Raw genomic sequence first — 72,089 nt, 5'->3', positions numbered from 1 at the left:
TAAATAATAGATTGATCGGTTCCAAATATGAAAATTCTTCTAGATGGTCATATAGTGGAGGCGGGTGCTCCAGAAGAGACCCAAGACATAACTAATAAGTAAAACTCCAAAAGAGATTTAGGTACCTAAAACTAAAGATTAAAATAGTGAAAATAAGATATCTAGATAAGTTATGTCAATTCGAGAAAATGTGGAACCGAATAATAAAAATGATCGACAATGATTTTGCATACAATATTATTATTATTGAAATAATGAAATAAAAAGAGGATCTTGAATAAATCTATTGAGAAATATAGATATGGAATAAATTGATCAAAATAGAAAGACGCAACTCAAGTACAATTAAATTTGTGGAGTTTTTGGACTAGTAGTCTAAATATCTAAAGGTATAAAGCTAGTGAAGGTGCAATTGAAGTAGTTTTGCAAAAACGGAATAAAAATATGAAGTTTTTCACTAAGTCCTGGCATTGATTATGAAAAGATATAATATTCTTTTGTGGTGGATGTAATAACCTTTAGATATATTATTAAATTGACAATTCATAAAAATTTAACTTGCATCTAATGGTTATTGTTACAACATTTTTGAATCATTTGTATAGTAAAGTTTATATTAAAATCCTTTAAGGATTTAGGATGCTAGAAGCATATTGAAATTCTTGAGAAATTGTTCATTTATATGAATTGAAATAATTTGAACATATGTGGTAAATTTGAGTAGTTGAAGGAGGATTATAAAATTATTCAAAATACATATTTATGTTTTTATAGAAGGATCATGATTAAAGTTTGTTATGATTATTATTGAAACTCCGGAATAGATCAAAATATATTTTCCCGAATTTCCCTTACTTGTAACTTTTAAAAGAATGGTAATATAAATGCTTATCAAATACATCCAAATAGTCATTTGAAAAACTAGTATTCAAGATTGAATACATAGAATATGAGAAAATATGTGATGTTTTCATGAGGGGGAGTAAATACGCGTTGCATTCTTTTTCCCTTAACCGAGGTTTTGTCCCATTGGATTTTCCTAGTAAGGTTTTTAATGAGATAGCATATTTTGCGTATTATAAATCGTGTACTCTTTTTCCTTCATTAAGTTTTTATCCCCCTCGGTTTTTCCTAATAATATTTTAACGAGGCACATTATCTACCAATAGAAATCCAATGGGGAGTGTTATGAAATCTTATTAAGTGGATGTTCATCATGATCAAGATAAAGTTTTAATATACTTTAAATTCTAATAACTATTAGAATTAGATCTCTATTTATTTTATACTTCTTATGCCTATAAATAGAGACTACGGTGAAGCATTGTAATCACCCATTTTGATTAATAAAGTACATTCTCTATTGCTTTCATATTTTCTTTGTTCTTTATTTTCTCTATCTCTCTTTATTTTATAACAAAATATTATTTAAAAATCAGAATTATTTTTATTTTTTACAAGTAAACTTTTTTATTTTCATATTTATTAACTTGAATAGAAGTCTAAGTATATAAATAGAGATTAATTTCATCTTTTAATGATCACTTAAATAGTTTTAGAGTTACATATCAATTAAGATTTAAGTTTGGATCTATAAATAGCTTCCATTAGTAGCATCTAAGAAAAATCATTGGTAAAAAGAATGAAAATTGTTAGTATTAATCAGTTAAAATATCTCAAAAGAAATATTTGAACGACAATGACATTGGAGAGCACCGGAGATTTACCATATAAGATTTCAATAATTATTTTTAATCATTGTTATTAAATAAGTTTTAAATTTAATGTATTTTTTCATATTTAATCAATTTAATATAAATATCTTTCGTACTTATCATGAATCGTTATTGTAATTAATGGATGTTGTTTTACCTTTTTATTTTAATTTAATATTTTATTTTATTTTCTAATACATGAAGTTTAAATGAATTATCAATTGAGAAATATGGACTAAATCTACAACCATACGCATAGTACAAAACTAATAATTGAATTTAACCAAATGGATTTAACTACTACTGTTTAGGTCAAAACTAAAATTTCAAATTTCAAAAAGTAAAAATACTAAACTTACCCAATTTGAAAATTATGAGGACTAAATTTGATCAAATTAAAGTGTAGAGGCTAAATTCAAAACTTTTGCAAAGCACAGGGACTAATCCCAAAGTTGAACCAAAAAATTGGTTTAAGATTCTGTATTCATTCCCAACCACATGCGTTCAACAGCCTTTATGACATTCTTTCAGAAAAGGAAAAAGAAAACAACCTTTATGGTACAGTTGTGGATCATTAATTCTTATTACATAAATTTGTTCACATATTAGGTTTACAGGTTGGGATGTGATTGAGTTAAAAAATTGAGTATGGGATTTGATATGAAAATAATTTAGGGTTAAATTCTACCATTAGTGACAAAATTATGGTAAGTTTTTGTTTTGGTTACTAAATTATTTGGAAGTTTTCATTTAAGTCACTAACTATTCAAAAGTTTTTATTTAAATCACTAGGCTATTAAATCTTTATAAATAAAAAAAAAGCCCGTCAGCGAGCTCCAAGCGACGATTCAACGATCAATACAGTGGATCAGTACCCATCCACGTAGAAGAACATACCTTAGATTCAAATCGATCTGGCAGTTAGTCTCAGAGATTAGAGAAAAAAGTTGTTTAAAATTTCGTTCGCAAATTCATGACACACAAAGTTGTTTCATGAAAAAAAAATTGAATTGTAAAAGAAAAGGGGAAAGAGAGCTTTCGATTAGTGCAGCCAGTGTAAATAGAGAAAGCCATACAATATTAATTTTAACAGCCCATTGACTCAAATGAAAAGTTTTAAATAGTTCAATGACCAATTTTTAACTTTTTTTTTAATTAAGTGACCAAAATGAAAACATACCCATAGTTTAGTGACTAATATGTAGTTTACTTTATAATTTAATAATACGATAATAAATTTTTCACTTTGGTGCCAATTCCTTTTTTTCAGGACAATGTCAATCCTTAACATTCATAATTTAGTTAATTTGCTTTTTATTGGATAAAAAGTTGACCAAGTAATAGCTCACATAGCAATTCATGTATACTTAATTGCTTACATGGATTATTATTTTATAATTTTTATGAAATACACATAAACTGTTATGTGAGCAATCACGTGATTCTTGTTAAAATTTTAATATTTTAGTCATATTATTCGTAAGTTTTTTAATATTTTAATCAATATTAAATTGTAAAATAAGTATTTCAAAATTACATCGCAAACAACCTTTAAAAATTTTACTGACATTTTACTTGCAATTATAACCATAAATTAAATGAGATTCACGAAAATATTATATAGAACCCATTTTTTTGAAGTAATGTTATTTTTCCAATTTGGTAATTTCTTTTAAAAAATAAATTTAATCCATTAATATCTGTATGATTTCCATGTTTTAAATATTTTCAAGATTAAGACAATAAACTTTCAAATTTAACTATTTTTTCTAAATTGAATACAAAACCAAAAATATCTTCGTATAAAAATAAACGATTCTAAAAATTATTGAGGAGATTTATTGTTTCATTATAAACATTCTCATCAATTCCTTTATTTATATGAATAATACGTTTTTCACGAAGTTTAGGTTCTATTTCCATCTATTTCTTTAGCACGTGCCATAGCATTTTGGAAAACATCTTCCCTATATTTTTCAAAAAATGAAAGAAAACATTTTAATTGTTCTATAGCTACATCAATTTGCATATATGTTTCGAATGTAAATTTTTGCTCAACAAAAACTCAAAATTTTCAACCTCATATATTGCTAAACATTAAGCTTTATATTTGACTTCAGGATCATCGCTAACTTCAACTAATTTCAATAAAGCATTTTTTATTTGTGGAGTTTGAAATCTTATAACTTTAACTTTCCCAACGTGTTTGTGACAATGATTTCAGAGTTAGGCTAGGTATATGATATTGTATAATTTTCCATCTTTTCGTTGAAAAATAAAATAATTGGTATATTTTTTTAACGAAAGGTTTGTTCTTACTAATACATTTCGCCAGTGTTCCTTTTTCTCTATTTATTCGATATTGAACATATTTACTAATTATTTTACTTTTTAATAATCTTATTTCTAAATCGACCCATATGCTCGTTACTTATTTCATGTTCTTTTAAGCTTTATACTAGGATTTCTCCAATCATTAGCATCTTTACGGACTAGTTTATCGATCTGTCATAATTTAAAGATATGAAAATATAAATGAGTAATTTGATAGGCATATTTAGTGGAAACTGGAAAGTAATAAATGTTTATTTTTGCTTTTGATGATATGAAAATATATAAATATATATATATATATATAAGTTTGGTTGAACTTTCAATAAGAAACATTTAAACGTTTTACTTCTATTTAACAACTAGTCATGACTTACATATAATATATATGTTTATATTTATATACAGGGGCCTAAAGCAAGGGCCTTACTTGTTTCACCTTCGAGATGAGTAGCGTATCTAGGGGACAGTAGGTAAACTGAATTACGGGTGAAGAGTTCCAATTTAGAAAAGGGTAAATTCAATCAATGGTCACTCCATTGTGCATAAGTTTTCATTTTGGTTACTCAACCATAAAATGTTAAAACTTAATCATTTAATTATTTGAGGTTATGTTCATTCATCACACAATTGTTAAATGACTAATACAAGGATGATGTGGCATTTCTTTAATTAGCAAATAACAAGTTTAGCTCCCAATATTTACATATTATGTCAATTTAGTCCTAGTTCTAAAAGAATAGTCCTTGATATTTTCACATTACATCAATTTAGTCCTAATTCTGTTTTGGGAAACTACGTGTTGATTGATTGTTTTCTCAAAATTTTAAAGGTTTTTATGAAATGAGATTGTTGGATTGTTGAGTTTTACTGAATGCACGGTGGACATTGAAATATTTTATGTACTTTTTTAATAAATATATGAATATTTGGAATTGATGAAAGTATAATATTGGCTTAGACTTGTATGGTTTTTAAGAATATTTATTTTTCTTGTATTGATTTTTTAGAATTATGATGAAATTGACGCAATGTATAAATATCGGAGGCTAATTTTTGAATTAAGACCAAATTGGCATAATGCGTAAATATCGAGAACTAAATTCCTTATTAAGTAATTTTAAAAAAAATGTCATGTCATCCCTCCATTAGCTATTTAAAATTGAGTGATCAAATATCATAAGCTTGAATAGTTAGGTAACCAAATTGTAGCATTTCATAATTTGGTAATCAAAACAAAAACTTACACATATTTGAATGGCAATAGTTAACTTACACTTAATTTATATATTCTTTGTGATCAAAACGGTTGAGTTTATCTATATGTTTCAAAATAATTTAGGGTAACTACACCATTAATCATTAAACTATGGGTAAATTTTCGTTTTGGTCATTAAATTATTTGAAAGTTTTCATTTAAGTCACTGAACTATCCAAAAAAATTTATTTGAGTCACTATGTTGTTAAGTTTTTTTTTTAAGTTCCACTAGTGAGCTCCAAGCAACGACTCAATGACCGATATGGTAGATCAATACCGATCGACAATAAGAAGAACATACCTTAGATCCAAGTTGATCTAACGATCAGTGTCAAAGGTCAAAGAAAAATATGTTTGAAATTTGGTTCACAAATTCGTGACATCCAAAGTTATTTCATGAAAAAAAAACGAGTTGTAGAAGATGAAGGGAAAGTGAGCTTTCCATAGGTGCAAATAGTGCAAATAGAGAAAGCCATATGGCATCAAATTTAACAGTCCAATAACTTAAATGAAACTTCTTAATAATTCAGTGACTAAATTGTAACTTTTCTAATTAAGTGACCATAACAAAAATTTACTCATAATTTAACAATTAATGGTGTAGTTTACCCATTAATTTATCCACATTGTAATTTTATTCAAAACCTAATAAGAGAAATAAAAGATAAAATGTTTTAGCAAGTCAATATAAGCGAGGTATTCTTTATAATGTTTTAAATATTTTAAAACTAAATTTTAATATTTTTATCTTAATTATTTTATATAATATTTAATATTTTTATCTTAATTATTTTTATATAATATTTAATATTTTTATCTTAATTATTATTTTTATATAATTACATTTGACACTTTTATTGAGTCTTGCAAGTACCATAAACCAAGGTGTCCCTCCATGAACTGTACACGATCTTTTGTGGAGGCTAGGGACAAGGCTTCGATATAGGAACAATCCCTTCGGTTTGTCGAGGGTTTAGGCAAGCTACCCGGTGGATGGCTCTTTGCAAGCTTTTCTTGAAGAAGCTGATCCCCTCAACACACACATATATAATATTTAAAAATATCAACAACCATCTAGTGTCACGGGCCGCAGTTCAAAGCCCGTGACCATCGCACCAAATGCATCCATGGAGGTCTATTGCTCAGATGGGGATCATTTGGCCCACGAGAATTGGCCCGATTCAAAGAGCTATTAGATAAGCCTGTCAGATTGAAGCTTGGTTGGCCCGATAATGAATACATGGCAACTTAGGCTGATATGGTAACTAATCTTAGAAGATAGAGTGAATCATATCTTGTAAAGATTAGATTAGATTTGATATGGCATATATTGTAATTCCCTAAAATAAAAAGATATGGTTAATCTCGTCCGTCGATGTAAATGTATCTTGACCGTCTGTTTTGGGGGAGCTCAACTATAAATAGAGAGCCTCCCCCTCAGTTTTACTCACTCCATTCATTGTTCCATTATTCTTTGTGAATAAGAGAATAGAGAGCATTTACTCAAACACTTTGCGAGCGTTCTTTCTGTTGTTCTTTGTTGTCCTTCTTTTGGCATAAATCACTTCCGCTCTTCAATTTGGTGCCTTGGAGGAGTTCTTAAGGAATCCTCACTTGAGTTAAGGCTGACTTAGGCGAGTTTGGACGAACGGATCGCCTAAGGCCGCACGGATCGCAAGAGAAAACTCTAGCCCCGTGACACTAGCGGCTGGTGAATGTTGTTGTTGTTGTTGTTTTTTTCTGTGAATTAAAAGAGGAGTACAAAGCCCTAATAGCAATGCGGCTAGGGCGACTTGAACTCAAGCCATACATGGAGAGGTGAAAACCCTTATCATCAGGCCAATAAATGGGGTTCCCGGTGAATGTAGTCAATATAAGCTGTAATTAATTAGTATAAATTAAAATATAATATTTTAAATAAATAAATAATTGTTGAAACGATTTTACATACGTTTAGTCGTCTATAACGTGGGTGGATGGATAACCTACCATTCTCTTTGAATTTGATATTCACCGGTTAACTTTGATGTTAACCTTTTATTTTTTCTAACCCTCCAATTTTAGAAAAAAAATTATTTTAGTTATTTGTTTAACTTTTCGGTTTTTAGCTTTTAAAATTATAATTTTGTCCTAAATAAATGAAAAATTAAGATTTTCTGGCGTGACATACATATATCATATGGGTGACATGTCAATATTTAATTAATTTTAAAATTTAAAATATTAAAAATATATTTTTATATTTTTATACTTTTTAATTATTTTAATTTTAAAAATAATTTTTATATTTTGTTGGTTTTTAAAATTTTAAAATTAATTAAATATTGATGTGTCTTCCACATGAAAATCTATGTGTATGGCACACCAGTAAAGTTAAAAATATTAACTTTTCATCAATTTTGGATGATTTGATAAAAAATGTAAATTTAATGACTAAAAAGGCGATAAATTAAATAAAAATTAAAATAACTTTTTGTAAAGTTGGAGTGCCAAATTAGTTATTATACCTATTAATACCTCATTTATTTCTTAATACTATTATATGATGAATTTTTATTATTTTGTTGTTTAAAATTTATATTCATATTAGGCAATTAATTAATTAATTATGATGTAACGTATATGGAAAATCAAAATTATCAGATATTCGACAAATGGATAATATTTTACTTGAGGCGAAGTTAGAAAATTTTTTATGGGCCAAAATTAAATTGTAATTTTTACGATAGTAAAATACAATTTCATCATTTAATAGCTTCTATTTTATAACTTTTAAAGGATTAAATCAAATTTTTATCATTTTAGAGGGGTCAAAGTGCAATTTTATCTTTACTAATTTAAATTTTTAAAATTTTCAAATGGCCTAAATGAAAAAATTTTCATTTTAGGGGGACCGAACCCCTACCAGGCCCTAGTTTCACCCCTGTTTTACTTATATATTTTTTTCAATGCAATAATGAAATTATCAAAGTAGAAGTTGTATTTATAAGTAAGATTTTTCACATAAATTTAGATTGAGATATGTTTGATTGTAATATAATTAATAAACAATATAGTAATGCTAACGAGATATTGATTTAATGATAGGGTTTACGTCTCAAAACCTTTGAAGATTTTAAGTTCAAGTTTTATCGTGTGTAGGAATGAAATTAAAAACAATTTAGGGTGGTTGAGATTAAGTTATATATTTTATCTAAGTTAAAATGTAATTCCACCGTTGTATTGAAATATATCTTTATAGTTGTAGAATTATTAAATCAAAATTTTATCATTCGATGGGCAAACTATAATTTTATCATGTATTAACATAAATTTTATAGATTTTAAGGGACTAAAATATAACTTTCCCATTTCGGGGAAGTCTCTACTTTCTAGACTTGTCCATGGCCCGAGCCCTAACAAAATTCTAAGCCCCACTAGATCTGGCTCGAAAAACAAATCTAAATTTTTGTCTAAGCCCGGCCTAGATTATAGATGCTAAACCCAGGGTCGGCTTGTATTAAAATTTTATTTTATTTCTTATATAAAAAATAAAAATTATAATACACCAAAAACACTAAAATAAATGTTTCCCAACCAATTGGAAATAAATTTAAAAAGTCTTTATACTTAAAAAACACTAAGATATGTGCAACTTAACAAGCAAATGCCTCTAAAAATAGTAGTAAAATCAATAATAAAATAATAGTTATATAATATTCAAACAATAACAACAAAATAGTAACAACATAATAGTGAAATGACAGTAAAACAGTGAGTAAACAGCAGCAAAACAACAATTTCTTTTTTGCAAATTCAGGCCAACCCAAGACCAAAAAACTTTACTCGAGGCCTGATCCGTTTTTTAAAAAACTTTTTTTTTGCCCAAGCCTATTTTTTAAACCCGTATTTTTTCCCAAACTTTATTTTAAACTGTTTAACACAATAAATCATTTACATTGATATTAAAAATTAAACCCTATGTTTATTTTAAAAATACTTCGTAATAAATTGATATAATCTAAGGAAGAAATAATATTAATATGTTAATTTAATTAATAAATTAAATTAATACACAATTCATTGGTTTTATTTATCTTTTAATGTATATAATTATATATATTTAAATTTAAATATGTCTCTCTAATAAGAAAACAAAAGAGAACAAAAATAAAATGCATGTTGAGTGGATAAGAGACAAAATAGACAAAAATAAACTTGGATTGCTTGACAGGTCAAGTTGCGTGACTTTTTGCTCTACTTTTTTCTTAAAATGAAATCTCATACACAATAAAAATTTTTTAATAATATTTGACAAAAAAGATTGATGTGAGTGCAGATAATGAAAGGTGTAAAAATAAAAATAAAAATTGTGGATTGAAATTTTATTCGATTGACATATGTATTATTGTCAATGTGGAAGGATGTGAGCTCGAGTGCGATAAAGCGCAATATACTCATATTTATGGGTTGAGGAAGGGTTATGAGTAGTTCTAAACATTGTGTAAAAAAAACAGATATAATCAGAACCTATATGACTATTTTTGGTCTATTTTATATTTTTATTATTTTATTATCTTTAAATAATTATATGAGTTTTTTGTGTGAGTCATGCTTAAGGTTGAATTTAAAATTGTTTTGGAGTAACCTATATCGATAGTCACCTTATTATCAGTACTTTTTACATCATTTAATTATGAAAATTTTATAAAATGATCATCTAACTGTTTAACTTTTTATTTCACCAAATTTTTTTATTTATTTTTTTAATCTGGGGAGGGGAATGGGGTTGAACCAAGCTCTGATGCCTGTAACTTATCACTCTTGCCATGGGCTAAGAAGTTGTTGGCAAAAGAATGATAATTTAGTATAATAACAACTTTAACCTTCAACATTTATATATTGCACCAATTTAGTTTTCAAATTAATATAATGAAATGAAGGATATTCTTGTTATTTTTTTTCAACTTTGTGCTTACATATATTATAGATATAAATTATAATTAATGAGTTTATTTAATATAAAATACTTCTTTATACTTATGTTTAATGCTAGCAATAGCTCCGACATATTTTTTAATTGGATGACTGAAATAAATTTACGCTAATCCTTTTGAGCTCAAACACATATAACAAGTAATACAATTACAATCATAAATAATATATATTCGGTTAATTAGAACCAAGATAAACAAAATTGATTGAACTTGGACTATAATAAATCTAAACAAAGCTTTCACATTATATTTACACATGATGAGAGTCGCACCATAATTATGAAGATCCTAATACCTCAGCTTACAAACAAGGCTAGGGGTGGCAAAAAAACAAAACACCTTGAACAAGATGGGTTTCAATTTGTGGCGGGTCGGGATCAAATTCAGGAAAAACCCACTTCGGGATAATTTTCAAAATATCCTTTATATATAATATTAGTTTATAAGATATAACAATAAAATTTATATTAATAGTTGCTCTACAATAATTATACTTGAATTTTATTATTCTATCTTGATAAAAAAATAAAAACGGTGAAATATCTAATCAGGTGTTAACTTCTCAAATAAAATTGGAAACAAATAGATTAATGTTTAGTTTTGAGTTAAATTGAGATCAAGTTGAAAGCAAGGTTTCTAAATCTAGTAAGGTGTCAAGTCATCAGTTCGTTAGTCTAATCAATCTATTTAATTCGAATGAATAAATTGTTAAAATTTCGATAAAAGAACAAAAAAATCCAATTCAGTCGGTTTAACTGTTTTTTAGCCTGGTTCAATTGGCTCGTATCAATTCCTGAGTGGTTTTGTCTAATCAATGTTTTTATAATTGGACCGATGGTCGAGCAGATTAGGCCACTAGTTTGCTAGTCTAATCGATCTATCCATGATTAAATAAATCATTAAATTTTCATAAAAAAATTGGTTCAATTGTTTTTTTGCAATTCTCAAGTCAGCCGGTTCAATGCCTTTCTCTAGACTGATACTCGTACCTAATTGAAATAACTTTGAATCTAACATCTTTCTCCGCACCAATACCCTGATCGATTTTTCTTCCAATTAATTCGAAATATGAATACAACCTAATTCAAACATCCATGTTAAAAATATATGAGTCAGGGTGGAGAAGGGCAAAAGCCCGCCCTATTGTTCCATTCCCATTGAAGGCTAACTAATGCTTAGTTTGGATGGGCGGTGCGTCTACCTCCAATGAGGTTAAAAATAGTGGTGACAGTGAGATTAGTCATTGTAGCGGTGAGATTAGAAACAACGATAGGGTATGTGTTTGGATTCAAACACAGGTGTAGCGATGAGATGAGAATGAAAAATGACTATTAAAGACATTACATTACATTAAATTATATATGTAAAATAAATAATTATATTCCATATTAAATAATATATATTAAATTTTTATTTATGTTAAAACAAAAATTTTATTAATAAACAATTACATAGTTCATATATCTACTTATTTATAATTAACTTTTATTTATATATTTATTTTAAAATATATTTATAGAAAATATTAAAATAATTATGACAATAAACACATAATTTATATATTTTATAATAAATTTATATATTTACTACATCAACATATAAAAGAATAAAATTTATTTAATTACTATATAATAATAACATTTGTAATTTACTTATTTATTTAGATACCCAAAAGTCTTATTTTTACACCCATATGAAATATAAAGTGGTAATAACATTACCCACTATAGTTTCTTTTTGTTTATTGATGTTTGACACTCTAGCCCAAAACGTACTCACCAGTGCGTTGGAAGATCTTTCGCTGGCCAAATTTATTGTCATCCAAACGAGTATATGTGGTGCGATTGCACCAAAATCAAGAGTAAATGTGCTTCACTGGAAGTAACTGGGCATCCAAAGGAGCCCTAACACTAAAATATTTTTGAATTCAACTAGAGGTGTTCATGAGTCAGGTCGAGTTGGGTTTAAATATGATATTAATATGTTTTATACTTGTTCAAGCTCGATCGACCCAAAATATAGATTTAAAAATTTGCCCAAACTCATTCATATTTGCAAAAGACTAACCCAAACCTATTTTATGCCAGTCCATAATATTTTTTATTAAAAAATATTTATATTATATTATTTTAATATTTAATAAATTTATACATTTTTTATTTAATAAATTTTTATATAATCATCTTATCATTATTTTAAATGTCTATATTAGAGTAGTATTATATATTTAGTATATGTTTATTTTTAATATGTTTTAAATTACATAATATATAAAAATAACATAATTTAAATACAAATCTAATATTTTTACACAAATTTATTTTTCGAGTTTATTATTTTCATTCAAATCCTATCAAATTTTGAACGGAATTTCGAGGTTGTAAGGTAAATCGTCCCATAGACAGATATAAATTCAACCCAAACCTTGTAAAAATTTTCAAAATACAAAATAAAAAACCAATCCCCGCACCTTTTAATTTGGTTTCGCGCTATGCAGGAGCCAAAAATTTCGCTCCTTTTTCCAATCTTCCCTCCATACTTTTTCCCATTATTTGGAGGCAAATACGTCGCCGTTGGCGCCACCCCGCCAAGGCCCACACTTTAAACCAATATTATATTACCCTCATTGGCCCACTTAAGCCTTTAATTATAATTTAAACCCCCATTAATTACTTTCTTTAAATCTATAAACATCCTCTTCTCATCTCTCTCCCTATAGTTTTCAAGTCACTGAACCCACACAAATTACAATACCTTACCCTATTCCATTCATATATAAAAGCAACAGCAACAATTCACGTTAATTAACCCTTTGCCTTTTTTGTTTAATTTTTTCAGTTCTAAAATTCGAATTTTCCTTTCAGTGTTTCATTCAAGATTCACGGGAAGAACGTGCGAATTTTATATCTTCATTGTATGGATCGTATTTTTAGGGTTTTCAATATTGGATTCAGGTGCGATTGTGTGCGATAATTGTTTTTGAATTTAGGGTAAGTGATTGGGTTTTAAATCTAGCTGGGGGCTTTGTCTCGATGTGAAAATCAGGGTCTGGGTACAGAGAAGGGGGCAGGAAGATGATAATCAAACGGACGGGGAATCTTGAAATGCGGAGTATGAAACGGTGTAAGATGGAAAGAGAGGGCTACGATGATTGTGGGGAAGAAGAGATATTTTACGATTACGAGGGTAATCCGAAGAGATTGAAATCGAACGGTTATTATTCATACGGCGAGTTCGATGATTTCAGTAGCGGTTCAGGTTATTGGAGTAGCGAGGAGTCGTACTGGGCTGGTGAATTCGAGTCGAATTCTATGAATCTGAATAAAGCGAAACAAAATAAGAAGAGTTCCAAGAGGAATTTTAAGCCTCCGTTGTTGAAATCATCTAGAGGAAGAACTCAAACGCTTCCTTCTAGATTTAACGACGCTGTTCTTGATTCATGGAAAAGTAGAAAACTGAGAGTCGATTATGCGGATTCGAGCCTTGAGGATGATGAGTTTGATGGGTCGAGATATCTGAAAGATAAGTATGGATATGGAAGCTCGGATTTGTATCTAATTAGTAAAAGAAGAGAGGAACGAGGAATGAGTTGTGTAGGGATTAATAATAGTTATGAATACGGAAGTTATTTGGATTCTTCTTCTTCGACATTGCTAGAAACTGAAGAGACTGTGCCTTATAATAGTTTTAAGGGTATAGAGAGGTTGAAAAAAGAGAGAGGTGGAAAAAGGAAAGATGTGTATAAGCCGGAGGATTTTGCTTTGGGTGACTTAGTTTGGGCTAAATGTGGGAAGAGATACCCTACTTGGCCAGCTATTGTCATTGATCCTATATTGCAAGCTCCTGAATCGGTCCTAAGTTGTTGTGTTCCTGGTGCTATTTGCGTTATGTTTTTTGGGTACTCAAAGAATGGAACTCAGAGGGTAATCTCATCTCTTATGTTGTTCTTGTTGTTTAGTGTATGGTAGTATACTCATTTTTTTCAGAACTGCAAGCAGGATTATGCCTGGGTGAAACAAGGAATGATATTCCCATTTGCAGAATTTATGGATAGGTGTGTACTCTGTAGATGACTGTTCTTGGCTGACTTTACTAAATGGTAATAAGGTGTTTCTAATGCTCTTGGCTTTTTCCTAGTTCAGATATCAGGGGCAGACCCAGTTGTTCAAGTGGAAGCAAAGTGATTTTCAGATGGCTCTGGAGGAGGCAGTTTTGGCAGAAAATGGTTTCCTAGACTCGGAACATAAGACCCAACAAATAGGATACGCAGATGCTCAACCCAGTTGTTCAAGTCAGGATCTGGATTGTTTATACACCCACAACCAGGCAAGTTCCTTCAGAACAAGTTTTCTTGTATTTATGAGTTGAGCTTCACAGCACCAATGGTTTTATGGGGTATCTGATAATTTCAATGATCTAAGTGACATGAGACGTGTTATAGTTCTACTATGGATTAGTTCAGTTGGATATATATTTTTCTTTTTCTATAAATTTTGGTTTAAGCTATCTGGTTTCTCCCATTTTGGTTTATAGGCTTGCAAAGTAGCTCACTTGTAAGAATGCATGTTGATTTGTGCAGGATACAAGACCTTGTGACAGCTGTGGCTCGGTTGTTCCATTAAAAACTATGAAGAAAATGAAGAAATCTGCTGAGCTTTTGTGCAAACATTGTTATAAGGTTAATGAAAAGACTCTTCCTTTTGAGGATGTTGTGTTTGAATTTGAGCTTCAATACAACTCTAGTTCTTAAAATGTTTACGTTTCTTTGCAGCTGCGGAAATCAAAGCAGTATTGTGGCATATGCAAGAAGATTTGGCACCATTCAGATGGTGGCAATTGGGTAAGATATTTGCAGCTGCTGTAACTAGTTTGAGTATTTTCTTTGACAAAACATTTGTGTATTTTAAGATTGGTTTAACCCTGTGGATTAGGTATGTTGTGATGGATGTAATGTGTGGGTTCATGCTGAATGTGACAACATTAGCAGTAAAGTTTTCAAGGTTTGCTTATCATGCCCAACTTGCCCCTTTTTATGTTTATGTTTCTCTCTTATGTTACTTTGTGCTTGAAGTCATTAGAACTGCCTTGGTCATTGTTTGAAGGATATGGAGAATATTGATTATTACTGCCCCGAATGTAAAGCAAAGTCCAAGTTAGAATCATGCTTAGCAAAAAGAGAGCCAAAAATCAAGTATGTTGGTCCAATGTGTCTTTCCTTTGAATTTTACTTATGTGCATTAAAGGAACCCTCTATTTCGTTTCTACCTAATAATGTGATGAAAAACTGAAACAGATCTAGAGAAAAAAGTGGGGAAAGTGTTCCTCCTGACAAGTTGACTGTAGTCTGCAATGGCATGGAAGGATCATATATTCCAAATCTTCATTTGTAAGTCTTGAAAAGCTTTGAATTATTTGGAGTGCGTTAAAGTAGGTTGTAAGCTATTGTACTTCCATCCACCATTTGTTCTAATGTGAACTTTTCCTTCATGTTCTAGAGTTGTATGTGAGTGTGGTGCATGCGGGTCAAAGAAGTATACACTAAGTGAATGGGAGCGGCATACAGGCTGTAGAGCAAAAAAATGGAAGTATAGTGTGAAAGTCAAGGACACAATGACAACTCTGGAAAAATGGGTCTGTTCTGGTGTTTTTTATTTTGGAAGCATGGCTTTGTTTATTCATTTATTTATTTATGTTGCTTTAAAACCTTCTTTGATTTTGCCCCAAAGAAACAAGGTTTATTTCTTTTTATCATTTTGCTTCTTTTCCTGCTGAATGGTTATCATTCATGGCCATTCTTGAATTCTTCAGTCTTTTTGTTATTATTCATTCCTATAATCTATGCTAACATGCATTATATAAATTTGGTATGTGTGCAGATTGTTGATTACAATGCCCATGGTGTTCATACTCTAAAACTAGATAAGCAGAAGCTAATTGGTTTTTTGCAAGGTAAATCCTGTTTCTTAAGGACCATTTTTCTTCAAGTTCCTTTTTAATCATCTTTTTGTCCTTCGTTGGAGAAGTTAATCGCTTTCAAAAGTGTGAAACTTAATTAACCATCTTTTTCAGAAAAATATGAGCCTGTTGATGCAAAGTGGACAACAGAAAGATGTGCTGTATGTAGATGGGTTGAAGACTGGGATTATAACAAAATTATAATCTGCAACAGGTATTTTAATCACGCACCAGTTCTTGATTTTGACTTGCATATCATTTTATGGCTCCTAGACTTATGGAAAGAGAATTTTCTTTTTCAGGTGTCAAATAGCTGTTCATCAAGAATGCTATGGGGCAAGTAATGTTCAAGATTTGACATCTTGGGTTTGTAGGGCTTGCGAAACACCTGATATTGAGAGGGAGTGTTGCCTTTGCCCTGTGAAAGGCATGTTATGTAAAATTAGTTTTTGCTCTCCTTTGTTAAGATTCATCATCCTACATGTGTAGTTATGTAGATTGTGAAGATCTTTACAGAATATATCCGGGAAAGAATAGGTGGCGGGGGCATGGATATCTGCATAAGAATATATCTGGACATTTACTTAGTTGCAAATATGGATGGCACTTCAGTTGTTAACTCATTTGACTTCTTGCATCAAGTCATTTTTGTGATTTACTTTTGTCACTTGAATAGCTCTTTGTGGAGTTTAATAGTTTCTTTTAAAGTTTGTTCTTAAAATGTGTAAATATGATTTTCTAGGGGGTGCTCTGAAGCCAACTGATGTGGAGTCACTATGGGTTCATGTCACATGTGCCTGGTTTCGGCCTGAAGTTGGTTTCTTGGATCATGAGAAGATGGAACCTGCTGTTGGAGTCCTCAGAATTCCACCCACTTCTTTCTTGAAGGTGCCTTCCTAATCAAATTATCTTTGTAAACCATCATGTTTCAAGAATTCTGTTTTAAGATATTTTTTTTGCTAAATGTGAGGACCTGAAATATCATCGTTTTCTGCAGTTCGTTTTGCAGTTATTTATGGTTTCATCACATTGTTTCAATAGATTTCATCTAAGTGTGTTTTAATTGTGTGGATGACAGAGTTGCGTGATTTGTAAGCAAACTCATGGTTCCTGCACTCAATGTTGCAAGTGTTCGACTTATTTTCATGTGATGTGTGCATCAAGAGCAGGGTACATCATGGAAGTAAGTTTTTAATCCTTTTATGTTTATCTTAAAGGCAAATGGTGATCCCAGATTTCTCAGTTGAAGAGTGTTTGTATGAACTCCAATTGCTGCCGAAATGCTCATGACTGAACTTTACAAAACATGTTCCTTCATGGTTAACTCATATTTGAGTCTTTCTTATTAATTTACAGATACACTGCTCGGAGAAGAATGGGATGCAAATGACGAAAAAGTTCGTGTACTGCACTGATCACAGGTTTGATATTGTCCCTTTTCTTTTTTTATTTGCTATTGTACATATCTTCTTAATAAAGAAGGTAGAAGATACTTTTGGTTATGCTTCTGTAGGTGTCACCCATGTTTTTTTTGATGGTATCCTCATATTTTGGTCTTTGTTGCAGGAGCCCAAATCCAGATGCAGTTGTTGTCATGCATACTCCTTCAGGGGTTTTTGCTGCCAGAAATGTTCTTCAGAATGTGAACGATTGTCCTAGAGGTTCGAGGCTAATTTCATCCAAGAATGCTGAGCTCCCTGAATCCCCAGCTCTGGATACCAATGACTTTGATGCATGCTCTGCTGCTAGATGCCGCATTTTTACAAGGTCAAAATTTAAGGTAGGTTTCCAGGAGTCTTGTGATTTGCTGTCATTTTAATTTTTTATATCAGTAACATTTTCCAATTTTCTCTGCATATATTTATATACTTCCTGAAACCTTTTCATATTCTGCTTGACAAAAGTGAAGCCATTGATTTTATGTGATTATTTATTTTCCAATTAAGCATGCACTTTTTATTAGGGGTGAGCAAAACTCTAATTGATTTGAAAAAATCGAAAAAAAATTTGAATTTCGAGTTAATTTAATTGAGTTATTCAAGTCGACTCAAATAAGTAATTTGAGTTTCAAGTTCAAATCGAGTTGAATTTTATAATTTGAATAACTCGAATAATTTGAATAACAGATTGGTGTAAATACTTTTTGGTCCTTGTTAATTTTGAAAATGAGCAAATTGGTCTTTCTCTCAACAAAATTACAAAATAGTTATAAAAATTCCAAAATTTATATTTAAAATGAAATTATAATAATTTTAAAAAATCCTAAAGAATTTATAAAAGCAAGTTAAAATTTTTAAAATTTCTAAAATAATAATTTTGGAGACCTAAATAAGTTAATTAATGATAAGTTTATCATACTAAAGTCTCTTATTTTATTATTATTTTGCTTTGAAAAAGTTTCAAATATATATATGTTTTCTAATTTATGTGTTCCAACATGGAATTGATTATATTGTAAGAAGAGTTTAATTTGACATGTTTAATTTTTTAATTTAACTTGATTCAATTTGACTAATTTCATTTTACTCGACTTGATTTGAAAAGATTTCAAATCGAGTTAGGATGATAAAATAGGATTTGTCAACTTGATCAGCTTGAAATTTTTTCATTTGATTTGACTTGATTCAATTGAACTCTCACCCCTACTTTCTATTGAAGTTAAAGCTGTCTGCTGGTGCCACTAACTTTGTATGTTGTAAACTGCTAGCATGATGCAATTATTTGTGTCAGTTTTATCTTTGCTTATACTATTCTTGTTATTTGCCAGGGAGCTGAAAGGGAGCCAATATTCCACAGTCCGAGTGGGCCAAGTCATCATCATATAGATGCATTAAGAGCATTAAGCACATATAAAGTACCATTCTTCTCTTTGTTGTAGTAGATATCTTATCTTTTGAACATTAACTTTTTAATTAGAGAATATCTATCAATTAAATTTGCCTTCTGGTCCTTTTGGGTTTGTCAATGAGTTCATAATACCATTGTCTTGTAACAGGAAGTAGATGATTCTACTGTTTTCTCGTCATTCAAGGATCGACTGTACCAGTTGCAGGTAAGCTATGATCCTTGATTATGTCCCATTGGTTATTTCTTAGTTTGATGTAGTCTTCTAATTCAATCTTTGTACGTGTCTTTAGAGGACTGAGAACCACCGAGTTTGTTTTGGCAAATCTGGTATTCATGGATGGGGCCTCTTTGCACGTAGAAACATTCAGGAAGGAGAAATGGTAATACTTTGTCCTGAAATACCTATTTCTGTCCATTTTCATAGCATTAACATCTATTTGGTTTTAAGTTGTATTTCCTCAAGTAAAGCATTATTATGTTTGGTGTTTTGATAGTCAGCATGTGTATTCCAGGTTGTTGAGTATCGTGGTGAGCAGGTTAGGCGTAGTGTTGCAGATCTTAGGGAGGCACAGTACCGTTCTGAAGGAAAAGATTGCTATGTAAGATTCTTATAATCCCCGTCCTTAATTTAGGAATGTGCTGCATCTGGTATTAAAAGGGTTTAGATTTGAACATCTATTTATCTCCGATCCCACTTGACTGAGTAGTTTTACCTTCTTGATGTACTTACTGTAGTTTGGATAAACCTCTAGAATTCTCTGAAAAAGATTCCATGCCAATGGTTGCGTGTTGGTTAAGTTAAATGTCCCTATATGTTAAACATTTGAGGTTTTTCTGTTTACTGTATTGACTTGACTTGGTGCCTCCTTAATTGTCTGTAATTAGTCAGGCTTGAAACACTCTGGTTAGGTCCATTTTCATTGTTGCTGACCTCCTTATGGTGTTAAATACTGATTCTTGATTATTCAAAATGTAATGCAGCTGTTCAAAATCAGCGAGGAAGTAGTGATTGATGCCACCAATAAGGGGAATATTGCACGCTTAATCAATCATTCGGTACGGGTCGGGTTGATGCCCCCTCCCATTTTAAAAAAAAAAGGATGCCCCTATAATTACTTGAGTAGTGCTAGTGTTGATTGTTTAGCATCATGAATTCTTTATTGTAGTCTGAAAATACCACCCATTTTGCAGTGCACGCCTAATTGCTACGCAAGGATCATGAGTGTTGGCGATGAAGAGAGCCAGATAGTTCTTATTGCTAAGACTGATGTCTCTGCTGGTGATGAGCTAACGTAAGATCTCTAGATTCCGTTTTTCTTACTATTTCCATTTCCATCCGTGTTTATTCATCCTAGTTGGCATCCTTGTAGCCATTCATTACAATACATATGATTTGTTTGACAGATATGATTATTTGTTCGATCCAGATGAGCACGATGAGCTTAAAGTTCCTTGCCTATGTAAAGCTCCTAATTGTCGAAAATATATGAATTAAGGTTGGCTATACTTACCATTCTTTTTTCTCTGGTATAAAGGCATTAAAGAGCTTCTAATTGATGGGATATTTTTACATTTGATATATAATTCAGAACTGAAACAAATGAGGAACCTCATTATTTTTTGTCCCCATTTACCCAGTGAGCTTGTAATTCTTTTTTTTTTTGTTTGTAATTCTTTTTCAATAATTTGTAAATTTTATCAGCGATTTAGCTGGTGCCTCTTACAGTAGTATCAAATATTGGTACACTTACAATACTCTTTTCAATTGTTCATATATTTTCTTGCAACGTGAGGCCTACGCGATTTTTTCAGAATTTAGTTAGTTTTATTTTTATTTTTTGAACAAAGCAATTTGGTTTGAGTTAGACTGTGTTTTCACTTTAATGTAGAAACCTTTTTTTGTCTCAAAAAGTAATGTGATGTGTTACATTCTATAGCTAATTTTTATCTTTTAGATGAAAATGATGATTCATGTATTAAAATGAATTTTAGGGTTAAAATTGGTTGACTTAGTTGAGTTGATTTTTTAATTTTTGTCTAAATGAGACATCAAAATTAGTTTCTTTACCCTAAATCCATTTTCATTTCAAAATTTTATTTCTCCTACTTATTTTCATCCCCAATCCTCAAAACTTTTACTTCTCACTCTTTACTCCTAAATAAAAATCATCCAAAAGATCCCTAAACTTAAATAGTAATAATTTTATTTATATTTATTATTTATATTATTAAATTAAATTTCACTTTTATACTATTTATATTATTTAATTGTTTAATTATATTAAATCTTTATAAATTTATGTTATAAAATATTCATGTTAAAATTTTATGTTGGTATCAATTTTACATTTGATCTATAAGATAACTTTTATTAAAAAAATCACATTGCTTATGTTTAATATATTTTTTAATTTCAAAATACACAGTGACAAGAATCAGAAGATAATTGAAGCAATTGAGCAAGCAAAGAAGCTAACTCGTATATAAAAGATTAATAAATAAATTATGAGGGGATGAAAGTTAATAACAAATTTGATTACGGTGGGTGACAGTAGTTACAAGGATCCAAAGTCATTTTTAAAAAAAATTAACTTGAACAAATATATTCGATTCGAATTCCATTTTACTTGACTCAATTTGAGAAAATTTCAAATAGAATTAGGATGATAAAATATGATTCGTCAACTCGATTAACTCAAAATTTTTTTATTCAATTTAATCGAACACTCACCTCTACTTAAATGTCAAAAGGTAAACATATAAAGTTCTATATGAAGTTACCTATTCTCTATATGAGGCCTTGCTATCCAAATGACATGCCCCACATATGCCTGTAAAAGTGCAATACATGGTCACAAAAAGGCATAAATGTTAAGTATGCTTCTAAAAATATACTAATGCATTTAACCCTAATCATTTGGTCATAATTAAAATTTCAAATTCTAAAGAGTATAGAGATTAAATTCACATCTTATTATACAAAGATAAATAGCAAAATTTGACGTAATAAAATTATGATGTAATATAAAACATAAACATTTGGACCACATTTTTTATTACAATCAATGTACCATTCATATTCATTTTACGATCTATAAAGATTAACTTTTTGTAATTCGTGATTACCCTTTTAATAATTTCATCTCTAAATTCTTAACTTAAATTTTATTTGTGAGAGTGCAATCTTTTATCTTTGGTCCCAATGCAACATTTACATGTGTTGTTTCCATTAGTCTTATAGAATTCATACTAATTACGAATCATAAACAAGCAACATGATGATCTATGGGACCTCCTAAATATTTTAACCTAAAAAAAACCCCTTTATTTAATTTGTAAGTAGTTGACTTTCTAATGTAATAAAACTATTTTAATATAAAGTCTTGCAATGAATTCCTCCCTTAAAATTTATCCACACTTATGAACATTCCTCATTAAACATGAATACCTTCATCATCTTCTTCACTTTTCTCTTCCCTCTCTTACATACATCAACAACAGCACAACCATGTCCCATCACCAGATGTGCCCAAAACCAAGTCCCCATACGCTTCCCTTTCTACCAACAAGCCACTAAACACCCCCAAAACTGCGGCTACCCCGGCTTTAACCTCAGCTGCAAAACCCAAAGCACAACTTACCTCAGCCTCCCATATTCCGGCGACTTCTATATACGCGATATCAACTATCTCGATCAACTAATAACACTTTACGACCCCAACAATTGCCTTCCCAATCGGCTTCTTACATTCAATATATCAGGAACTCCTTTTGTTATTCCTTTCCATGAAAACTATACGTTCCTTACTTGTCCTAGTGAAGTCATCAAGTCTCGGTTTGATATTATTGAATGTATGAGTAATTCGACGCATTCGGTGTTGGCTACTTCTTCGATGAGACTTGTGAGTTCGTTGGTGTCGTCGTATTCGTGCCGTGTTGTCGTGGCGGCATTGCCGGTTCCGGTTTCGTGGCCGGTTAAGGAGGACGAAGAGTTCACGGCTGAACTTGGTGGTGATATTCAATTGACTTGGTATGTACCTCAATGTGGGGATTGTGAAGCACAAGGTGGGATTTGTGGGTTTAAAAGCAATAATAGTGACGAAATTGATTGTTTTCGTCGTCTTCCTGAATCAAGTAAGTATCTTTATTTCGAGCTTTGATCTTTGACATTTTTGCATTTGGTCTAATTTTGTTTTTAGTCCCTCTGTTATGTTGGAATTTAGTTTTTAATCCTTCTACTCTTTTTTTAATACAAGGTAGAGTTCTTATTTTCTCCGTTATGTTCTCTTTTTTTTTTTTTTAATAAAACGGTAGAAGGTAGGGTTCAAGTGATGGAGTTTAGGATTCAATGTTAATAAAAAAAGTTGAAGGAAAGTTGACTCTTTTTGAAAAAGTTTATGAAGTATTATTTATTCGGAGTTGGTATACTTTCAATGTGTTAATATTATTGTCGGATCAAGTCAGGTTGTTCAAAGATCAAATTAGGATAGAAACATAAGAGGAGCTAAAGAAGGCCTAAAAAATTTAGGCGCTTCAAAATTTTTTTTTAAATTTACTAAAACCATTAAAACTTTTGACAATTCTCATTAATTTTTTCAAAATTTTTAAAAATTTTAATTAAACCCCAAAAATGCCATGTCTTCCACGAGATTAAAACCAAGAGCTAATTTCTAGAAAGACTTCATTAAAATGAAGTCATTTGTCATTACACGGTAAGCTCAGTTGGCATTTAATCCCTCTACTTTACTCTAACATAATTTAGTCATTTAATTTTAAGGATAAATATCAAAATTATACATGAACTATGGTTTAATGTGCAATTGTATACATAAACTTTGATTTTGTGCAAATTTATACATGAAATTTTGATTTGATCCGATTCTTATAGATTATTAACACAATTATTAATATAACATCATTTTATGTTTATATATTGCATACATAAATTCTATTTATCTAATATAAAAATAAATTGATGTATTTATTTCTTTAAATGTGTATGATTAAATCAAAATTAAAGTTTTAAATATACATTTGAATCACAATTAGAGTTTCACATGTATAATTACACCAAATTAAAGCTCATGTATATAATTGCACATTAAATCAAAATTCATGTATAATTTTGGAAATTTCCCCTTATTTTTATAGTGTTATTAGCATTTCCAAATTGATAACATTGTTAGTTGTTAATATTTTTTAGTTAGCCTTAAGCATTCAATTGACATGTAAATTTACTTGAACACGGTTGATTATATTTTCACGCGAGCCTGACTCTGTGATTGAATAACAGTAATAAAACCTACATCACCACTTTAATAACAACTAGTAGTCCGACATGTAAATTTATCATTGGTTGAATATGGTTAGCTTCTAGTTATCACTTTAACAACATCTAAGAACCTTATTAGAGATTAAACCCAATATTTCGATATGGTAGGAGGACTAAATCTGAATTAGACATTTTTACATATCCACTAACATCACATATCTTTTTTGATGATTAATTCAACATCCTTAGGCTAGAATTAATGTTTCAATCAACTCATTTAATAATAAAATTGAGAAAGGTGTGAGAACGAAGATATTTGGAATTACTTCAACCCATTATGGATTTTATTTTGGACTTCATTAAAATAAATTAATAAATGAGTGGCTTTAATGAAAGGAGTAGATTTCTAGTGTTATTTGACTTTAGATTTTTATTTTGAAGTTTGACTTTAGTATTTTCATTTTGAGGTTTGACTTTAGAGTTTTTATTTTTGGAGTTTATTTAACTTTACTATAAGATGATGTAATTGCATTATTTTATGTTATCGTTGTTAAGACTATAGAGATTGACCCATTTATTCTAATGTCAACTACAACGAAAGGCTTAATTTTATATTTATATATATACATATAAGTATGACGTCATTTCTCTCATATAGTACGGCTAAAACAAGATAATGTGTTGTATATTAAATTAGTAATGCAATGAAAAGTCAGAAATTATGTACGAGTTGGATAGGTTATCGGTTCGTATGTTTTGAATAAAAAAATAATTAATTAATTCAATTGATCTAATGCTTTTATTCAAACCAATGCCTCGATCGATTCAGTCCGATTGAAATAACCATGTTGCATTTTGCTTTTTGGCTTATTTACTTACCCTGCCCCATTTAAGTGAAATATTCATAAATTAATTCTAACCATAAAATTTTAAGCGAGATGAAAGTAGAGAGAATATGCTAATAGTAAAATAGTGAAAGATTTAACAAGATCTACTTCATTATCATCATAAATTAAAGAGTCGTAAAGGAAATCATTGATCTGCTATGATAATAACTACTATTACTTGAACCGAACCAAATTATCTAGTTGGAGCGGTCAAAAACTGACAGATGTACCAACCCAAATATAGGAGTTAAATTGATTTTTGAGCCAATTATTTGGAATCAACTACAAAACCGGAAAAAAAAAATTCAATGATTGAACCAATTTTATAATCTTTATAAAATTTTTAGTTATTCAACCATTAATCCAATTATTAAAAGATCCGCAATAATAAAGTTAGCCAAATGTTAATCTTGTATTTCCATCTTCCAATTAGCATTTGATCTAATACAATGTCAAATTTTCCTTTTGGTATCATATTCCAGGCCAAACAGGCAATGGTCTTAGAGTTTTCGGGATCATCTGCTTGTCAATTGCTGTACCGGCACTTGCGTGCGCAACCGGGATCGCCCTCTTCGCATGCTGCTTCAGCAGTCGCAATCATGCTGGGGAAAGCCCCATGCAACGGAACAACAGACCTGCGGCAGTGCTGCCGCAACCTGCGGTTGTCGTAACAGGGCTGGATGAATCCACAATCGAATCATATGAAAAGCTGGTGCTCGGTGAGAGCCGGAGAATACCCGGCCCCAACGACAGCACTTGCCCTATATGCTTATCTGAATACCTTAGCAAAGACACTATCAGGTGCATACCAGAATGCAAACACTGCTTCCATGCAGAATGTATCGATGAATGGCTACGAATGAACTCTACGTGCCCTGTGTGCCGGAAATCTCCAACGGCAGAGGGTGCTACTCCACATACCAACCCTGTTTGATATATTACGAATGAACACTTCTTGTATTGTATGTATGCAATCACAGTAGGCATAATAGTTCTTATTCTTTTATGCATTCAAGAGAGTAGAATAAGTATGTTAATGTGCAACCTATCCCCGGCAATATTCAATTTTATCGAAGCAATTTCCATACATAATGAGGTTTCAGCTCACAAGTACCATGTCATAAAAGTTAAACAGAACACGATATATATAAACACGCACACATTTCATATTTTGACAAAAAGAAACTCCTTAATACTACTATGAGGTTAAATGAAGCCTTACAACATTGGTTTTCATTTCTTTGCAAGCAGCTTCTTTGGAAGCTTATCCAAAGGGATAGACTTTAGCAGGAAAAGCCGAGCAGCTCGTTCTTGCAAAGTACCGCCGCACTTTAGACCACGAGCCTGCAGTTCTGATTTCAACCTCTCCAACCCAAGAACCTATAATACAACAAAAAAAGTTAGCACCCAAATCACAATAAGCATTATAAAACGGGTGATTGAAGAGTACGCAAAATTACATTATATATAACTATGCCTATGACCCGATTTAAGCTTGGACTAAAGGAAAGCATTTGATAAACTTGCAACAAGCTAATACCCTACTCATTTAGTTACATGATCGAAGTCCGAAGAGTACATTGAAAGCTTTTCTATTTTTATTTTTTAACTTCCGTCTAGTATGTATATAAACCGATGAGAGCAATAGTGCAAAGAAGGCCGCATTAGTTCACAAATCCTTTCTTTGCAATTCTTGCTCTCAAAAGTCTAAACACATTCCCTCAAACAACCTAAGCCTACATGGAAAGCAGGAACAGGAAAAGAACTTCGAGTGCATACCTCCATCTCTTGCGGCGAATTGAAGTCATCGAAGTTCAGCGGCTTTTCAGGTATGGCCACGTTAGTGTTTGAAACTACTGTTTCTCCATGAAATTCTGATTTCACATCAGAACAACCATCGACTCTATCTATCAGTTTGTTCCCAACTCCTTCATTTTCTTGAACTGGAACATCGGCACCCTGACTAACTATTTCCTTCTGATCTTCGGTTTTAGTTCCATTATTTTCCAGTATCTCGGGTTGAATTGTTTCAACTTCAACCTTATCATTTTCTACATCAAGCACATCTTCCCCACTGGATTTCGAGCTTTGCAGTGGAACAATGTCTTTCTCTTCCTCGGAACCACTCTCACTCGATACTCCACCTGAGAATTCCCCATCATGTCTTCTCCTAGAAACCAAACCGGAACTCCCCTCAGTTCCCTTACTAGAATCTGAATTATTCCCATTGTTCAAAACTACAGATTTTTCATCTTCCTCATCATCTTCACTCTCTTCATCATCACTGCTATTATCACTATCACTCTCATTTAATTTCCTCTTTCCCATCCTATTCAAAACAAGAAAAGCAAACAAAAAACTAATAAATATCCCAAATATTAAAAAGAAATCCATAACCTAATCTTACAAACAAATTAAATGATGGTTAAATTCTGCTATTAGTACTTTGCGAAAGTTGTGGATTCAGTCCCTATACTTTAATTTGATCAATTTTAGTTCTTCTACTTTTCAAATTTTGAAATTTTAGTACCAAACCAAATAGTAGCAGTTAAATCCGTTTGGTTAAACTCAATTACTAGTCTTGTACTATGCGTAGATTTGATCCATATTCTCTATATTTTCAAAACAAATGACAATAAGTAATCCATTAACTCAAATTTTGAAAATATCAATAATCGTTGGTGCTGACATTTTAAAATCTAAAAAGTACAGGGACTAATAGCAGAATTTAATCTTAAATGATCTTGATAAGACTTACCAAATCTTTAACATTTTAGGGTCAGCTCCGCCTGGAACCGCCTTCCTCTTTCCCAGGCACGCCGCCTTAACGGATTCTTCAACCACCGCCACACACCTTGCTGATTGCTCCCTGTACTTCGCCACATACTTCTCGGCTTCTCCATCTCCAACCCCTTTTTTCCCATTTTTCGCCTTTTTCTTTATAAAATCCTCCGCCATCTTCTCCAATTTCCTCTCTTCCTCCTCCGCCTTCCACTCCTCCAGCCTCTTCTCCGCATTCACGTGCCTCAGCCTCCTTCCGCTCATATCACGGCAAGCCTCGAAATTGCTCGTCTTTTTCTGCCCGGCCTTTGTGGCTGCGCCACGTAGCAGCGATCCGAAACCTCCTTTGCCACCGGGAAGGCTGAAAGAGAGGTTGAGGGTGGCATTGGGGTGAAAAATTACAGAATCGTCCTTGAGCTGATGGCCGCGGATCAGGCGCTGGAAATTGATTGGGATTTTCGTGATTTCCTGAATTTGACGCTTGACGGAACCGACTTGGACTTGTGGGGAGGAGAATTGAAGCGATAACGTTTGGCCATTTACAAGTTTAACGAATAGCTGTAATTGCCTCGGATTAACGTTGTTGTTGTTGTTGCTAATGTCGTCTTTGCTGATTCGATGATCTTCCATAACTGTTGATTTTGATCTGAAATTGGATATTTTCTGGGTTTCGTCTGAACGGAATTTGGGATCGGGGCAAATTTGAGGAAATTAGGGTTAGGGTTCTGATTTTAAGGTACCCCCAATTTTAAAATATTCAATATTTTTTCTTATTTTGAGAAGTGGGGTGGCGGTGAATTGCCATTTGTGAGTCCCGCTTTATGTAGCTAGGTCTAATTATGGTTATAAATTAAAATTTAGGTTAAATTTTGCTATTAGTCCCTGTACTTTACAAAGTTGTGGATTTAATCTTTATTTTTTTTTGTCATTGTTAGTCTCTGTACATTTTTAATTTTAAAATTTCAGTCCTCATCAAAGGAAAACTATTGAATTCATTAAGTTAATTCTGCTATTTTCAAATTTTGATTCAACAAACAAATTATGTGCCAATATTAATGGTGACTCATTATTTCGATGAATCATTTCTTCGGACAGAAGAAAATTATGTAAACACTTACTCGAAATCTCACTTATTAGTTTTCATTGTGGAAGACACAATTTTTTCTGAAGAATTCGCCATGATATATTTGATCCTTGCAAAATATCATGAAAAATGGATACAAAATTTTTCTTGTTACTTAGTATCGACAATATGTGTAATATCTTATCGACTTATTATTTTAACATATTACTCACTAAATTTGTAGTTAATAGATTAATAACTATCATTTGTGTTAAGACTAAAATTTCAAATTCAAAAGTACAAGAACTTAGAATGATCCAGGTTGAAAATATGGATTAAATCTACAACTGTACACATAGTATAAGACTAGTAATTAAAATTAACTAAACGGATTTAACAACTACTGTTTGAGTCAGGACTAAAATTTTAAAATTCGAAAAATACAAATACTAAAATTTACCAATCCAAATTTACAAAATATAGGGACTAATAGCAGAATTTAACCTTAGTTCTTTCAAGCGAGTTGCAATATAAATGATATAGCTCAAAGAAGTTGTACATTTTTAAGCTCATAATTAGGGGTGTTCATAGTTCGATTAAAATTAAATTAATCGACTGAATTGATCTAAGTCGATTAATCAGTTGGTGGCCGAATTTAGTTCAATTGGAGGTCGATTAATAATTTTTTAAAAATTCGATTATCAGTTAATTCGGTTTGAAATCGGATAATTAACCGAAATAAATAATATATTTTTTGAACTATTAAAAAAAAGATAATGAACATTAGCAATGTATTTTTTATATGTTTTATATTTATTTTAACCAAAAGACAAAAACATATAAAATTAGGTTAACCGACCGAATTAATAGAAATATTTCAGTTCGGTTAATGTATTTAAAAAAAATTCGATTCAATTAGTGGTTAAAGATTTTTACATTTTGGATAATTCAATTAATAACTGAACTGACTATTTGAACACCCTTACTTATAATTGACCCCATAAATTGATTTGCATTTAAAAAAAAAACTATATATGCATCTGTTTATAAGCAGGTTTTCCCCAAAATTTACACTAATCGAATAGAGAAACGCAAAGCTCCTTAATTAGCTATTTTCCCATTTATTATTCAGCCGTAAAATCAGGCTCGGCTGGCTTTTGAGGAAGCAACGGCGACAATCTTTGAGGCAATCTAGGGCTGCTTTGCGAACCATGCCTCCGCAACGTTCGTAACGCATTGACGGCAAATTTTGAAGCGTAAAGCGTGGCACCGAGGCTTGGTGAGGTTTCGTTCCCGTTTGCCAGAGCTGCAAGCGGCTCTCCCTCGGCTTCACGTAGTGACTTTACCTGCTTCCTCCTGCAGTGTCGGCGCCAAGCTGCTTGTATAAACGCCGCGGCCCATGTCTGCCATCTCACCGAGTAGAACCTGCATCAACAAAATCACTGCGTGTAAGCATTCCATTTGATAAAGAGAACTTATCAATTTTCATAAAAATAAAAACTATTTTAAAAAACCCAATGCAACTTATCGGTTCATACTATTCTTTAGACCAATTTTTGGCTGGTTTTTGGTCCAATTAAATCGGTTAAGTTTAAACATTATTAAAAAAAACTGAGTCTGAAACTTGATTGACCCGAGCTTCAAACTCATAATGATTGGATCTTGAAACTATTTGAACTCAAAACAACCCAAAACAAGTTTCTTGAAAGCTTACCTAAAGCAATTTGAACAAAAAATTCTATATGAAAAAACCTAAACCTAAAACAAGCAAGACACAAAATAATTCAAATTCAAAATGATTCAAAATCGAGATAGGTTGAACCCGAAATTGATCTAAATTTGAAATAAACTCAATCTAAAACAACTTAATCCAGAACGACTTAAACTTAAAATTAACCAGAATCCATGAAAACTCATGCTTGAAACTTAATCCCACCTAAACCCGAAATTAACCCAAACCAATACCAAATTCAAATAGCAAATTAGTAGAAAAAAGCATTGGAATTTAAAAAGGAAATATTAATTACTTGAAAGTATGCATGAATTGCTTGCTGCTAAGACGTCGAAACTGAGAAGCCACGAATTTCAAATCATCCGCCATTAAAGCAAAAGCTTCAACTTCTTTCAAGGCCTGCACTGTTCTCGTCGAGATCGGTAGGTTCGACGATGATTGGGGATCCAATGCCCATGTGAGAAGATCGTCGCCGCAAAAGTCACCGGCTTTGAGATGAGCAGAGTTGAAGAAACCGGTTCTTCCGCCGTTTGTGGTCGTACTTGTCAGATTCCCTCGGATAATAAACAGCATCTCCTCCACCGGATCACCTTCTCGGAGAATATAGCTCTTGTCGGTGTAAAGCACTGGTTTGAGACGATCACACATTGCATCTAATAGTTGTTCATCCATTTTGTCGAACATTGGCACCTAAAAGAAAAAGATTAGTTCAATGTTAAAGCTTTAATCGCATGTTCATATGAATAAAGTAAGCATTCCGTTTTTTCCTACTCCTTTCAACAATGTTCTCTTCAAGACTTGAACTCCTTTCTTCTCTTGAAAATCTAATGGGACTTACCACTAAACTCAAACCATTATTGATCCAAAACCCTTAAATTTATTAAAATTATAAGTTAAGTCTATTGTTTTAGTTGTAAATTTTAGTAATTGATCGAATTAACCAAAATCACAATCGAATAGTCCAATAAAGTTGACATAATCATAATGATTTATTCAAATGGATCAGTTAAGTCGATTATAACCCAATTTTGCTAGCTGGTTGGTTTTGTTTGGCTTACATGTAGAATAAGCACGTTTTTCCGTTTAGGTTTTTAAAGTTTTTCTTTAATCAAAATTGGTAACTAAACTATTAATTCATCTCATTTTGTCCCGAAACACAATATCAACCATTAAAAATACCACATTTTTACTAAACATCATACATTATTTAGTAAAATGAGACGAAATTAAAATTTTAATTACCATTTTGACCAAAAAAAAACTTTGAAGTACTTAAGTGAGAAAATTGTTATAATTGAGGGGCTAATTTTATAATTAAGGTTTTTTTTATAAGAAAAGGACTCACTCTTTTGAGAAGATCCAAGCAAAGATGTCTCTTTATATCTCTTCTGAGATCCCTAGGAAGGTTAGCAATGAGGGCTTCTTCTTCAACACCTCTGGTTTCTTGCCATTTGTACTGTTCATATCGCCTTATACGTTCCCTAAGGTTCTCCGGTAGCATCCGGTGTGACATCCATTGCTCTGCATCTTGCCTTTTCACCCTCATTTCCTCCACTCTCACCCCTGTTGATTCTAGATATTTCTGGGAAAATAACAACAAAGAAAATGTAAATGTTGAGCAAACTATGAAAGAATTTTAGATTCATATAATTTTTAGTCCCTGAAGTTGTCAGCTAGGACCACTTTAGTACATGTTTTTTTCTTGTCACTTTGGTATATGAACTTTACAATTAAGTACATTTTGATCTTTGGACTAGAAAATTAAAAAATGTAATTACGTAATACTCCGAGATAGTAAATTTTCAGACAATGACATCACGCTTTTATATTTTACAAGGGATTAAAAATGAGCTTAGTTGTTAAATTTAATTATCAACATAGAAAAAAAGTACAAGTACGCAGGGGCAAAGCTAGAATTTTTGTTAAAGGAGCCGAAATTAAATTAAAAATTTTTATGAGAGCCAAAATAGAAAATTTTTCATTGCAAGCTTAAATTATTAAATCACAATTTAATCATTTTAGGAGGTTAAAAAATGTAAGTTTATCATAATTTAACTTTCCAAATTTTAGATGGACTAAAAACACAAAATTTCCATTTTAGGGTAAAGACCCCTGCTTACCCCTTACAGTGAAGCTTTTGTAGGCAAAGTTTTTAGAACTAGACCAGTAGTTGAACTCAATAGGCCATTTATTTGCCAGTTCGATTAGATAAATCATTAAAAGTTCGATTAAATAATCCGGTCCAATCGATTTTTAACCAAGTTAATCGGTTTAGTGCCTTTTTCTGGACTAATACCTAGGCTGATCGGTTCGATCCTGTTAAAACAACTACTAAAATAGAGGTAATTGTGAAGTTGATAACATTGAAATTGCAGAAATACCTGCATGTTCCCAATGAGCAGTGAAAACAGAATCAAGCCACCAATGGCAATGGCAATGGCAAACAATATCTCCCACACATAGGTACTTGTTTTGAGATTTTGGCCTAAAGAACTAAAACCAAAAAAGAAAAGGAAATCAACCAACTGTTCTATGAAAAAAAATCAATGTAAAGAGTTTATTTATTGCTTTTACAAACCTTAGATTACGCAAAGCCCACCAAAAGCAGTACAAGAACTTCATAGGAAAATCCATGGTTTCCACCACACCGGACTCGAGTGCATCGAAAAATATCCCGAAGTTGAAGTGTTTCGGATCTTTCAAGTCGTCGGGATTGATTAACGAGCAGGTAGTATTCAGCATATTCACTAATGTATCGTTTCTTGTTATGCCTTTATGACAGTACAACACGGCTACGTCGCCATTTACAGCATTACGCCAACACCGGTCCTGTCGTTCGATCGAAAACAAGTACCAAAAGGCTCCAACTGCCTGTTATGTTCATGTTGGAGACATCAATGACTTGGTTGTAATGGTTAATGTTTTTGCTTAAATGGTTTGAAAGAATATATACGAAATCAAACCTACATGACTAGCTAACATGTATAGGAAGAGATTCAAAGCAGCACCGGTCCATGCCGATTTGGTTAATATGCCGGAAGTGGTTGTAACTTCTTTGAAAAGAGGAACGATTCGAAGGATTCTCGGCACGTATTGGATGAAAATAAAGGTTTTCAATAAATCTTTCGTGATCTCCGAAACGGAGCCTCTCAATGATGATTTTATGATTATGACCACCATCTAATCGAAAAAAAGTAAACAAGTGATGTTAAAAAGACCGATTTGTCTTTTTTACTCAAAAAATAAGTTAGTAACATGAACAAAATGTAATCAGATTATTAATAAAGTGACCTCCATAGGACTGCAATAATTGTTGTAAGTCAGTACCTGTGGAAGTGGTAAGATAGCAAGAATATCGATGAAGAAGTTCTTGAACAAATACCGTTTCGCGATAGCCCAAGGATCTTCAATCAACTCGCCTCTACCGAATACACGCGACGAAGGGGCAATGAATGCGGTACGGAATTGAAACACGATATGAATGACGTAAAAAGCGTCGATTAAAGTACGAAGGACACTAGCAACGATCCCGAGTTTGTTGTCCAAGTCGAGGCATTTCAAATTTCCCTTAACCACAGGGATGTAAAAGAACAAAGGATCAATAGCTAGAGCAATGGCACATGAAAGAAGGAACATTTTGTTCCAGTTTTGAAGAAACTCTCCTTGTGGATTAAGAGTCCTCTTCTTTGAACTCACTGCCTTGTCTTTCTTCGGTTGCTTTGTACTCGAAAACCCGAAATTCACTGGTTTCTTTAAGCCTTTAACTCGTTCGGAACCATTCTCGAACAGTTCCCGGGCACGTTCGGAACCATTCTCGAACAGTTTCCGGGCACCCTCTATAACAGCACTGAATGATGGTCTAACTTTTGATGTAAATGATCCATCATCTGAACTCCAATCTTTGAACCTGATTAAATCCAATGAAAAAATGTCATCAAAAGCCCAATGTTGAAAACACCTGTAATAGTCCTATAAATTGGGAGTCAATTTGTATTTTGCACACTCTAATAAATTAATTGGTCTTTATATCTTAGAACAAAGAACAAACTGGTTAGAGACACTAAAAGACCGGAAGCGGCCATGTCTCCCCAAAATAGCAAATTATTATTTTAGTCCCTTGAAGTATTTAAAATCATAAATTAGTTTAATGGTAAAGATACACTTTAATTTTCCAAAAGATAATTTTTTTTCAATTTAATCCTTTTAAACTTCTAAAACAATAAAGATATGCACAAAAAGAACTAATTTGTTGTTTAATTTAAGATACGAATATTATTGTAGTTGTACTATATACTTATGGTACTTAAATAATTCTAAAGTTGAACTGATCAGTGAAATAAAAACAACACAAATACGAGTCGGTTCATAAACACACTTCCAACCCTCACCGGTGACTTTAGAAAAACAGCAACTGTAATAAAGACTAACCTTACAAATTTGTCTCGCCGGATAGTCATGATCTGAGATAGTTTCAAATGCCAAAAAACTTCAACTTTGAGAATTATCTAACCCTGATAAGACAAACCAAAAACTTGATATGATTAAAGAAAAAAAAACCAAACTTTGCATGAAAACACTACTTTCCTACAAATTGAATAAGGGTTGGTTTATGTAGGGAAAAAAAAGGACATAAAAAACTACTCATGAATTAATGAAAGAAAGAGAAACCTTTAAAGGGGAGTTGAGATGTTGCTTTCTCATAATAAAAAACTAAAAAAGAAAGAAAGAAAGAAGAAGACTTTACCTTAGCAAAGCCAAGAACTTGAATTGTCGATGAAAACTGTGTTTTTTTTTTGAAAGAAATTTTCAGAGCAACCAAACATGAAAACAGAGGAAGAAGAAACAGATGTTTTAAGCCTTAAAGATTCTTACAAGACATTTAAAAATGAAAACGTTGTCTAAAAAAAACCAATGGAAAACGGCAGAGAAGTTTCGTTAAAGGGCAGCCCTTTTGGAAAATGAAAAAAAAAAGAAAGTTCGGGGTGAGGGTCGATAATGGCAGTTATTGTCTGCGGTTTTTTTATTTGCTTTTTCAAAAAGGAAGGACATACCAAAAATGAAGATGGAAAAAAATATATGTATATATAATATATATAGATAATATATTATTGAAGGAGAGGAGACCTAAAAGGAAGACGAAGTCCACAGGGAGAAGAGTCAACCCAAAGGCCTAAAGCTTCCCTTCTTTGGTTTTGGAGGGAAAAATTACATTTTGGGGCCATGATAAGTAAAAACTAGGAAATAAGGTACTTATTTGGATAAACATGTTCTATGGATGAGAAAAACTCGATTTAATTTGAATTCTAAGTTAATCGAATCAAGTTATTCAAATTATCTGAGTAACTTGAATAAGCTTTTCAAGTTCGAATTGAGCTGAATTTTACAATTTCGAAAAACAGATTGGTGTAAATACTCTTTTGGTCCCTATCAAGTTTAAAAATGAGAAAACTGATCTCTCTCTCAATAAAAATTAAAAAAAAATCCAAATTTTTATTTTTAAAAAATTATAAAATTTTTCAAAAATTCTAAAATTATACAAAAAAGTTAAAAAATTATAAAATTTCTAGAATAATAATTTTTGAGACCTAAATAAGTTAATTAATAATTTTAGTTTATCATACTAAGGTATTATTATTATTATTTTATTTTGAAAAAGTTTTCAAATATATATGATTTCAAAATTATGTGCTCTAACAAGAAATTAGTTATACACAATATTTTAATTTGACATGTTTAATTTTTTAATTTAACTCAAACAATTTCACTCGGTTCGACTCGACTCAAATTTCATTTCACTCGAATCGATTCGAAAACATTTCAAATCAAGTTAGAATGATAAAATATGACTCGTCAACTTGATTATCTCGAAATTTTCACTCGATTCAATCGAACGCTCACCCCTACTTTTATAGTTGGGTGATTTGGTTGGCTCGGTTTAGTTTGGGTGGTTCATTTGGCTCAATTCAGTTCGAGTTGAGTTTAGATAAAAAAGAGAGAGAAAGTAAATTACACCCAAAGCCAATAAATTTTAATAAGTTTACGTTTTGGTCATTAAACTTCAAAAGGTTACAAAATGATTATTGAACTATTTGAAAGTTTTCATTTAAGTCACTAGGCTATTAAAATCACTGCTATATGGTCTTCTCTGTTTGCATCGCCTATACCAGTCGAAATCTCTTCTTCCCCTTCTCTTCTACAATTCAGTTTTTTTCATGAAACAATTCCCCATTCTCCATCACTAACTGTTAGATTGACTTACCATCTAAGATATGCTCTTCAACTTGTCGATGGGTATTGACCTACAGTACTGATCATTAAATCGTCACTTAGAGCTTGCTAGTCGGACTTAAAAAAAAAAACTTAACAACCCAATAACTTAAATAAAAACTTTCAAATAACTCAATGACTTAAATGATTCAGTGACTATTTTGTAATGTTTTAAAGTTGTATGACTAAAATAAAATTTATTAATAATTTAATTAACTTTATTTTATTTTATTTTAAAATTTGATTAGTTTTGTTGTGTTTCTTCCAGCTAAGTTGGTGTTACTTAGGACAAATTATACTAGTTTAGGTAGTTTTAGGAAATACTAAGATAAATTTAAATAGATTATGAAACACCTACTATGAAAAAAATTATATGTAAATATATATTTAATTTTAAAGTGAAGCAGCACGTAATTATAGTAAACTCTTTTTTTATAAAATAATAACTATTATTGTAGTGATATTTTTATCATTTCAAATAATGTAATATATAAAAAATACGATTGATGGAATTCAAAATTAAAACATCGTAATTTCTAATGTCATTACCATTTCAATTAAAATTTCATTCAATCTTTAAATTAATTTCTTATAATTATATTCGTTACATAAAATTTTCCACCCACATCGTTAATGTGTCATAATCAAGTATAGATTTGAATAGATAACATTAAAATCGGTCATCAAACCCGCTCAAGTTTAAGCTTGGGATTAATTTTTATTTGATATAACATATCAAATCTTACGTGACAAATATATATACATAAAGAAAAGTATGATATATATATAATAATAAATTTTAATACATTTTGAACAATTAAAATTATGGTTATAAATATTTATTAAAAATAAGTAAAATTATTATAAAATATATAGATATTATATATTTAAAGTTTTCTAAAAGATAATTACCAAAGAGAAAATGATTCATTACCAAATATGGATACATATATAGCCTTTTTTTATCTAGTCCAATTGCAGGTTTTTAAATGAAAAAAAATTGAGCCGACGAGAGTATAATCAATTTGGTCAAAAAAGAGTACAAACAATTTAATATCAATTATGGAAAAAAGTTGAAAAAATATAATATTTATGGCCTAATATGAGTAATATACCTTTTTTTAATTGTTTTCTATAGGTAAAAGTATTATGGAAGTCCTTGTAGTAGAGTCGATTGCATTTTGTCCCTTTTACTTAAAACATGGACAAATAGGTCTCTGTATATTAGTTTAAAGAGCAAATTATTTTTCTATTAAAATTGTACTGTTAAAAATTGGCATGGCTAGATAAATAAATGGACAATGATACATAGTGTGTCATATGTACGCCATGCTAAGGTACATGGACTAGTTTTAAATAATAGAAATGGATGAAATTTTTAACAGAATGACCAATTTGCTCTTTCATTTAATATATAGGGACTAATTTAACTATTTTTGAATAAATAAAGTAAAATGTAATCTAACTTCTAATATAGGGACTTATATGGTAACTTTTAGTTTTTTTATTGTATAATTTATCAAATAACGTTTTTTATTAAACGATTTGAGTCGTTGACTAATCAAAATGAGGAATTTGGCTTGTCTTATTAGGAGGAAATTTATATTTTGAAAAAAAATTATAAGAGAAAGGAAATATATATGATTGTATATAATATAAAGTTGAGATTAAAAAAGGATTTGGTAAATTTGACTAATCAAAATGAGACATTGGATTGTCTTATTAGGATATATTCAATTTTTTTTAATTGTGAATTTATTTTAGGTAAATAGGAGGTGGTGATTGGTGGTGGTTCACATTATAAGCGTGTAAAGAGTTCGAAAATATTAAGAGAGAGAGAGAATAGCCAATGAAGTATGAGGAAGAAAGTGAGGTTGTTTGTCCCGTGCACGAGTAGCTATATAAGTCAACCTGCATAAAGTGTAACAAAATAAGGCAAATTTTGGTTCAAAAGTATTGTGGAGGACCTTGTATAGGAGTCAAGTTACATTTCGCTTCCTCTACTAAAAAATGAGCAAATGAGTCACTGTATGTTAGATGAAAGAGCAAATTGATCTTTGTTGTTAAAAGTTTCATCCATTTCTACTGTTAAAAGCTAACATGGCTAGCAAAATAACCAAATAGTTACACGTGGCTTGCCACATGTACTTCATGTTGATGTATAGGGATAGTTTTTAATAGTATAAATGGATGAAATTTGTAATAAAATTACCAGTTTGCTCTTTGATCTGACGTACAGAGACTAATTTTCCTATTTTTTAGTACATAAGAAAAATGTAATTCGATTCCTAATACAAAAACCTTTATGAAACTCTTAACAACGAAATCTACATTACATAAGAGTGGCAAAGTATATCAATAATGTAAAATTAGGCATGACTCCTTAGCGATATAGAGTTGGTTTGGCAAGGTAGTTGTGATTGACAAGTTGGTGAAGTATGCCTCAGGTGAAGTATAATACAGTTATATTTGATCTTATCTTATATATTTCCTATACTATTCTTTTAAGTGCCTGGTTGAGTTAGTATCACTTATCAACCTAGTCCCAACTTAGTTAAAAGATTAAAAAACCATTTATTTTACAAAGTAACAAATACTACTATGAAGGCATTTTGCCTTTTTATGTTTTATATAAAATCTAAAAAATATACACACACGATGAGATTTGAATCTAAAACATTGTGATTTTCAATATTTAAACTTTAACATTTTAATTAAAGTCTCGTTTATTTTTTATATAAAATTTTTATAAATATATTTGTTACTCACAAGTGTGCCATAATATAATTTTAGTTATTTTTTTCCATTGTATTTATATTTGACTAAAATGTACAAATGGCGACTACATATTGTGAGATTTGGAGACCCACACATATCCTTGCACATGATGAGTCTTAAACCTGTATATTCTAGACCCTATTCCTTCGTCTTTGTTAACATTGCCAAAACCTCATTTAATTCAAATCAAATTTTCAATATAGAATCGGGGCAAAAGATATACGTTTAAAGACACCAATTTCAAATTTTATACTTAAAAAACATTTATCTTTTATAAAAAAAAAAGAGATAAAATACAACCAAGGTCATTATGTTATTAGTAAATTTGCGTTTTGATCACTCAACTTCAAGAGGTTATAAAATTATCATTGAACTATTTGAAAGTATTCATTTAAGTCATTGGACTATTCGAAGGTTTTTATTTAAGTCATTGGACTATTCGAAAGTTTTTATTTAAGTCATTAGACTATTCGAAAGTTTTTATTTAAGTCACTACGCTATTAAGTTTTTTTTTTTGTTAAAAAAAGTCCAACTAGCGAGCTCCAAGCAATGGTTTGACAATTGATATGGTAGATCAGTACCCATTAACGAGTAGATGAACATACTTTAGATCTAAGTCAACCTGACGGTCAATATCAAACATTGGAGAGAAAAGCTATTTGGATTTTAGTTTGAAGATTTGACATTCAAAGCTGTTTTACGAAAATAAAACTGAACTGTAGAAGAAAATGGGAAAGAGAACTTTTGATTAGTGTAGGCGGTGCGAACAGAGAAAATCATACAACAACGATTTTATTAGCCTAGTAACTTAAATGAAAACTTTCGAATAATTCAATGACCATTTTGTTACTTTTTAAAGTTGAATGACCAAAATATAAACTTACTAATAATTTAATGACATTAAGTATCCTAAAATTTATTTTTTACTAAAATTGGTTATCGAAAGACAGAGACACAAGTTTAATTTATATTTTTTGGGTTGTTTACGTTATTGTCTCTCTCACAATCACTGCATTAAGCTCCTCCTATTATTATTTCGTATTATTTTTAAATTAAATAATTAAAATTTAAAGATTATAATATGCTCTAAGTTTCTGTATTTTTATATTTTTAGAGTTTAGTCTTTATATTTTTACTTTTAAGAATTTAGTCCCTCTATTTTTAAGTTTAAAATTCAGATCTAATTGTTAGCACTATTAAAATTCTTTTATTAAATTTATTGGTGTCACATTCTAAAATTTTAAAAAGTACTCATTCGATAATCATGTCACAAAAATATCATTGTAATGGACTTGATTTTAACAAAAATAATATAACGATGTTAACAATTCTTTAAATTTATGTCAACATTTTAATTTAGAATAAAATATTTAGAATAAGGTGCTATTTGATGAACTGGAAAATTAAGTGCTAAAAATAAATATTGAAAATTTAAGTATTGAAAATTTAAGTGCTGAATTTAAATTATAAAATTAATTATGGAATATAATTAGATTGTTTGACAAATATAGATTTTAAATTATAAAAATAAAATTCTACATTTTATTTTTAATTTTAAACATTTCACCTTATTCTAAACAAAAATTAAATTTTAAACGTAAAGTTTTTATAGTATAATATAATATTAAAATAAATAAGCTAAAATCGAATTAATTAAAAATATTTTCCGTTAAGTGATAAATAGCTCTTATCTACTTATTATTTTCTACACTTTTTATAGAAAATTCTATAAAATTGTTTTAATTTTGAATTATCAAACATGCATAAAAATTAAATCATTGAAAATATTAATTTTAATTGATTTAATTTTTCAATCGTCTATCAAACAAAACTTAATTAATAGCATTATAAATGTCGAGGTACTAAATTATGTAAAAAATTAAAGTATAAATATCAAATATTAAATTTAATCATAGTATAATGATTGAAATTGAAATTTGGCCTTTTTATAATAAAAAAGGAGAGGGACCACAATTGAAATATTTAATCATTATTGTTCATAATGTAAAAAAAAAGAAGAGTAAAGACAGGTGTAAAAGAAAGAAGACTTTAGGGCCTTCCTTTTATATATAGTAGTATACATATAAATGTCGAGATACCAAATAAGGACCTAATGTTTTGAACCATTCTTCGGTTCAATCCTTTTGGCACTAAATGATGTATTAAGGACCTAATGTTTTTTCTGGTCCAAAAGACTGAACCAATAAACGACCGAAAACATTAAGTCTTTATTCGAGTAAAAAGATTTTAAAAATTCACTAAGGCTCTGTTTGTTTCAACGTAAAAGCTTTTATTAAAAATACTTTTAACGTTTTTCGATGTTTGTTTCATGTAAAATAGAATGGTCAACGTAAAATTACCCCTTTATTCCCGTAAAATGTCTTACTAAAATTTTTTTCGTACAACATTTTCCAAACTGAAAAGGCTCTGTTCACTATAACTGTAACACCCCCTACCTGTATCGGTTGTCAGAATAGGGCACGAGGCATTACCGGAGTTTACTGAATATTTTCAATAATTCTAAGTCATTTATTATTCATATTCTAAAAATAATCATAACGTCCCTCTATTGGACCCTTAAAGCTCAAAACATTCTGTCGAAACCATTTTTTGATAAAACAAAAATTTAGTTGTCGACTTTAAAAAACAAAAACTGGAGTCGCCACCGATCCTTTATTGAGGTGTGATCGGCTCACCTTAAAAACGATTCTGGTCTACGAAATTTGAGAAAATGGGTTCGGGAGTCAGTTACGCACGAGGAAGGGTTAGCACCCTCGTAACGCCCAAAAATCGGTACCAAATTGATTATTTGATGTCTTAATGTCGAGGGTTAAAAAGATTTTTAAAATTCAAATGACGAAACTTGAAAAGGATAATCAATTGTTCAAGTCATGCGAAGAAATTGAGACCCAATACGTTAGGGTACAATTTCTCAAAATCCCCGAATTTTGAATATCACTTTTGCTTTATAAGTAAATCTTCATTTCGAGGAAGCAATTATGTCATGCCCAATACGTTAGGACATAACAAATTAAGTTCCCAAAAATGATTTTTACTTATATATTTTAAATAACGAATATTCTCGGTTATTTGGAATTAACAAAGAAAATCGGAACCCAATACGTTAGGGCTCAATTTTCCTCGAAAATTCCTAACTTTGAATATCATTTTTATTTTAAAACCTTTGAATCATAAAAACGATTTTAATGTTTTGACAAAATCAAAATGTATTTGAAAAATGTGTTAAAATGTCAATGCAATATGAAACAAATATTTTAATTTAAATTATGTGTATACATAAGTATGATATATAAACAATTTTAGCAAATATGTATATGGATATGAGAGAAAAACGTAAGTCATAAAAAACAATGATAAAATACATATAAAATATATTAATACATTTGAAAAAGAATGTATAAGTATAATGTATTAGTAAATATAAAAACATGGAAAATATTTATAATAGCCTTGAAAGGAATGCAAAAATATATGTACACGTTATAAAAATGTATAAACATATGAATTATAAAACATGAAAATATAAATATCATAAAAAATATGAATGTATATAAAATATATATAAACTATAAAAATAAAATGATATGATAATAAAATATATACGTACTACATATATGCATTTAAAACATTTAGAATATACATATATATATATTAACATATATATATGCGCACATATATTCGTACAATAATAATATAGTAATAATTATACTAATAAACAATATAAACAATATAATAAAAAATAAATAAATGAAAAACTAAAAAAAACAAATTAAAGATTAAGTTTCAAAACCAAACGGAATTTGAGAGCTGAATTTGAAAAATAAAAATAAGAAAGGGAGTAATTTAAACACGCGCAACCAGGGGGAGGACCAAAAAAACAATTTACCCAAACCACCCAAAACATTGCGCAATATTGGACCAATTTGAAATAGTTATAAAATATGTGGTGAAATTTAGAAGAAATAAATAATTTAATTTAAAAGCACTGTAAAAGAAAAGCAAGGGACCAATCGCGCAAATGTCCCATTTTGAACCCTATAAAATTTCATTTTAAAACCCTAAAATCATTTCCCTTCTGCCATTTGAAGTTGCGCCGTTATCCCCTTCTCTCTTCCGCTCCAAATCCACCCCCAACCGGCCACGACGACGATGGCACCCCGACGGTGCACTACCACCGGTAAGAACCTTTCCCCCATTGTCCCTTTTGCTTATTTAATATTTAAAAAAAAAACAAAAGAAGAACAAAAATGTAACGCCAACAATAACAAGAACAAAAGAAGAAAATCAAGAATCCTTCACCTTTAAAATCTTTTGCTTTTCTGTCACCTTCCCTTGTATTTTCTTTTCTGTTTTTCAATACCAAATTTTGTCTAAACCCTTTTACAAAAAAAATAAAAATAAAAATTGGTCTTTCTCCAGCCCCCCTTTACAATTTGCTGTATGCATATCCTATTAGTGTTGTTCGTCGCTTCTTTGTTGCAGGTACGTGCATGTGTGGGAGTTGCTACGACGTGGGGCATTGTTGCGAGAGAAGAACGTGGGCAGTTGCGGTGCCGGCTTGCTAACTGCTAGGGTTTCTGATTTTGTTTTGTTTGGGCCACTCTGTAATTGGGTCAAAAAAATGGGCTTATAATTCGGTTATTGGGTCGGGGTGTTATTGGGTTTAAAACTGGGTCTGTAATTTATTGTATTTTTATTTTAAGGTTTATGTATTTGGGCCCGAGCTAAAATGGCCTATTACAGCTGCCCCTCTTTGCTCGTTGTCGTGTAACGAGAACAGAGCAAAGACTTTAAGATGGCCAATTTTGCCCGGGCATACTGGACCTTAGCGCTCTTCAAGTAGCCTCATTCCAACCTACTGCGTCTGCAGAAGTATAGGAATCGGTGCTTCAATCCACTCCATTGCAACATCAAGGAGATAGGACTTGTACCTGGTAGCTTCTCAAAAGAACAAAACTTGCAATCTCTAGTCTGCTCCACCGTAACTTCAAGGAGATAAGACTCGTAGCTTCAACTTATTCTGCTACAACTTCAAAGATGAGTCTGATACGATCTGCTCTACTGCAATTTCAGAGAGATAAGACCCGTGGTGTTAATCCGCTCCACTGCAACTTCAGGGAGATAGGATTATCTTCTTCAATTTATCCAATTACAATGTCGAGGAAACAAGATCCGCCGTCGTAGCTTCAATCTGTTCAACTGCACCGCTAAGGAGGTAAGATCCGCCGTTGTGGCTTCAATCTTTTTAATTGCGCTGTCGAGGAAACCAGATCTGCCGTTGTGACTTCAATCTGCTTCACTGCACTGCCAGAGAAGTAAGATCCGCCGTTGTGGCTTCAATCTTTTTAATTGCGCTGTCGGGGAAACCAGATCCGCCGTTGTGACTTCAATCTGCTCCACTGCACCGCCAGGGAAGTAAGATCTACCGTTGTGGCTTCAATCTTTTTAATTGCGCTGTCGGGGAAACCAGATCCACCGTTGTGACTTCAATCTGCTCCACTGCACCGCCAGAGAAATAAGATCCACCGTTGTGGCTTCAATCTTTTTAATTGCAATGTCGGGGAAACCAGATCTGCCGTCATAGCTTCAATCTACTCCACTGCACCGCCAGGGAAATAAGATCCACCGTTGTGGCTTTAATCTTTTTAATTGCAATGTCGGGGAAACAAGATTCGCCGTTACGACTTCAATCTATTCCACTACACCGCCAGGGAAGTAAGATCCGTCGTTGTGGCTTCAATCTTTTAATTGCAATGTCGGGGAAACCAGATTCGCCGTCGTAGCTTCAATATGCTCCACTCACCGCCAGGGAAATAAGATCCGTCGTTGTGGCTTCAATCTTTTTAATTGCAATGTCGGGGAAACCAGATCCGCCGTCGTAGCTTCAATCTGCTCCACTGCACCGCCAGGGAAATAAGATCCGCCGTTGTGGCTTAAATCTTTTAATTGCAATGTCGGGGAAACCAGATTCGCCGTCGTAGCTTCAATTTGCTCCACTGCACCGCCAGGGAAATAAGATCGCCGTTGTGGCTTCAATCTTTTTAATTGTAATGTCGGGGAAATAAAAATCTGCTATTTTTAACCTACTCCACTGCTGTTCAGGAAGATAAGGCTGAAGTTTTACTGGTTTGTTCTCTAGGGAACACGACCTGTATAATTCAAATTATGAGCCTAATTATGCCTAGTGATTAGGCTGAAGTCCAAATCCGCCCCCAACCGACCACGATGACGACGGCACCCCGACGGCGCACTACCACCGGTAAGAACCTTTCCCCCTTTGTCCCTTTTGCTTATTTAATATTAAAAAAAACAAAAGAAGAACAAAAATGTAACGCCAACAATAACAAGAACAAAAGAAGAAAATCAAGAATCCTTCACCTTTAAAATCTTTTGCTTTTCTGTCACCTTCCTTTGTATTTTCTTTTCTGTTTTTCAATACCAAATTTTGTCTAAACCCTTTTACAAAAAAATTAAAAATAAAAATTGGTCTTTCTCCAGCCCCCCTCCTTTACAATTTGCTGTGTACATATCCTATTAGTGTTGTTCGTCGCTTCTTTGTTGCAGGTATGTGCATGTGTGGGAGTTACTACGACGTGGGGCGTTGTTGCGAGGGAAGAACGTGGGCAGTTGCGGTGCCGGCTTGCTAACTGCTAGGGTTTCTGATTTTGTTTTGTTTTGGCCACTCTGTAATTGGGTCAAAAAATGGGCTTATAATTCGGTTATTGGGTCGGGGTGTTATTGGGTTTAAAAATGGGTCTGTAATTTATTGTATTTTTATTTTAAGGTTTATGTATTTGGGCCCAGGCTAAAATGGCCTATTACACATTCATTAGGAACCTACTAGGATTAAATCGGAATCATAGGGAATTTTTTGCAAAATTCTAAATATATATATATAGATTTTAAAAAAAAAATTATTTCCGAATTAGGTGCAGGATTCATACGGGCGTATCACATAACAAATCTTTTTATAAGAAATTACATAACTGAAACCTTTCCACTCTTTCATAAGCTCAATTATATTTTCATCTAAGCACTTACCATTCCAATGCACCTTATAATTAAACATATTACCATTCAACAGTAATTTGGCACTTGCCTAAACTTCAAGCAACAACATTGGTTAGCGTACTTTAATATTGACAAACTTATTTTCTTACCATGTCTCACTTAAATTTATTACTTATCCTAATACACATAATTTTCCTTGTATCAACGTATCAAAGATAGTCTCATATTTACATGTCATGATACATATCATTTTCTTGTTGTTTCTTCTTAAATATAAATCATTCAATTCATTATGACAATATTTCATGTACCATAATTTTCTATAAGTTCAATGTATATGTATTCCATGAGCAGTTCATAATCTTGAATATGCATAATTATCAGGCAAGTTTCACATACATGTATGTCGAAACCATTTTTTCGAAAAACAAAAAAAAGTTTTGTTTTAGTCGACTTAAAAATGAAACGAAAAATTAGAGTCGCCACCGATATTTTAAAGAGGTGTGATCAGATCACCTTGAAAATGATTTTAGGTCTATGAATTTTGAGAAAATGGGTTCGGGAGTCGGTTACGCACGAGGAAGGGTTAGCGCCCTCGTAACGCCCAAAGTTGGTACCGAATTGATTGATTAATGTCTTAGTGTAAAGAATTTGAAAAGATTTTAAAATACGATCCTTCCTTTTTATTAATGTTAATTTTATAAAAGATGCTTGGATAAATTGAGGCGAATGCAAGAGACCTTCTCGTCTCAGAGTAATAAAACATCACACCCAATACATTAGGACACGACATTTTTAGTCCTCGAGAATAAGCTTGTCTTTTGATTTTCAAAACTCTCGCGGCGAAGTTAAAAAGGGATATTCAATTGCCTTTAGTCAGATGAAAAATTGAAACCCAATACGTTAGGGCACAATTTCTCAAAATTCCTAGCATTGAATATGACCCTTATTATTTTTTAAAATCTTCATTTCGAGAAAACAACATGTCACATCCAATACATTAGGACACGACGTGTCGAATTCCCGCAAATGAGTTTTTGGTTTATGGGTTTTGATTGAAGAAAATTTTCGATTATTTAGATTCAATAAGGAAAATTGGAACCCAATACGTTAGGGCTCCATTCCCTCGAGGATTTCAAATTTCGAGTATTCCGTTATTTTTAAAGTTTTTGGATAGATTGGTTTTGATACCTAAATGATATTAAACGCAATTCTTTTGAGGTGAATAAAGCGCGATGGAATGACAATGCGAAGTGATAATTCGTAGGCCAAAGTATACACTAGTGAACACAAATAACCCTTAAATATAGATGAGCAACACAATACATACATACACAAGCAATAGTCCCATATAATATCCATACCAATATCAACAATTAAAGGCTAAATGAATCGGAAAATTAATCTCGAATGGAACATCATGCAAATTGATACAAAAAACATAACAAAGAGAAGAATTGAAAATTGTATGAATAAAAGAATTTAAATAAAATACACAAAGGTTTGAAATATAAAATATCAATAAAAATAAATAATATGTGAATGAACTTTAAGGTCAATATTATAACAATATATAAAATAATGTATATGAGTTAATTTAAACAAATAATAGAACGAAAAACTTCATATAATAGTATATATAGCAACAGTATAGATAAGAAATATACATATATATAGTTTAAAATTAAATAATATATATTATGTAGGTACATATATGTATAATAAAACAGTTTAAAAATAATAATAAAGAAGAAAGTAATATATATAAATAGGTAGATAGAAAAATAATCAAATATAATAATGTCAATAACAATAATAAATAGTAATAAAAATAAAAATAGTCAATTAATCAATAAATTAATGAAAAAAACAAATGTAAAAAAAAGGGAAATTAAATCGCAATTAAATCTAAATTGACAAGAAAATAATAGAATTAAAACAAAGTGGGGGACCAATAAAGAAATTAATCCAGATTTCCGAAACGCTGTGTTTAACACGGGACCAAAATGAAACACAAATAAAATTATGCGGCTAATTTAAAAGAAAAAGAAAAGAAAGAAAAAAAGGACCAAATTGAAAATCATCGCAAAAGAGGAGGGACCGCGTGCGTAGATAGTCTGTCGAAGCAAAACACGTGGATCCTCCCCTTGGGTCGGGTCACCGTGCTGGTACAGGCCATTAAACGGTGTCGTTTTGACACCTGAAGACCTTACTTCAAACGGCGTCGTTTCCCTTTGTTACTTAAAACAAATTTTTTCTTAAAAACACTTCCACTTTTAGAAACAAACAGAAAAAAAAACTCTGCTAGGGTTTCATCCTTAACCCTTTTAACGCCGCCGCCAGTCTGCCACCTCTCCGCCGCGATTACTCTGTCAACGGTGGTCAGAGCTGCACCTCTAGGGGCTTTTTAGCTCCTCCTCGCGCGGATCCGAAGGCTTTTCGAGGTAAACCTTCTCCTTTCTCTTTTGTTTACACACGATTAAAAAAATAAAAAGAAAACGGTAGAGAAAACCGAATAAGAAAAAAGAAAATATCATCTTTTGAAACCGTTTTTTTATTGCTTTTCTTTCAAATATTTTTGCTACAATCTTTGTAGGTCTGTTTTTTTTTCTTATAGATTTTTTTTTAAATTGGCCTTTATAGTGCCGAAAAATCCAAAAGAAATAATCAAAATCTAAAATTTTTTACAACTGTTATCTGTCCTTTTTTGTTTGGTGCTGCGTTGTTCGTCTTTCGTTTGTTGCAGGAATGGCCGTACGATGACGTGGCATGGAGTAGCGCGTGGAGGCGTGGGGAGAACGGCGCTGGAAGCCGTTGTGGCGCTCGTGCTAGGGCTAATGCCTAGGGTTTCTTTTTCTCTTTGGTGTTGGGCCGTATGTATTCAGGTTTGGGCTTGGGTTTTAGTGGGTTATTGTAAACGGTTTTGGGTCACTGTAATATGGACATCTTGGACATTTAATATATATATATATATTTGTTTTTATTATCCATATTGGGCCGGGCAATATTGGGCCATTACAATGTATTTTTCATGTCATATTTTAGTATATCAAATAATTATCATTTCTATGTATTTCAAGTTTAATTTCATGATTTTAAGTACTTATCATTTTCTATTTTTATCCCATTGAATTTCTCGAAATTTCGATGGATTTTCAAGGGTACACTTTAGTGTACAAATTCGGGTCCGTCAATTCATATTCATGTGCGCACATTTTCCAATTCAGAGAGCACACTCCCGCGAACCTCATTTCTTATAGCTGGATTACCAGTCCAGGCTAAATCCCTTGTAATATAAACTCATAGAGTATTGTCGAGATTACCAGTCCAGGCTAAATCCCCTGCAACTACAATTACTCTAATGAGCTTGGATCTGAATTACCAGTCCAGGCTAAATTCAGACCCTAATTCAGATTACCCTTCCGGGCTAAATCCATTTTTCACATATTCTTCGGGAGGGCTATATCAAGATCACCCGTCCGGGCTAGATCTTTTTCACACATATTCTTCGGGAGGGCTATATCAGGATAGGATCACTCATCCGGGCTAGATCCTTTTTACCGTCAATTCCTTTTCAGAGATCCATCGAATTTTTCCTTCCATTCAACCGGGATTTCTTCCCCTTTTTATCAAATATATCAATGTTTCATCAATTTTCATACAATGAACATTCAAATCATATTCACATCAATAACAACATTTCAAGCATTTAAAAATATAATTCAAGTTACACGAACTTACCTCATTACTTTTCGTGTTACAATTTCACTAATCCGATGTCTTTTCTTTTCCACGTTCAAGTCTCGTATTTGAGTCATTCGGATCTTTATAAATAAATTTGATCATCATTTTCATTCATTTCATATTCTGATACATTCAATTAATGTTGTAGGCAAGATTACTATTTTGCCCCTAAGCTTTTAATTAATGACGATTTTTAATCCTTAGGCTCAAAAAAATAAATTCTTGTAATTTAAATAAATAAACAATCCAATTCATGCAATTTGGTCATTTTTGACAATTTTACAAAATTACCCATAAAGTTTTAGTTTTATTCAATTTAGTCCCTGAGCCTAAAACGTGCAAATTATCCATGCTAGCTGAATATTCATATATATATTTTCCTCCTCCTCCTCTCCATTCCACATCTTTATTTTATATAACATGCTTATAAGTAAAATTATCTATGATTTCAGTATTTATTTGTAAATGTATTCAAAGCTATCTATTTGAGTCATAATCACTAAATTATTTTTATCTTGAGCTACAGAACTCCAAATAAGGATCCGCAAATTTTTCCTAAAACTAGACTCACATATCTTATTACCATAAAATTTTAAAAATTTTTGGTGTAGCCAATAAGTACAGTTTATTCTTTAAAGTCACCTATGTTCTGCTGTCTGACAGTTTCGACCCTTCTTCACTAAAACTTAATTATCTCCTCGTACGGGATTCGAATGATGTAACCGTTTGTTTCTATTGAAAATAGACTCATTCAGGATTTTAAATATATAAATTTAAGCCCCTAATTATTTTTATTAAATTTTTTATGATTTTCCAAAATCAAAATAGGGGAACCCGAAATCATTCTGACATTTTCTCACAAAATTTATTATATCTCATGATTTGCAATTTCATTACTTACACCGTTTCTTCTATGAGAAACTAGACTCAATAAGATTTAATTCTATATTTTTAATCCTCTAATTAAATTTATACAATTTTGGAAAATTTTCAAAGTCGATTCTGCTTGCTATCTCAAAACTGTTTTAATGTAAAATGTTGATAACTAAATTTATAACACTTTCCTTTCCTTTCTCTTCAATATTTTTACCGCTTTCTCTTATTTCCTTTACTAACATAACAAGAATATAGAACCTTATATAAGGAAACTCTACATTAACATTAATTTCCTACTTTTTCAATAATATCAAACTCAAAATATATTGAAATCTTAATGTTCTTACCTTGTGCTATTGACTTCAATCTTTAATTTGATTTTCTCTCTCCTCCAGCTTCTATTTCTTGAATCTAACTTGATATTCTAGCTCCCCATTGTCTCCTTAATATTTTTCTCTCTTGGAAGCTATGAAAATTCTTTTGATTTCTAGGTGAAAATGGTGAATTTTTGGTAAAAATGACCAAATTGTAAAGAAAAGAAATCTTTCTTTCTTTCTTCTCCTTCTCACGTTGGTTCATGGGAAAGATGATGAATTCTCTTCATCTTTCCTCCCTTTTATATTAATCATTTAATAATAAAATAATACTAAAATCTTAATAAAATATTAATTAAATAACATTTATCTAATTAATTAATTAAAAATATCACCAACATATCATTACCTTCTAAAATTCTCTCTCTAATTAACCATTTTGCCCTTTATAATCTTTTGAAATTCCATCCTTGAGTCATCACTTAATTTGGTAAAATTACAATTTAGTCATTTAAAATTCTTCACCTTTTAAATTTGGTCCTAATTCATCCATTTTCCTTAATTTCTAGATTATTCCACCCTTAAAATATTTACACTATTGATCCTTCAACTTTTCATATTTACACTATAACCCCTCAATTTTTAGGTATTTACTCTTGGGCAACAAAGTTTTTCTCACTTTTGCGATTTAATCATTTCTTGAATTAATATGTTATAATATATTGCCCACTGTTGACATAACTCAAAATTACCTTTTTATCACTTTATTTCCTTATTTTACTATATCAAGGATATTATCTTACTATAGTAATTTTCGGGTATTACAATAACACTCTCATACACAACCCACACATCGAGTCAAAGCAATGAGATGTTACATTCTCTACTACATTCTCCACTTATCAAATATTTTCTTGTAAACTTTCATAACTTTTCAATTTAGTCCCTTTTTGTCATAAAATTTCAATATTCAATAATTAATCATATTAAATCAATTTTCTTTCTTGTTACACTTTAATCACATAATTTATCTCAATACCTTATTTCACATATCAAATTTCTATGTATTTCACTTCTATTATTTCATCCACAATTTTCTCAAGCTTAACAATTTAGTCCTTGTCATCATAAATATTTCATATTTTTCCACAATTTCACTTTTAGAATAATTTATGCATACTTCATCATCTCATAACACATTCATTAAACTTTTATCTCAAATTCCTTATTTTGTGATTAAATTGTGTCGGACTTAAATTTTGTGCATTTTTAATTTAGTTCCTATTGCCATGTAATTTATTTTTCACCATATAAGCACTTTAATAAAATAATTCATTATAATGACTTATTTCACATTACAATTTTCATGCATATCACTTCTCTTGTTTCAATTATAAATTTCACAAAGCTTACAATTTAATCCTTAACATATTGAAGGTTCATTATTTACTATAATTTCACCTTAACATTACTTTGTAATCAATTCACTATTTTATTTAAACTCTTTATCATAAATCTCAACCGCATATTTGTTTCACTAAAACAACTTTTATGAAATATTTTCAAGAAATTTGTCAAATAACGAAAGTATTTTACATGATTCATCAAAATACCGTAAAATATTAGATTTTCCGAAAAACAAGTCATTTTTCGAAGTCATTTTCAATGAATCAAACGAAGGCTAAGTTATATTTATTTGAGTAAAAAGCCCTAATGTTATAGACCTAAAGCAATATGCTTTAAGGATTACATGATGAGTTAAGCTTAAAAAACTCACTAAGTTATATTTATTATTTCAGAACCTATAAAATTAAAATTTTAGTTTTTTCTTTTTAAAACTTATAAAATTTTAAATTAATACATAGTAAAATTACACTTTGCCCTCTCCCAAAATGATAAAATTTTATTTTAATCATTTAAAAATTATAAAGATATAAACTATTTAAATGATAAAAACCCAACCCCTCCAAAAAAGTCTCTGCCTTCTACCCTGGAACCTACCAGCAAGCTAAAGATAGAGTTTTCAAAACGGGATTGGACCAACTAGTACCCTAGTCTGAAATAAATTTAAAGATTAATTTATCACAAATCAATACAGACTGATTTAACTAAGCATTATAAAATTTTATTTAATTTAAACCGAATATATGAATCAAACTGAAAATAATGACTTAATCAATTTGACCACACTCCTGAAATTAAAAAAAAAAAAAACATTAGTCAAAGACTATATAGATTGCAATTTTTTTCCACACGTAAGCTCATAGAAGAACCAAGTAAATGCATTATTAATATTTTTTTAGCAAACAGTAATTGAAACGAGTTGATGAGCATGAAATTGAAAAGTCAAGTCATTTTCTTCTCTTCGAGAGCCCTTTTCTATGACCGGAACAAAACGACAACGTTCTGAATAATTGAAATGTATATACACTACCCTTTGAAAGTAACCCTTCGATGTAATACTTTACGTCTTAAAAATAGATTATTCGAATATTTGAATAATAAATTTCAATTTATGAATTAATAGTTATAAAATATTTATAATTTTGATTATTTATAAAGAATTATAACTTACTTGAATTTGGAATTTTTCAGATTTAGATAATGGAAAATTTTGAGATTGATTTTCTTTGCCGATACAAATACTCGAATAATTTATGGATAATAAACGTATTCGAATAGGTTTGAATAATTAAAAAGACGTAATGATTTACTTGGTCCTCCAATTTAAAAATAATAATTTCAGCCTCCATTTAATTTTTACTTCTTGAATTTATATCATTTGTCAAATCGCCTAAAATAGATGAAAAAATTAATGTTTATTAACTTTATTGATGTCGTTACTACCTAAAAAATAAAAATCCACTAAATCTTAATTCGATAAAAATATGAATCTAAACATGTTTAAATGCGTAACATCTATTTTAGTGAATTACAAATAATTTAAACAATAAAATATAACTCCTAAAATAAAAATATTCTCTTATATTATTGTTTTCATTGGATTTTGTAGTCAAAGTAGTATATCTAATAAACTTTTAAACTATACGTAAAGTGTGTTAATTTTGTTTATTTCTTTTTAAAAGAATTGGAAAATTTTCCTTTTGACCCCGTCAAATTGTACTTTCAGAATTAACGGATAGCATGTGGTTCATTGAAAATTCATCTTTTAGAACATTCCAACCTTTTTCTTTTCCCAATGATTTGAAGAGAATATTCCAATTTTTAGTATTTTGCTAAATACAAATATCTATTTAGCACTATTAACTAGATTTGTTCATGAGCATGATTACTTGCTCAAACTTGAAAGTTCGCTCGAAAAATAAACTTGAGTGAAAAATTAAGTTTATTTAAATTATAGGTCAAGCTTGGGCTTTGAGCATTCAATGTTCGAGCGCGACTTGACTTTTTTTTTATGTTTGTAATTTTTATATATTATGTAATTTATAACACAAAAAATAAATTTATACTATAAAGTAAACATAAAAAATTGCTAAAATGATTATATATAAAATTTTAATAAATAAAAATATAAAAATTAAAAATAATATAAATTATAATTTAATTTAAAAAAATACATACGAATCTAAAATGAATTTAAGTTTACTGTTTACAAATATAGACGGACTTAAACAAATTTCGAATTGAACTAAACTTGAATGAGAATAAAGTGTATTAATACTATTCCCAAATTTACCCCACGAACACCTCTACTGTTACTGAAATATTAACATAGAAATTTTGTTGATGGTAGCCCAAATAATTTTGTTACGATAAAGCTACTACTTTTATTAACTTGAACTTACCAAGTTTGACACTCATTTCTAATGCGGTCATTGTGTTATTTTTTTGGTCTAATTTGGTACATGTATTGAATAAAAGTTATACATTTTGATGCTTGAAGATAACGATGTTAATTTTTAGTGTTTGATTCAGATTTAGAGTTGATTTGATGAAAGTTAATTACTAATATTATTATTATTATTATCAATTTCCATCAAATCAACTCTAAAACCCAATTAAATATTAAAAGGTTAACATTGTTATCTTCAGATACTAATATGTATAACTTCTATAAAAAATGACATATATACCGTATTAGAAAAAGTGTCAAATTCAGGTACCAAAATATGCATTAAGCCAATGTCAAATTAAAAAAATTACATCTCAAATTTGAGTGAATACAAGGCTAAAACCATAATTGGAACTTTTTTAAAAAATATATGGTTACATATATTTAAAAATCTTACTTCTGTCTAATTTAAAATACCCCCATTGCAAATTGCAATGCTCCCCCCACCCTGAATGCATTCCTCACTCAAATGTGGAGGGCCAGTTTCGTTTTTGTTGATACAAAGAGGAGGTTGTGACAGTTTACGACCATTCTTTTGGAAGGTGGAGAGCCGTAAAAAGGTAAAGATGATCGGAATATGGATGCCGAAAGATTTAGAGAGGAGAGGAGAGAGTTACTAGAAAAAAACCATTTTGATAGCTTCCATCAAAGCATCATAAGTTCACATTTTAACTCAAAAGAACATGGTAAACGTATCCCCAATCCAACAACTCCATTTTCAGAATGGAAAGCTCAATCGATTACCTCATCGAGATGTCGGGTATGATCGGAAAAGATAACAACGATTTCATCATTGTATGCAAGATAAAATAAATACAAACAAATGGTCCCTCAAGTTTCTCCAAATAACAGATAAAGTCTCATACCCACCATCCGTTTAAAACTATAACTAAAGAGAGAACTAGGCTACTTTCCTCATTGCTGATTGCTATTTGATTGATCAAACTAAAATATTACACTGCTGAAATGTTCGAAATTGCTAACGATTCAAAATGCCTTGCGAATAGATGTCGAATATTGTTCTTATCAATCTAACTCTATCCTAACCTAACGATTTTAAGATCATAAGGAAAAACACTCACCCTGGTCTAGGATTTTTCTTCTTCGGATGGAGAGCACGGGTGTCCAGGGATGGAATCGACGAAAAATTCTTCCACTGAAACAAAGTAGATCCATCAGTGCTGGTCAAACACACATAAATAGAGTATACCTGAATAGGTAAATGTTAACAACCCAAAGACATTTTAAATGGTGAAATTAGTCAAATTTAAAAAAAGATGGCATTTACTGAAAAATTTCACTTACTGTTAGAATAGTTAAAATTTTGAAAGCTTTTTATATTTCTGCAAATAAAATCTTTTGTTTGGAGTTAAACTGCAAATGAAAAAATATTTTTCATGTAATTTTTTTAATAGTACAAAGATTAAATTGATGCATTTAATAGTAGAGGGACTATTATCCAGTCCATATAATAGAGGGACTTGATAGGTAGTTTCACCCATTTTAAATGCACATAGGAAACTTAAGGTAAAATCATATTTGATGCTAGTTAAATTGTCTAATATGTTAATTGACAGAAATAATATCACAAAGTTCGTAACTATCTAAGCAAGATTCAACATCCTCTAATGATTCAAAATAGACATTGAGGTAAACATTATCATGAAATGTCATTACCTATATCCTCTTGCTCCGAAGAATCAAGCAAAATTTCTGAATCAGAGGGAAGAAAAGGAGAACCGGGATAGTTTCCGAGGGCTCCTAAATCTGTAACAATTCCAAGGGCAAAGATTTTATGAGAACAAGCTTCATAAAGGAAAAGAATAATAAAGTAACAAAACATGCTAGGTTCCTGAAATGATGATTTCAAGAGTCAACGCTGAAGAATTTCACAAATTATTAACAACAAAAAGTCGAAAAGCAAACATAAAAGCACGAGTCTCCAGATGCATGTGTGCGAGAGAGAGGGAGAGATGAAAGCAACATAAACGACAAAATTTTACTTGAATATCTTAGTGTGGGTCTCATTGCCACAACTTACCTCCCAAGTTGGACAAGTCTGCTGTCAAATCCGTGAGACTGAAATTCCACTGAATCTGATCAAGGGTTCTAAAGGAATCTCTAGAATTCCCAGCTCCATTATCAGGTCCCAGCTGCAATCCTACTGAACTTGCCACATCTGTTGTGAAGGCTGAATCAAGTACTGATGTGTCGACTCCCATCCCTGACATGTCTGATGCAGTGAATGGGAAATTCCCACTGGATGCCACTGATGTAGGGCTCACAGGCATCTCTGACATAGATGGCATGGGAGTAGTTGGATGAACTGCAGCTATTGCATCACCAGCATTGTTGTCCATCACCATGCTAGAATAAAGAGAATCAGCTACCATTAGCTTGAATTCCGCAGAGCAAAATACTTGACCAGAAATAAAAAAAATTTTGAAGCAAGAACCAATGCACAACAAAGAGGGGTAAGATAGAGATACTGTGAAGGCCTCAATACCTAAACATTCTTTAATAATGTAGGAGTAAAAGTTATTCATCTAGTTAACCTAAAACATCTTAGGATTACAATTTAGATGAATATAATTGATGTTAAAATGGTGTGATAACACCAGAACACAATCACGCATTTGTTACAAATCTGATCAAGTAGCCATTTCATCCCCCAAAAAAAGGGAGAAATAAAAGAGGCAGATGATTACATTTGCAAGCAGTAAAATCATTAATTAGGCAAGCTCACTTCAGAGCAGTATCATAACTTATAGGATGGAGATAATGAAAAATAAAGAAGAAAAGCACCTTCACAATTATTGAACAGCAAATATTTGTGAATATAATAGCCAATTAATAGCAGATTGATATGAAGATGGTCAAGTTCTCACTCATTCCCAGAATTCATCCGCATAGGTTGAAAATTGCCTGGAGCAGGGACTCCATTGACCACGTGACAGCTTGATATACCCATGGAGTCAATATGAGGTTGCCCTGAAGCAGGAATTGGAGGTTGTTGTAGTACAGGGTATCCCATTGGTAAGTTGTTAACTGCACTGCAAAGTAGTTGTTGAATAACCATGATTGTAACATAAACGTGTGGACCAAATAGTCGTAACTCCTACAACAAACTTTCTGCTCGAAAGTATATTTCAGTACAGATCCCAAAGAAGAGTTGTGATATGGTTTAATTTCCCTATCCCTCTCAACGGTTTTTCTCTCATTCCATTTGAGAAAAGAATTGTAAACTGGCTGAATTAAAGTAGTCAAGTTTTATAAACAACTAAATAGATACCATATCAAGAGAAGATTATAAACATCTAATTTTGAAATTATTAGTATAAAGTGAATCACAGTACAATCCTAGATATTTATCGTGTTTCAAAATGAAATAGCAATGGTAATCCCCTTAATATTTCTTAACCGTTGTCATGCAATTTGACTTGATGGTTCAAGTAGGGTCAGCATCAACATGTCTAACTTAAAATCATGATAACTTTGCAATATAACTAAAATAATAGAAGCTTGTGTCCATCATTTGTATAAAGTCAGAACTTACCAGGCATGGGATGAATCCCATTTGGTATTGGGACCAGAGGAACCTTTGGAGGCACAGGATATTTCATCAGATGATATTGATGCTCAAGCAAATGGTTGAATAAAATTATTTGCTTCTTTAACTTCAGCCTTACATAATAGGCACTGAAAAAATCAGCATTTTCCTCTTCCAGCTTCTGCCATACTGAATAAACAATAATAGTGAAGAGACCAACTGAATGAGTTTCGACACTCTTAACACTGCTGAACAAGAAACATATTCAACAAGCGGCTTAGATTTCACTAATTCAAAGAAATCATAATTGTAGATTGGTTTTTATTTTTCTTTTATAACATGTTCTAGTTTCACATGCACATGCAGTACGTTTTATTGAAAATTCCAAATAACAGAAATGCATATACAGACTAATAGAGAGATTTCAGTAAAGCATACCTAAAGTTGTAAATCCAGGGTCTATCCTTGCTCGAGTCAGGAGGGTTTTGACAACCTCATCTCTAGTCATGTACAGTTGTAAGCATCTTTCAATTAAATTCTGGACCTGGAACAATCAGTTTATGTAATTTAAGAATCAGTAATTAAAAAAATATAATATAAAAGTCCCTTCACCGTGAAAAATGAAAGGATATAAATAAATGAAATATAAAAAAGGAATCAGTTTCTTACAAGTTCAATATCTTGGCGTGAAACTTTTCTGCCATCATTGTTTGAAGCCGATAAAGAACCAGAATCTGCTAAGGGGCCATCTGCTGCTTGATTGTTTTGCTGTTCTGTTTTAGGTTCATGCAAAGCATGAGTTGAGGGTTTTATGTCTTGTGTGCACTGCAAAAAATAAAATTTATCTTCAAATTAGCATCAAGGACAAAACGGTAAGCAGATTCATGCATCAAACAAAAAGGCTGTAAAGTATAAACTGTTATTTTCTATGTTACTTTGGGAGAAAAGAACTACAACTCAACGCAATGACTGTTTAGCTCACACCAATAGACCAATTATTTAAATATAGAATTACTTATCAAAAGAGAAAAACACCTGTAAGTTCTTCATTCCAACTGAAAGCCAATTGCCAGCATCTCTTTGCTCAGCTCTGATGCTCCCCGCCTAAGGTCACATAACTCATAAACATCAAAATGCCAACCTGAGAAGAAATTTACCAAAATAATTCACAAGGCCGTGAGCCAAAATGCACTGTGAAAAGAACAGCTCCTGATTAAGTAATATGAATTTGTGGTGGATGAAAACCAAAACTTATGTTCACAATGAAACAATAATCTACCTGAAATAGCACTTATTGAGATTAGAATCTTTTACCAAAACAAAGGAATATACACATTTTTAGAACTCCAAGTGATGTCCCAAATTTAAACAAGTTTAGTCATTTTAAGTGCAAGCAAACACGTCTACCAAATCAATAATTAGATTAGATAACATTAATTCCAAAAAGACCCTACCGAGTACAACCTTCTTCAAATTCACGTCGCAAAAAATCAACAGAGAGAACGAATCCGTGTTTCATTACTTAGAAATAATTATAAACAACTAAAATCCTTTCATATACAAATTATGAAACAAAAAGGAACCAAGTCCATAGCTTTTTTCATAGCAGACTTCCCCCCTATAGCTAAAAACAGCAAGCAAATTACAGTCAATTTCAATTATGCTCCGTTCGGAAACTTGGATTTAAATTTCATAATAGTAAATCGTAAGAACGAAATACATATACTATAAACAATTTAGTTAGAATTCAATATAATATATTTAAAAGGTATAAAAACATGTATTTATCAAATCTAAAAGTATTTTAAGAATTTCAAATTCATTACTATATAACCATCTAACAAATTCGTAGATTTGACATTTTAAAATAATTTACTACTCAATTTTCCTACTTATAAATTCCAAATTCTAAATTCCAAATTCTCAAACACTACCCAAAATCCTGGAAAAACATTTAGGACATTAAGATACTATAAGCAAGAACCACGAACTTCAATTTAGCGGAACTAAAAAAAAATTAAATTAAATAAAGATCTAGTTGAATTTACCTTACAACCAGAGTTGCCGACTCTTGAAAACGCGCAAAAACAAAGAAATTCAATATACAGAAAAAAATGCTTCGAATTTTTCACTGCAAGAAACAACTACAAATCCAGAAGTCACTTAAAACCGTATAGTTTCAAGGATTACCAAAAAATGAAGATTCTCGATTGGAGCTGAAGTTCAAGTGCTTAGGATTTGAAGATATTTAAAGTGAACTAAGAGGAGCAAATTGGAAAATTATAAAAAAAAGGGAGAAAAAATGAAAATTGGGTGAAAATATATATTAGTCGTCGAAGTTCTGTAAGTGAGTTTTTGCTATGGCCGCATTTTATGCTTTTGATTTTTCTGGTAATTAAAAGAAAATTAAAAAGCGCCAAATTGGGGGAGAAACAATGACGTTAGACAATAAAAAAGGTCTATTTTTTTCTTAGTCCCTGTATTTTTTAGATGTTTAAAGTTTAATTCTTTTACTTTAATTTTCAAGGGTTTAATCCATTTACCTTTTTGATTTACAAATGTACATTTGAAAAGAACTTTGTTATACCCTTGCACCTCGGAAACACTTCTAAATACAACACTCATTAGGGCCTCACTTATCCCTTTAGGACATCCCTTGAGAAATACTCTTCGACTTAGCGCTTGTGCGAATCTCACTCACTAACCGTTATCTTTAACTTCAGCCATCCTACTTAGGACTTATAGTGGCAACCCACTTGACTACTTGTCCCTAATCCACTAATAGAAACTCAACAACTGTCATTTAGGAACTGTAAATAACGGTATAAAAAGCTCATTGCTCCCGCATAAAGGGAGATTCTCTCATTCCTTCTCCTACTCTCTCTCTCTAAATTCTAATCTCCTTCCCTCAAAACACTGACTAGTGTGGCTCTTTGCCTTGCACTGAGCGAGATGAACCGCCCAACTTAACTTCCATCTCCACTTTGTTAGACTCAGAGCTCAACAAATGTCAAAAGACTTTCGTTAAATTAGATATTAGGTGATAATATTTGATTATCGAATAGTGAGTTTTGATAAAAAAAATGAATAAGAAACAAATAATAGTTTAATAGTTTATCAGATACTAAGAGTCAAATTTTAATGAAAAATGAAAAATGTATTAATTAACATTGTTTTTTAATATGTTAATAGTTTCAATTAAAACAAACTCAAAATTAAATAATTAATTAAACTCATACTAATTATAACCTGAACAAATCTAAAGGAGAACTCTTACATGCATAGGGTGGGACTCGAACTTGAAATCTCAAAAATTTCAAGACTTCAGCCTTACGATTGGGCCAAAACTGTATAAATTTTTAATTAAGATCAATCTTAGATTTAATCCCCCTGAGAAGTCATGAGCATTTGAATAAATAAATAAGGGGTAAAGAAACATTTAGTCTCTAAGCTTAGTAACTTTCTCCACATTGGTCATTGAATTTATTTTGTCCACATTACTCTCAAATTTGGCAGCTTTTTTTAATTTGATCCCTGAACGTGGATTTCGTTAAGGTATAACGATGTTTCATTCTAAGATTATATTGTATCATCACTTGAAAAGTTTTAGAGTTTTTATTTTTAAAAAGTATTTTATATAATTTTTAAATTTCTTAAAAAGTAATGATGTGACACAATTTTAGAATACCACCTCGTTATATAACAAAATTGAAGTTTAGGAGCCAAATTGGGGAAAGCTTCCAAGTTTCGGAACTAATATGGACCAAAAATTTTAAGGATCGAATTGAAAAGAATCGTCAATTTCAAGGACTAAATATTAATTTATTCCAATAAATGATGAGACGGTATGGGGAGACCTGTGGCCTTCGTATTCCCAATTAAGGGAGACTTAAGAAAAAATTGACAAAAAAAGACTTGATGAAAATTTCAAGTTGTCAATTGTTGTTTTACGGGTATTTCCCTGTCATACGTAACATGCTGGTCTTCATAAGTGCATACCTTTTTGTTCGGTTTGACATTTTCCCAATAATTAAATTTAAGGGTAAACTGTGCCTAAGGTCACTAAATTATTAGTAAGTTTACGTTTTAGTCACTCAACTTCAAAAAGTTACAGAATGGTCACTAAACTATTCAAAAGTTTTCATTTAAGTCATTAGGTTATTAAAATTGTTGTCTATGGCCTTCTCTATTTGTATCGCCCGCACAAATCAAAAAATTTTTCCCCCTTCTCTTCTACAATTTAGGTTCTTTTATTTATTTATGAAATAGTTTTGAACGTCACGAATCTGTGAACCAAAATCTAAACAGTTTTCTTCTCCGATCTCTGCCATAGATCATCAGATCGGGTTTGATCTAAGGTATGTTCTTCTACTAGTAAATGGATACTGATCCACTGAATCAATTGTCAAATCGTCACTTAATGCTCGCTAGCCAAACTTTTTTTTAAAACAAAGACCTTAACAACCAAATGATTTAAATAAAAACTTTCGAATAGTTCAATAACTATTTCTTAACTTTTTTAAATTGAATTACCAATACGTAAATTTACTAATAGTTTAATAATCTTATGTGGAGTTTACCCTAAGTTAGGTCAATATCTTTGAATAAAGGAAAACTTATTTAAACTTTGTTTTCTTTTTATTTACAAAATTCAAACCTCAAACATTACTTGATGACTATCGATAGAGTCAATAATTAAATCAGTCAAACCATTAATTTTCAATTCAATCCTTAAAAAACAAATATTTAATTTTTTAAAAATTCATTAAAAAATCTAGATGAAAATATTAAACACAAATAAATAATAAAATTAAATATGCAAATTATTTTAATTTTGGTTTAAAAAAATTTTAATTGATTTTTTACGGATTTAAATCATTTAATCACTTTTTGAATTTATAGTACTAAGGGAGTCTATTTGATTTTAACAATGTGGTCCCTTGGAAAATCTTTGAGTCCCATCAAGTGGATCCTTGATTTATGAATGAAATCTCCTAGTCCTAGATATTATTTTGCCTCTTCAATTGGCTAGGAGCCTCCATCACACTACAAAATAGGACCACACCCAAAGTTTTACAATATTTTTATCATATTATAAAACTTTTTTCATTCTTTTTAGGAAAATATTAAAAAAAATTATTGCAATGTTTATAAAATCGAATTGGTGATTGAACTGATTAAATTATAGATTTGATAAAAAAATATTAAAAATTTTAGTTCAAGCGATTAGTGCTGATTCAATGCCATCTCTTGATCCATATCCCGATCGATTCCCAGTCCGATTAGTCGGTATAAATCAGTTCCAATATTGCTGCATTGGTTTTACTTTAAAACAATCCATTTTCATTTTTTTTCAGTTTTAAATCAATTTATATATTTTTATTAATTTAATTTGATAAATAATTGTTAGCAATGCAAAATGGCATATCCCACGTTGATTGAGGAAAAGCTTATAAGAGAGTTTAAATATAATATTACCTCTTACTTTCATTGAGTAATTGGGGTCGTTGCTGCTCGCTTGGTTTGCTCTGTGCACGTATTTCTTTTTAGATAAAGTTTTTATTATTTTTCTTTAAAAAATATATTTTTTCTTTTAATAGTTTTTCATTTTGAAGCCGTTACAAATTTGAAAAAGTTCGTTTTTGGCCGTTGGATTGACCTTGCAAATTACTGTATTGCCCCTTCTGAATATCCTATAAATTGCATAGATATTCTCCTTTTTATACAGAACAATACACAACAACAACCTATCTTTCTCCCATAGCTGACTTGTTTCTTTTCAGTATATTTTTCGATCATTTTTTTAGCTCTATTTTTCGGTTATTTTTCTATTTCTTTGAGAAGAGAAACACCAATTTTGTTCCATCTTCTTTATTCGGGTGTACGAATATTAAAGTACTGTGTTAACCTTGGGGGTGACGTCCACTATACAATTATATCGATCAAGGAAAATTTGCTTCTAAGGCAGTGATTCTTCTACGTCACAGTTATTATTTCATTTATTTACACACGATTTATTTATCTAATCAGTGCTAACAATTTTATTTTGCAGTAGTATATTTCCTACAATAATGACTTGATTATTATAATCTAAAATATTCTTTAAATGCACATGCTTGATTAAGTTTGTGTCACTCATCAATCGAATCCCAACTTAGTTGAGAAAAGTTGAGAAATTACCAAAAACACATTTTTTTACAAAGTGTATTTTGGGGTTTTTTTATTTATTTACATTTTACATAAAATATTGAAATATAAGCTTATGATGAGATTTAAACCTAAATCACATGGATGAAGGAAGTCAGTAACCCCCATAAAATGGGAAATTACTTTTTAAGCCCTAAAGAATTATAAAATTTTAAGTTAATATGTGGTAAAATTATAGTTTGACCCTAAAATATTAGAATTTCAATTTAATCTTTTTGAAAACCATAAAGATATAAACCATTACAAGAATAAAATTATATTTTAACTCTTATAGAAATAAATAATTTAATCTCAAACCCTTAAAAATAATTTTGGCTTCTCCTTTCTAAAATACCATAATTTTTACATCCATTTTAATTGAAGCATATTAGTTTTAAATATAAGTTTTTTATAAATATTTTATTACATAAATATTTTTATTTAGATAGTAAATGTACCCTAATCTAATTCAATTTTAGTATTGAATTTTAAAAATCAAATAAGAAGAATACATTATGCGTTTGCACATGAATTAAAATATAAATTAAAACACTCAATTGAATCTTAGATTGTTTAGCATAGGCATTATTGTCAATACAAGAGGACGTGGGTTCGAGTGCGATAAAGTATATTATCGTCCTATTTATGGGCTGAGGAGGGGCTATGGGTAGTTCTAGGCATTGTGTCAAAAAAAAATAATCGGATTTTATAATAAGATTTGTTCAAATATATATATAAATTAAAATATAAAAATACCCAATCAAACAAAAATCAAAGCAATAAGACAGTGAGTAAAAAAAAAATTAAAAATGCCTAATTTTTTAAATTATAGATTCTTCATTTTATAAAACTTTAAAACACATAATTTAATTTAATAACTATTTTATAGATTTTAATTTTAATTTTAATTTAATTTAATCTTATAAAAATTAATATAAATGACTCCGTGTCAAAATTTATTGTATTAACAAAAGGATAAATATCAAAATTATACTTAAAATTTTTAGTCAATATTTAATTTAATATGTGAACTATTATTTTATGTAATTATATATATGAAATTTTATTGTGGTTCAAATGCATATATAAAACTTTGGTTTTGATTTAATTGTATACATTTAAAAAAAATACATTATTATTTTTTATTTTGAATAAGTATACTTATTTGTGTATGCAATATGTAAACATAAAATTAGTTATATCGATAATACTGTTAGTTGTGAAAATTGAATCAAATTAAAATGTCATGTATAATAGGGCTGGGTCGGGTTCGATCTAGGCTTAATCATGGTATTGACACACTCTATGCTTGCTTAAGCCCAGCTCAACCCGAAATATAAGCCTAAAATTTTGTCAAGCTTCGCCAATATTCATGATGGCTAACCCAAGTTCATTTTAGATCTGTCCATATTATAGTTTTGTTTTTTTAATATTTATATTTTTATTTATTAAAAATTTATATATAGGCAACTTAACAGTTGATTTAATATTTACACTATAATATTATATTTTGCATATTACTATAGAATTAATTTTAAATATTGTAAATTACACAATATATAAAAGGCTTAATACATTATTTGGTATCCGAGTTTGACACTTTTTTTTTTAATATGGTACGTATGTTCTTTTTGGCCCAATGTATTTGAAAAAGTTATACATTTTGATACTTGAAGCTAACGATATTAGTTTTTTTATGTTTAATTAGGGTTTTAGAATTGATTTGATGAAAGTTAATTAAATTTTCATCCAATCAGCCCTAAAACCTAAAATAAATCACATCCATTGAACTATATTTGATAATTTAAACATAGAACTAAACAAATTCACAATTAGCACTAAATTTAATCTATTAAAATTCATGAAAATTTCAAACTTAATAATATTAATAATTTACTTTTGTCAAATCAACACTGAAACTCGAATTAAACACTAAAAAGTTAATATCATTACTGTAATGCCTAAATTTTACCCGGCCCTTAATAAACAGTCCAGTTTTTTTTTTTACAAAGCTAAATCCAAAAACAAAACAATTGGCCTAGAATACATGGCCCAAATTGAAGTAAAACAGAGGCCCAAATCTAGTGGCCCAAAGCAGTGGCAGAAACCCTAGGGTTTCTGAGGAAAGTGTCAGCGCCGCAACCACAAGCCTCGCACTTAGCCGCATCCCCGCTTCACCTGCATGTCAAGAAAAGAAACCAAACAGTATATGGAAAGAAGAATCAAATATTTGCAAAATCAAATCAATATGAACAGATTTATTTCTTTCTTTATATTTTTTCATTATGCCTATAAAAAAGCCATTGATACACTGTAAAAAGGATCCAAAAAAATCAATAAGAAAAATAATTATTTTCACAGCAAAAAGACAGTTCAACATCGAGAGAGCAGAAATCGATCTAAGGTTGACATTTATTTTTTTCTTTTTCTTTAAATCTACAGTTTTTTATCATATATTTCGATCTATATACGAAGAAAATAAATAGAAAAAAGAAAGGGACAACCTCCGTTGGAACTTAGATCGCTGCAGACGACCAGAAACCGAAAGGTTTCTTGAAGATTTAAGGCTTTTGCATCGGTATTCTGAAAGTCTCGGGGTTGGATTTGGGTTTAGCGGTTTCGAAAGGCGCAGATCCAAAAATTTTTCTTCTCCGGCCACCGCAGACAGTGGTGCCGTCGCCAGAGACCAGTGGTTGGCGCGGTGGCCGATGACCGGTCGATGATCGGCCAATGCCGGATGAGCTGGGGCGAGAGAGCTTCTTTGAAAGGTTTTTTTTGTTGTTTTTTTAAAAGGGAATGAAATGTTCTTTTTTGAACCAATTTTGGCTTAAATAGCCAATTGAAAATGGCGCCGTTTAGGCATGGGTCGACTCGACTCCGACCCGACCCGGCATAGGATCTGTGTGTTTTTGAGCTGAGGGGCAAATTACGTTTTTAGTCCCTCCACCTTTTAAAGTTTTTACAATTAGGTTTCTTTTATTTTTTTAATTTATCCATTTAATTTTTCTTCGATTTCAATTTAATCCTATTTGAACGACGCCGTTTTGGAAGAGAAGGATAATTTCCTTTCCAGCCCTCTGAATTATTAGCGTGTTCAACAGGTCCTCTAGTCTTCAATTATTTACTTAATTTACCCCATTTTTGTCTACAGATTCAATTTAGTTTTTTATTTTCTTTATTCTTTAATTAATTAATAATGTAATTATTTTTATATATATGTAATTATATTTTTCAAAAATCTATATATGTATATATTTATTATTTTTATATGTGCACATGCGTATATAATTTTTTTCTAACAAATATTTTTATATTTATATATATATATATATATATATATATACGTATATATTTATTTTAAAAAATGCTCAAATATATTCCTATTACACATATTTTATAATATATATGTTTATATATTTCTTTCTATAAAATTATATATAATTTGTTATATAAATTCTATAGCCCAAATTTTTATATGTAAATCCATGAGTATTTTTTTAATTTCAAAGTATATATTTTGTACCTTTTTTTTCTTTATATTTTTTTGTTTATTTCCTTCATTTGTTTATTGATTTATGTTTTATTATATTTTGTTCATTTATTTGGTACTTTGCATGTCATGGATTATTGCTTTTATATATATTCATTTCGTTTATTTATTTATTTATATTATTTCTATGTCATTGTTGTATTTGTTATTGTGACATTTATACATACAATATAACATTACGTCATCTTTTTACTCGAATTTAAAAATAGAAAATTTTAAAATAGAGATAATACTCGTATTTAGGATTTTCAAGGAAATTGAGCCTTAGCGTATTGGGTTCTGATTTTCTTCGCTAAATCTAACAATCGAGAATTGCTCTTTGATCAAAAATAAAATGAAAAAGCTTGTTGTTGGGAATTTAATATGTTGTGTCCTAACGCATTGGATGTGACGTATTGATTTCTCAAGATAAAGATTTTTTAAATATATATATTAATAAAGAAAATATTCAATGTTTGGGATGTTGAGAAATTGTGCTCTAACGTATTGGGCTGCAGTTTCGTCATAAATCTTAAACAATTGAATATTCTTTTAAATTTTATCACACAAATCTTTTGAACAAACTCATCTTGAAGAAATAAAATATCGTGCCCTAACGTATTGGGTGTGATGTTTTCTGTTTCAAAATGAGGGAGTCTTAATAAATAATTTAATTTAATTAAGGATCGTATTTTTAACTCTCGACGTTAAGATATTAATTAATCAATTTGGTACCAAATTTTGGGCGTTACGAGGGTGCTAATCCTTCCTCGAACGTAACTGACTCCCGAACCCGTTTTTCTAAAAACTCGTAGACCAAAGTCATTTCAGGTGATCCAATCACACCTCAATAAAAGATTGGTGGTGACTCCAAATTTTCATCGACAACTAATTTTTGTTGTTTTCCAAAAAATAAAAATGGTTTCGATAGCTTGGCGACTCTACTGGGGACTTTTTTAAAAAAAATAAGAGAGTCGAGCCACAAAGTTGATTAATTTCTGTCTTAAGGTCGAGAAAATAAATTTTAAATTCATAAGATCCTTTTGCATTCATTATTTTCTTGCTTAATTGATCTTTGCATTATACATTACATGAGTTGAATAATTTTACCCTTCTAAGTGGGAGTGAAAAACTATTCCTTCGTGAGGTTTTCACCTTCGTATAGGATAGCAGATCGCTTTCGGGATACATATATACCTATGCCTTCGTGAGATTTCCATCTTCGTATAGTCATAGGGAAAATGTATTCCCTTGAACCGAACTTGATCTATATGAGCCTATAAATGGTGAAGATCGAGGAATCTGCTGGTTCGGGTACCTTTGCCCTAGAAGCCGAACCTCATATAATGAACCTTAGGAATCCACCCTAGGTAGAGCTACACTAAACCCTAGTAGATACCTGAATAGTTGTTTTTACTATTGCTTGATTACTTTCAATGTGTATACATGATACTAACTTTTTGTGTTTTATTTTGATTGCATGGCATTTCATTTCATTATAAAAGGCGTCGGTTTATATTCAGTTGCTAGATAGAAAGCTTATCATAGAAAAAAGGGTTTCTTGATAAAGTGGAGGATAATACGGCTGTCCGAACTTGGTCTGAAACGACGCACTGAGAGAAAGGTGATAGTTTGGCTAATGGACGTGTATCAGAATTATGGGACTTTACGCGCATCAGTGTAACTCAAAACAATTTGCAAGAGTTGAAGGAAATCTGGGATCAGTGGAATGACGAGGTTAGACAGTTATTTTATAATAATTATGAGGATTTACCTTATTTGCTAGATGTGAAGATAGACAAGCATTTGTTTCGAGCCCTCGCCCAGTTTTGGAATCCTGCTTACATCTGCTTCACATTTGGGAAGGTCGATTTGGTGCCTACGATAGAAGAATATGTGGTTTTACTCCGATGTTCAAAGTTTCAAGTGGACAAAGTCTACTCGAGAGTGATAAATGTGCCAACCTTTTCGAAGAAGATGATGAGTATAACATGGATGAGTGAGCAGTGGGTTGCTGCACGGATTAAGCAAAAGGGGGATAGTAAGTGCGTTCCGTGGAGAAGTTTGAAAGATGCAATTCTAACGCACCCAGACATGAGTAAGAGGTTAGATGTCTTTGCTTTAAGTATATATGGCTTGGTTGTCTTCCCCAAAGCCTTAGGGGATGTTGATGAAGCAGTCACCGATTTATTCGACCGGCTTGATAAGAGGGTTACACCAATTTTGGCAGAAACTTTCAGGTCATTGAGTGCATGCTGAAAAGCGGGAGAGGGTAGATTCATTGGATGTGCACAGCTCCTACTCACATGGTTTCACAGTCACTTTTGGAAGGTTGATAGGGTTTCGTACCGGGTTTTCTCTGAAAATTATTCGCCACTAAAGGAGATTGTAGCCACACCGAGGAGAGACGATATTTCGGAGGAAAAGTGGATGGGAATTCTTCAGAATCTTCAAGAAGAGGACATCAAGTGGAGAGCTCCTTAGTTGCTTCCAGATGAGATCCTGTATAGGTGTGGTAATTCCGATTGGGTTCCACTGCTTGGAATTTGGGGAGCTGTTGGATATGCCCCATTGTTAGTGCTAAGGCAGTATAGGCCAAGACAATTTATACCTGCGACCCAAGGGATAGCTGATTGTGAATTTTCGTACAGAGATGATGCTTATAGAAAGAAGATTCAAGAGATGTCTAATGCATGGAAACAGACTCATCGAATGAAGAGGTTAGCTGTGGGTCCAATGACAACTCCTGAGTATAATGAATGGTGGGTTAGGAGAATCAACGACAATATACCTAAGATAAGTCAGGAAAACAACTAATCAATAGATGAATGTTTGCGGGTCGTCCCTTCTGAGTTGGAAATCTTAAGAAAAGATTTTGAAAGAAGAAATACAGAGTTAGAAAAGAAGATAGAACAAATGGAGGAAGAAAATATGAACTTAAGATTAGACATAGATGTTCAAAAGCTCGAAACTGAGAAATAGGGAAAAACAAGGTTGAGGAGGAGTTGGATAGTTTGAAGGCAGATTATAAAAAGTTATGCCTGTCAATAAGAACTGCTGGGCTGGGAAAAACTTCAGAACTGTGGCGAGCATAAATTCGAGAAGAAAAGGACAAAGTCGATAGATGGGAACCGAAATTTCAA

At 31.0% G+C, this 72,089-nt stretch overlaps 5 protein-coding genes across 11 annotated transcripts; 2 read left to right on the top strand and 3 right to left on the bottom strand.

Annotated features, from left to right (window-relative positions):
• The first annotated feature begins 12,990 nt into the window (after positions 1 to 12,990).
• On the top strand, positions 12,991 to 20,896 carry LOC105763902 (histone-lysine N-methyltransferase ATX3). Of its 2 annotated transcripts, XM_012582309.2 has the most exons (24): positions 12,991 to 13,234; positions 13,326 to 14,203; positions 14,279 to 14,334; positions 14,423 to 14,606; positions 14,860 to 14,958; positions 15,052 to 15,120; positions 15,212 to 15,280; positions 15,383 to 15,471; positions 15,574 to 15,666; positions 15,776 to 15,911; positions 16,157 to 16,229; positions 16,350 to 16,449; positions 16,538 to 16,662; positions 16,978 to 17,123; positions 17,314 to 17,418; positions 17,592 to 17,656; positions 17,802 to 18,015; positions 19,003 to 19,089; positions 19,231 to 19,287; positions 19,373 to 19,462; positions 19,595 to 19,681; positions 20,064 to 20,138; positions 20,274 to 20,374; positions 20,487 to 20,896. In XM_012582309.2, exons 2-24 carry the CDS (start codon positions 13,355 to 13,357, stop codon positions 20,575 to 20,577), a joined length of 3,060 nt encoding a protein of 1,019 aa, XP_012437763.1. In that variant the 5' UTR covers positions 12,991 to 13,234; positions 13,326 to 13,354; the 3' UTR covers positions 20,578 to 20,896. The 2 variants fall into 2 exon arrangements, with proteins under 2 accessions (XP_012437763.1, XP_012437762.1); XM_012582308.2 differs by having other exon boundaries at positions 12,991 to 14,203.
• Positions 20,897 to 22,495: 1,599 nt separating this feature from the next.
• On the top strand, positions 22,496 to 26,289 carry LOC105762156 (putative RING-H2 finger protein ATL21A). The gene is made up of 2 exons (XM_012580059.2): positions 22,496 to 23,216; positions 25,724 to 26,289. Exons 1-2 carry the CDS (start codon positions 22,523 to 22,525, stop codon positions 26,173 to 26,175), a joined length of 1,146 nt encoding a protein of 381 aa, XP_012435513.1. The 5' UTR covers positions 22,496 to 22,522; the 3' UTR covers positions 26,176 to 26,289.
• On the bottom strand, positions 25,536 to 28,832 carry LOC105763904 (uncharacterized). 2 transcript variants are annotated; one of them, XM_052625410.1, is made up of 4 exons: positions 28,000 to 28,832; positions 27,021 to 27,570; positions 26,464 to 26,621; positions 25,536 to 26,167 (listed from the first exon to the last, which is right to left on the bottom strand). In XM_052625410.1, exons 1-3 carry the CDS (start codon positions 28,650 to 28,652, stop codon positions 26,475 to 26,477), a joined length of 1,350 nt encoding a protein of 449 aa, XP_052481370.1. In that variant the 5' UTR covers positions 28,653 to 28,832; the 3' UTR covers positions 25,536 to 26,167; positions 26,464 to 26,474. The 2 variants fall into 2 exon arrangements, with proteins under 2 accessions (XP_052481370.1, XP_012437764.1); XM_012582310.2 differs by lacking the exon at positions 25,536 to 26,167 and having other exon boundaries at positions 26,275 to 26,621.
• Positions 28,833 to 30,067: 1,235 nt separating this feature from the next.
• Positions 30,068 to 35,876, bottom strand: LOC105763900 (cyclic nucleotide-gated ion channel 1). Of its 2 annotated transcripts, XM_012582306.2 has the most exons (9): positions 35,562 to 35,876; positions 35,246 to 35,328; positions 34,145 to 34,724; positions 33,785 to 33,997; positions 33,396 to 33,688; positions 33,199 to 33,310; positions 32,163 to 32,399; positions 31,113 to 31,507; positions 30,068 to 30,510 (listed from the first exon to the last, which is right to left on the bottom strand). In XM_012582306.2, the coding sequence occupies exons 2-9, from the start codon at positions 35,272 to 35,274 to the stop codon at positions 30,210 to 30,212; spliced, it is 2,160 nt and encodes a 719-aa protein (XP_012437760.1). In that variant the 5' UTR covers positions 35,275 to 35,328; positions 35,562 to 35,876; the 3' UTR covers positions 30,068 to 30,209. The 2 variants fall into 2 exon arrangements, with proteins under 2 accessions (XP_012437760.1, XP_052481475.1); XM_052625515.1 differs by lacking the exons at positions 35,246 to 35,328; positions 35,562 to 35,876 and having other exon boundaries at positions 34,200 to 34,340.
• A 20,568-nt stretch (positions 35,877 to 56,444) lies between these two features.
• Positions 56,445 to 61,606, bottom strand: LOC105763899 (uncharacterized). Of its 4 annotated transcripts, none has more exons than XM_052625861.1 (9): positions 61,280 to 61,606; positions 60,267 to 60,372; positions 59,901 to 60,056; positions 59,670 to 59,775; positions 59,238 to 59,420; positions 58,570 to 58,729; positions 57,723 to 58,048; positions 57,359 to 57,448; positions 56,445 to 56,837 (listed from the first exon to the last, which is right to left on the bottom strand). In XM_052625861.1, exons 2-9 carry the CDS (start codon positions 60,279 to 60,281, stop codon positions 56,770 to 56,772), a joined length of 1,104 nt encoding a protein of 367 aa, XP_052481821.1. In that variant the 5' UTR covers positions 60,282 to 60,372; positions 61,280 to 61,606; the 3' UTR covers positions 56,445 to 56,769. The 4 variants fall into 4 exon arrangements, with proteins under 4 accessions (XP_052481821.1, XP_052481822.1, XP_012437759.1 ...); XM_052625862.1 differs by having other exon boundaries at positions 60,267 to 60,335; XM_012582305.2 differs by having other exon boundaries at positions 61,422 to 61,606.
• Positions 61,607 to 72,089: the final 10,483 nt, after the last annotated feature.

This window comes from Gossypium raimondii, chromosome 12, assembly GCF_025698545.1.
Source record: "Gossypium raimondii isolate GPD5lz chromosome 12, ASM2569854v1, whole genome shotgun sequence".
Lineage (NCBI taxonomy): Eukaryota > Viridiplantae > Streptophyta > Magnoliopsida > Malvales > Malvaceae > Gossypium > Gossypium raimondii.
This window is presented reverse-complemented; position numbering and strand designations above follow the sequence as displayed.

Excerpts from the sequence above, each read along its gene's own strand:
- LOC105763902 (XM_012582309.2), top strand. The coding sequence starts at position 13,355 with ATGATAATCAAACGGACGGGGAATCTTGAAATGCGGAGTATGAAACGG. Across the intron at positions 15,281-15,382 it reads TTAGCAGTAAAGTTTTCAAG|GATATGGAGAATATTGATTA; the intron begins GTTTGCTTATCA and ends CATTGTTTGAAG. Across the intron at positions 17,657-17,801 it reads GTGTACTGCACTGATCACAG|GAGCCCAAATCCAGATGCAG; the intron begins GTTTGATATTGT and ends TCTTTGTTGCAG.
- LOC105762156 (XM_012580059.2), top strand. The coding sequence starts at position 22,523 with ATGAATACCTTCATCATCTTCTTCACTTTTCTCTTCCCTCTCTTACAT. Across the intron at positions 23,217-25,723 it reads TCGTCGTCTTCCTGAATCAA|GCCAAACAGGCAATGGTCTT; the intron begins GTAAGTATCTTT and ends ATCATATTCCAG.
- LOC105763904 (XM_052625410.1), bottom strand. The coding sequence starts at position 28,652 with ATGGAAGATCATCGAATCAGCAAAGACGACATTAGCAACAACAACAAC. Across the intron at positions 27,571-27,999 it reads CCTAAAATGTTAAAGATTTG|GATGGGAAAGAGGAAATTAA; the intron begins GTAAGTCTTATC and ends TGTTTTGAATAG. Across the intron at positions 26,622-27,020 it reads ATTCGCCGCAAGAGATGGAG|GTTCTTGGGTTGGAGAGGTT; the intron begins GTATGCACTCGA and ends GTTGTATTATAG.
- LOC105763900 (XM_012582306.2), bottom strand. The coding sequence starts at position 35,274 with ATGACTATCCGGCGAGACAAATTTGTAAG. Across the intron at positions 33,998-34,144 it reads CTATCTTACCACTTCCACAG|ATGGTGGTCATAATCATAAA; the intron begins GTACTGACTTAC and ends TTTTTCGATTAG. Across the intron at positions 33,689-33,784 it reads TATACATGTTAGCTAGTCAT|GCAGTTGGAGCCTTTTGGTA; the intron begins GTAGGTTTGATT and ends TGAACATAACAG.
- LOC105763899 (XM_052625861.1), bottom strand. Across the intron at positions 59,776-59,900 it reads CACGCCAAGATATTGAACTT|GTCCAGAATTTAATTGAAAG; the intron begins GTAAGAAACTGA and ends TGATTGTTCCAG. Across the intron at positions 59,421-59,669 it reads CCCTGGATTTACAACTTTAG|TATGGCAGAAGCTGGAAGAG; the intron begins GTATGCTTTACT and ends TTGTTTATTCAG.